The 66,288-nt window shown below is 36.0% G+C and overlaps 1 protein-coding gene across 1 annotated transcript; it reads left to right on the top strand.

The window, feature by feature from the left end:
- The first annotated feature begins 19,294 nt into the window (after positions 1 to 19,294).
- Positions 19,295 to 40,614, top strand: LOC106651263. The gene is made up of 6 exons (XM_014369704.2): positions 19,295 to 19,653; positions 31,652 to 31,860; positions 31,942 to 32,077; positions 32,164 to 32,297; positions 36,428 to 36,734; positions 39,951 to 40,614. The coding sequence occupies exons 1-6, from the start codon at positions 19,602 to 19,604 to the stop codon at positions 40,037 to 40,039; spliced, it is 927 nt and encodes a 308-aa protein (XP_014225190.1). The 5' UTR covers positions 19,295 to 19,601; the 3' UTR covers positions 40,040 to 40,614.
- The last annotated feature ends 25,674 nt before the right edge of the window (positions 40,615 to 66,288 follow it).

Raw genomic sequence — 66,288 nt, 5'->3', positions numbered from 1 at the left:
ATATGTGGCATTTCACGTCAACTCTCCCAGTGCCGCGCGGCGCGGCAGAATTAAGCCAAATCACTAAATTTGTGAATCGCTGTAAAAGTACTAAAATGCACCTAGAGAAAAAAACGAACCCATGGTGTCGATGGGAAATCGCCTCAGCTTTCCGATGGTGAGGTCAGATTTTCCGAAATTTTCCGCTTTACTCGGGAAAATCGCTGGGAAAACTTTAAAGTCGATTATCTCGAAAACTTCATTTTTAAGATTTTTTTAAATGGTCTAGATCGAAAGATCAGGAAATTTCCCATCGATATAGACCTTTTCCAGAGAGGCGTTTTTTGATTTTAACGAGATATAGCGAGAGAAAGAAGAAAAAACGTGGTTTTTTGTTCGGTTGGTGGCGTCCGACCGCCCGCTCGCGCGAAAAAACCACGTTTTTTCTTCTTTCTCTCGCTATATCTCGCTAAAATCAAAAAACGCTTCTCTGGAAAAGGTCTATATCGATGGGAAATTTCCTGATCCTTCGATCTAGACTATTTAAAAAAATCTTAAAAATGAAGTTTTCGAGATAATCGACTTTAAAGTTTTCCCAGCGATTTTCCCGAGTAAAGCGGAAAATTTCGGAAAATCTGACCTCACCATCGGAAAGCTGAGGCGATTTCCCATCGAAACCATGGGTTCGTTTTTTTCTCTAGGTGCATTTTAGTACTTTTACAGCGATTCACAAATTTAGTGATTTGGCTTAATTCTGCCGCGCCGTGCGGCACTGGGAGAGTTGACGTGAAATGCCACATATGTATTAAGTGTACTTAGAGATTTATCTTTAAATTTTTCTTGGCTGAAGAAACGTGTCATAATTGTCACATCCGTACTAAAAACAGAGATTCGACTTTGCTTGCAAAAGTCCCACCAAAGGTGTATTGCCGTTTCATACTGTTTCAGCGTGCTTTTTTGAATTGATGACATTATTACGTCGACAGATGTTTCATCATACCCTTGATTTATAAACGCCGACCTGATAATTTTGCTGCCACCAGGGAAAGCTTCGCTGCCAGAGGATGAGCTTTCCTAGAAGAAGAAATAAGTAAGTTTTGGGCTGGTTCAAATTTGATGATATCTGACGCTAATAATTCGTTGAACAGTGGAAACCAGGGTTGAGTGAGCCACCAAGGGACAACAATAACAACGTCTGCTTCGTCCACTTGTATTTTACGAAGAACACGTAATAAGATCGAAAACGGAGGAAATGCATATGAATAGTGATCATTCCACGATTCTGTGAATGCATCAACTTTATATGAATCAGGGTCTTTTTTCCACGATATATACTTTTCGCATCTTTTGTTAGCTTTAGATGCAAACAGGTCGATGTCAAACGGCCCAAATTTTGTGTAGACTTCTCTGTATGCCCACGATGATAGTTCTCACTCCGTTTCTTTGAACTGAATACGTGAGCCTTCGTCGGCTACGTTATCTTTCGTGTTGACGTATGATGTGAAAATCCACAAATCTCGCTTTTCGCACCAATCCCAAATATCTCTGCTAATGTACGAAAGTTTTTCATTTTGAATACCACCCATTATATTAAGGTGTGATACCGCAGTTGTATTGTCCACGCGAAGCAAAATTTCATAGCCACTCAAATCTTTGGCAAAACATTTTAAACCATAGAAGGCTGCTCTCAATTCTAAACTGTTAATATGGTCATTCATCTCGTCGATGCTCCACCATCCGTTCGCTGTCTCTCCACGACACGACGCGCCCCAACCCGTTAGTGACGCATCTGTAAATATTTCTAGCTTATACACATTATTTCGGATAGGGTTCTTTGCGGTACTTATATTTTGCATCCACCAAAAAATGTCATCTTTCATTCGTGGCGATATTTCCATCATTTTGTCGTATTTTCCTTTAGAGCTTTTCAAAGCTAAATATTTGTCCATTTCAAGTTGTTTGGTGTGCAGCCAGCCGTACTTGACCCCTGGACAAGCTGCGATCAGTGTCCCTATATTAACCGTGCTATGTCTAGTATTTTGCACTTTTGTAATTTGTACATTTTATTGAGCAATACCATTATTTTTTCCCTTTTTTCGTTTGTTAGGTATATGCTATAGTCCTCACTGTCTATAACGAACCCAAGAAACTTGCATTTTTTTTCTGGTTTAAGTTGGCATTTTTTAGTATTTAAAATAAATCCGAGAGAAATCAGTAATTCTGATGTGATTTTCACATTCTGAGTACATTTTTGCATTGTTTTTGCTAACAGCAGGAAATCATCCAAATAAATTACCGATTTAAGCCCTTTTAATCTCAATTTTTCGACTACGGGCTTCAATAATTTTGTAAATGAGTATGGCGCCACGGATAAACCGAAAGGAACACATTGAAATTCATATCTTATTCCGTGAAACTGAAAACGAAGATATTTTTTGTGTCTTTTGCTCATCGGTATGAGGAAATAGGCATCTTTGATGTCTATCGATGCCATATAGTCATTTTTGCCAACGAGCCTGATGGCATTTTTCATATTTTCCATTTTAAAATGAGCAGGTCGTACATACTCATTGAGTTTTTTTAGATTTAAAATAAATCTGTATTCTCCTGATGGCTTTTGTCGCAAAAAATATTTAGATAAAAATTCACCTTTTTTCTTTTTGCATTGAATTATGGCTCCTTTTGCTAAGAGCTCGTTTATTACTTTTTTGCAATTCTACTGCTCGTCAATTGAGAATTCAGGGTCATAAGGTAGTTGGCGTTGAACAGGTTTTTTGGTGAATGGGATCTTATATCCACTTATAGTTGATAATATGAAGGGGTCAGATGTGAGTGATTTCCACTGTTCAACGTAGTTTTTTAGTCTACCTGTATGCACACTTACGGACGAGGTTACTTCTTCGATGCTGGTTTCTTGTTGTCGTAGTGAGCCCGTGAGTATCTCCGCCCGCTCTCCCGACTGTAGCTCACTCGTGTCTTCGTGGGAGGGGCTTTCCAGTTTAAAGATGCATTTGCATTGCTTTTTTGTGCTTTTTTGGGGTACTTGTCATCGTATTTCCCTTTAGATTGTGCTGGTCGAGCGATGTCCTTTGCTGATCTTTGTATTTCTTTCGCTGCTTTCAGCTTTTCCGCAAATTTTTCGCCAAATAAGTAAGAATCTATTGGTGATTCATTGGCAGCTTGCTTAGCAGTCAAGTCAAGAGCTGGCGTAATGAATAATCGCCTTGTGACGGAGATGCCATGATGCATATCCGTTAATAGTCTGCAGGCATCACTGACTCGCTCGAAGATCTCAGCTACTTCTTTTTTATTTTCCATTTCCATCATTTGAGTTAATGATTTACCTAGGATGCTTATAGCAATTCCCAGTTGATTTTGTGCCGTGGCTTGATACAAGTCTTTTCTCTGTCCGATAGTAAGTACTGGCTTAACCTCTTCATTCAAGATTGGTGCTTTGAGCGTAAGGCAGTTTGACGGTATCTCATGTTTTTTTAAAAGAGCTTGTTTAACGTCTTTAGGCAAGCCTAATTTCAATATTTTTGACCATTTTTCGGCCAATTTGTCGTGTATGGGTGGTCCGTCTGCAGATTCTTCAAGAGCGTCATCTCCCAAGAGTTCGATGAATTCGTTNAGCGGTTGATAGTGCTAAGAGCATCGCCAGCTTTTTAGTGAGTTGCTCCAAAGAGAGATCTTCATTTGGATATTTCGTCGAAAGATATTCCACTACGCACTCCGGATCCCAAGTTGAACTGTATTTGGGTTTTTGTGGTCTTAGCACTGATAGCCCTTTAAAAAATCTGGAGAATCCAGCGTCGTTACTTATCTTGTTCATGTTGAGCATCGAAAGTGCTGCTCTATATGTATTAAGTGTACTTAGAGATTTATCTTTAAATTTTTCTTGGCTGAAGAAACGTGTCATAATTGTCACATCCGTACTAAAAACAGAGATTCGACTTTGCTTGCAAAAGTCCCACCAAAGGTGTATTGCCGTTTCATACTGTTTCAGCGTGCTTTTTTGAATTGATGACATTATTACGTCGACAGATGTTTCATCATACCCTTGATTTATAAACGCCGACCTGATAATTTTGCTGCCGCCAGGGAAAGCTTCGCTGCCAGAGGATGAACTTTCCTAGAAGAAGAAATAAGTAAGTTTTGGGCTGGTTCAAATTTGATGATATCTGACGCTAATAATTCGTTGAACAGTGGAAACCAGGGTTGAGTGGGCCACCAAGGGACAACAATAACAACGTCTGCTTCGTCCACTTGTATTTTACGAAGAACACGTAATAAGATCGAAAACGGAGGAAATGCATATGAATAGTGATCATTCCACGATTCTGTGAATGCATCAACTTTATATGAATCAGGGTCTTTTTTCCACGATATATACTTTTCGCATTTTTTGTTAGCTTTAGATGCAAAGAGGTCGATGTCAAACGGCCCAAATTTTGTGTAGACTTCTCTGTATGCCCACGAAGATAGTTCCCACTCCGTTTCTTTGAACTGAATACGTGAGCCTTCGTCGGCTACGTTATCTTTCGTGTTGACGTATGATGTGAAAATCCACAAATCTCGCTTTTCGCACCAGTCCCAAATATCTCTGCTAATGTACGAAAGTTTTTCATTTTGAATACCACCCATTTTATTAAGGTGTGATACCGCAGTTGTATTGTCCACGCGAAGCAAAATTTCATAGCCACTCAAATCTTTGGCAAAACATTTTAAACCATAGAAGGCTGCTCTCAATTCTAAACTGTTAATATGGTCATTCATCTCGTCGATGCTCCACCATCCGTTCGCTGTCTCTCCACGACACGACGCGCCCCAACCTGTTAGTGACGCATCTGTAAATATTTCTAGCTTATACACATTATTTCGGATAGGGTTCTTTGCGGTACTTATATTTTGCATCCACCAAAAAATGTCATCTTTCATTCGCGGCGATATTTCCATCATTTTGTCGTATTTTCCTTTAGAGCTTTTCAAAGCTAAATATTTGTCCATTTCAAGTTGTTTGGTGTGCAGCCAACCGTACTTGACCCCGGGACAAGCTGCGATCAGTGTCCCTATTAACCGTGCTATGTCTAGTATTTTGCACTTTTGTAATTTGTACATTTTATTGAGCAATACCATTATTTTTTCCCTTTTTTCGTTTGTTAGGTATATACTATAGTCCTCACTGTCTATAACAAACCCAAGAAACTTGCATTTTTTTTCTGGTTTAAGTTGGCATTTTTTAGTATTTAAAATAAATCCGAGAGAAATTAGTAATTCTGATGTGATTTTCACGTTCTGAGTACATTTTTGCATTGTTTTTGCTAACAGCAGAAAATCATCCAAATAAATTACCGATTTAAGCCCTTTTAATCTCAATTTTTCGACTACGGGCTTCAATAATTTTGTAAATAAGTATGGCGCCACGGATAAACCGAAAGGAACACATTGAAATTCATATCTTATTCCGTGAAACTGAAAGCGAAGATATTTTTTGTGTCTTTTGCTCATCGGTATGAGGAAATAGGCATCTTTGATGTCTATCGATGCCATATAGTCATTTTTGCCAACGAGCCTGATGGCATTTTTCATATTTTCCATTTTAAAATGAGCAGGTCGTACATACTCATTAAGTTTTTTTAGATTTAAAATAAATCTGTATTCTCCTGATGGCTTTTGTCGCAAAAAATATTTGGATAAAAATTCACCTTTTTTCTTTTTGCATTGAATTATGGCTCCTTTTGCTAAGAGCTCGTTTATTACTTTTTTGCAATTCTCCTGCTCGTCAATTGAGAATTCAGGGTCACAAGGTGGTTGGCGTTGAACAGGTTTTTTGGTGAATGGGATCTTATATCCACTTATAGTTGATAATATGAAAGGGTCAGATGTGAGTGATTTCCACTGTTCAACGTAGTTTTTTAGTCTACCTGTATGCACACTTACGGACGAGGTTACTTCTTCGATGCTGGTTTCTTGTTGTCGTAGTGAGCCCGTGAGTATCTCCGCCCGCTCTCCCGACTGTAGCTCACTCGTGTCTTCGTGGGAGGGGCTTTCCAGTTTAAAGATGCATTTGCATTGTTTTTTTGTGATTTTTTGGGGTACTTGTCATCGTATTTCCCTTTAGATTGTGCTGGTCGAGCGATATCCTTTGCTGATCTTTGTATTTCTTTCGCTGCTTTCAGCTTTTCCGCAAATTTTTCGCCGAATAAGTAAGAATCTATTGGTGATTCATTGGCAGCTTGCTTAGCAGTCAAGTCAAGAGCTGGCGTAATGAATAATCGCCTTGTGACGGAGATGCCATGATGCATATCCGTTAATAGTCTGCAGGCATCACTGACTCGCTCGAAGATCTCAGCTACTTCTTTTTTATTTTCCATTTCCATCATTTGAGTTAATGATTTACCTAGGATGCTTATAGCAATTCCCAGTTGACTTTGTGCAGTGGCTTGATACAAGTCTTTTCTCTGTCCGATAGTAAGTACTGGCTTAACCTCTTCATTCAAGATTGGTGCTTTGAGCGTAAGGCAGTTTGACGGTATCTCATGTTTTTTTAAAAGAGCTTGTTTAACGTCTTTAGGCAAGCCTAATTTCAATATTTTTGACCATTTTTCCGCCAATTTGTCGTGTATGGGTGGTCCGTCTGCAGATTCTTCAAGAGCGTCATCTCCCAAGAGTTCGATGAATTCGTTGTTCTCCTCGACTTCCGTTGCACGTTCTTTATCGGTCGACTTGTATTCATCAGAATTCTTGGCTGTGTCATCAGCATTGTCTTTTCTATGACGCGACGTGCCTCGCGGGCCACGCTCATCGTCTGTGTTTTCTTTGGTTTTTGTCGGCGATGCACTTTTCAGGTTATGCTCACCGCGCTTTGACTTATCTATTCCACTCGACGTCGACGCGTCTCTCGGGCTACGTTCTTTGTCGGTGGTTTTTTTGGACTTTTTTGGTGGTGTATCTTTTAGGTTACTTTCACCGCGCCTTTTCTTGGCTTTTTCAGGCGATATCGACGTGCCTCGCGGGCCACGCTCTTTTAACGCCATGTTCTCATCGTTTTCAGCCGAACGTCGCCTGCCATTGTGGCTACTCGCCCTGCTTGCGTTGCTCGAGGAATCACTGCTTCTACTTACACTTCTTGAAGCGCTATGCTCGCGTTTTTTACTGCGCGAACGATTCACTGGGCTTCGACTGCGTGAGCGGGCCCCGGCTTGGTCACGGCTACGACGCCCGTCGCTGCTGGTACCTTGGCTCGACGAGGACGAACTCGAAGATGAGCGGGTTCTTGCATGCTTTTTCACTTTCTTACCCAGCCGGTGTAATTTTTTCAAAAGCTTGTCATATTTCTTTTCACGTCGTTTTCTCCTTGACGATGACATATTGCTGAAACTAAGTGCAAAAAACAAGGAACAAAAGAAACGAATTAAACAGAAATTAACCTATAATTGTTAGGAAACCGTGTGGCGTGTAACGCACAGAAAAACGTAATGACGATAACGCCGCGCACGCACCGACACGATGCGGAGCTGGGCGCAGCGACACCTAGGAGGCGCGAAAAGTCTCTAATATTTAAACTCTGTGGCATGGAACTAACAGACTGACGTCACTACCTGATTGATCTAGAGGACGAGCAAGCGAAATACAATTCGCAACGAATACATAATAAATACTTAAATATTAAATTTCAACCTCGTTCGAAGTAAATGAGTAAAATAACATAATAGATTGATGTAATAATAATATATATTCTTAACGAATAAAAATTATTTTCGCAAAAACCATCAATTGATTGACTAATTTTATTGATTAAACTTATTTATAGACAAAATATAAAACAACTTGTGCATATATTTGAATTAAAAATAACAACCTCCAAATTTGAGACAGCAATTAAATGGGTTAAAAGCAGGTTTAAAATTCTAAGAACAAGATACCTTATGACGACTTAAATATCAACTACCTCTGTCTTTCCCTTTAATTTTCTTTGTAATGCTTACCTTATAGTTCAAAGTGTATAAAGTAAATCGTTTTATTCCTTTTATGGGTTATAAATTTGATAGGTCAATCAGCTGAATTTGTAAGTGCACGAATATTTTGGCAATGATTTCTTTTGTCACTTAATGTAAGGTTTTCCCAGGTATAGAGTAAGTTATCCCGCGCTCCATCTCATCTTCACTGGTCTTGTGAACTATTTTCTCAAATGGCATCAAAACACAATGCAAAAAAAAGAAGAATCATAAAACATGTAGGTTTGAACGTTATACTGTAGACACACGGATGCGAGCTTCAATTCCCAAGTTGGGTAGAAAAAAGCAGGGAGATTGGGGGAGGGAGCCGTTGCTATCTAAGAAATTGATTACCTCCGGGACTACGACGCTTGGCTTTTCCAAAGTTCCTCTGCATACACAAGAAGCAATACATGTATGTAAAATAATATGGAAAAAATATCTTGCCTTGTGGTGTGCTAGAATTATTTTGAATAAAATGAACTCAATTATTTGTATGATAATAATTAGTAAGAACGAGCTAAAATCATTATATTTTTGCAAAGGTATGAATTAATTTTTTATTCTCTCAAATCAATAGAACAATCACATTTTTATGAACTCGTATAATTCACATTGACCTGAAAACCGGAAAAAAAAGGAAATTTGTTAATTGATTTAAAAAAAAATTACAATACCTTATTCGCTTAGAGATAGCTCGTTTATTTTATCAAATGAAGCTAAGTGTCAATAGAATGGTAATTGTTGAGCTGTAACTGCTGCTCGCTTAAACAGATACCCGTGTGTGCGCATGATGTGCTCGTTGACAATGTACGAATGGAGTTGGGCACTCGCTAGTGGTGTATAGGCAAAGTATATCGACGTCCGCGCAATGGATTCTCCCTCGCATTTCCATGAGATTTATGGCACTCGGCTAGTCCATTAGAGAAGTGCAGAGGCACAAGCGCCAACTCAGGCATGTGTATCGAAAGCCACCGGCATCGTCTGCGAATCGGCATTTTCAAAAGCTTCCAATTGATAGCCAACTGTATTTATATTTTCTCCTGCAAATCATATGGGAGCTTGATATATGGCCTCGCCAACGCGGAAAGAAAAAAAGGTTTATCCTTTGCCTCGAAAAAAAGCTCAAGGCAGTTGATTATTTCATTTTCTGATTTCCTGCTGAATACAACTTAAAAAAAGAGTCCTGCTGTTTTTCACAGTATTCCATTGTTTTTATTTTATACCGTACACCTAACACCGGAATACGAAAACTGCAGCTTTTAATAATTTATGGGACGGAGAAGTACAGGTCAACGCGGGATAGTTGGTGATTATGATAACAAATAAACCTCTCTCTTAACAGTCGACGGAGAAATCAAAAGCTCGAGCCGTGGAATTAAGCTTCGAATGAGCGAATTATTGTGTTTAACGATCACTCGTATTTTGATACGGCTTATCGACAAAATTACTTGTGATACACGAACACTAAGTGCTGAGCCATATTATTAAATAGGCTAGAATATCAATTACCAATAAACAGCTGGTAAAAATTATTTCTACCGATACAGATACTGATTACTCGGATTATTGCTAGTTAGAAGATTATATGACGCACTCGTATATTAATTGTGAAACAATAATTGAACCCTTTACAGCAAAAGATTTTCTTCACAATTTTTTTCCACGTCATTTTTTTACTCTGATTTAATTTTTTGTCGTTTTTAAGGATTACATCTTTGTGAGTTAAAACTTTTTTCTTTAATGTTGTAATATGTCCAAATGAAATACTTTTTACCACAAATTATGTTTACACAATATCTTTTTTCTTTCATAATTTAGATAGCGCAATGAAGGACATACATACGCGTATGAAAACTGTCTTTGATAAACATATTGAATAATTTTCATAAATTTTATGTTGCACTTATTATTAATTTTTGTATTCCAGAAAAAAGTTTTATTAAATTGAATTTTTAAGAAAATTGAATTCTATTCAATAGGAAAGAGATTACTTAGGCATATTTTAATAAGTATGCTATAATATTGCCAAAAATTTGCGGAGGAAGTGAGTCAAGCGCCTCGCCGTTCTGTCACGTAATATACATGATAAAATCCAGCGAGAGTATTGTTACACCGAAATGGTTAGAAAAGGAAAGAGAGGATGTGAGAGCGTGCAGGGGAGCGCAAAGCAAAAGGAGTAGGGGATGTATTTGTACTCTTCGTATTGAATGCATCGCGTGTATAACGCCGTTCATCAATGAACAGGCATGTGGCCCTGGGGCAATATTGATTTTCATCATTGAAAATTCCATGCATATGCGGCGAAGTTTCACAACACACATGCTATTCAAACTCGACAATATAATCTGCTTTTGCTGGTCTGATCGAGCTTTAGAAAAGCATGAAAGGCAAGAAAACAATTTTACCCTTTTTTTCTTTATCTCTCATAAACTGTACATCACATCTGTCGCAATTTATCAATGTCTACGATTTCTTTTGTTTCAAGATATATGTTTCATAACTAATACGAATTGTGACCAGTATCAGGCGACTTCTAATGGAAAATATTTCAACCCTAACACTTATGTTTTTTAAGCAATTTGTAACGGTTCGTTTCGTTATCTTTTACACAAAAGTCAGATTACAATTGCTTTTAAACCTCATCTTTTTTTCATTTCTGTTTTTGGTTGCGTGAAATAAAAAATTACATAAAACAGTACGATACTTTTTTCGAATGACATGAAACTTTTTCTTTCTAAGAATGTACCATATAACCAACCGTCGGGCACACTTCTCTACAATCTCAAATTGAAATTAAAATCCAAAACTGACAAGTAATATTTTAATCATGATTTTTTGCTTATTCAAAACATTTTATAAAGGAATTTATTATACCCTTTATCAACATTTTATTTACGTTATATTACGTTATATTGCTCCCAGTCAAATTAAAATTGATAATTTCAGGTCATTGTGGAATTAAAAATTTTAACTAATTTTAAAATCATAATTAATCAATTGAACTCATCAAGTATTTAAAAATTTGAATATGAATAAAATTCATGCAAAAAAATTAAAATATTTCCGAGTTATACTCTTCTTTCCCTGAGGTTATGTTACTATATGGTAGTTAAAGAACAAATGAAAATATGAAGAAGGAGAGGTAAAAGAAAAAGAGATAAAAGAGAAAAAAAGTTTATGTAATAATGGTAAAGAGAGCTTTACTATTTTTCCCTCTTGCAATGTGCCTTGAACGTGCCATACTCAAAGGAGCTTCCTCCCGAACGGATTATATGAAAGTGGCATTTTTTAGATAAAAGTCTTTTCCCTTTCTTCAATGTCATGAACCTACATACCTCTAAAATTTCGTCTCTTCAAGCGTTGAAAACGTTCCTCTAATGCTCATGAAAGAACTTTAAAAGCTTTTCTGTCATAGAATCACCTGTACTGTGGCTATTTTTTGTTTTTCCATTAGTTTCCCATATATTGTTTCACATCAACTTGTCTTAACTTTTAGCAAAACAACATTGACTTTACCTTACATTTGAGGATCAAAATATACAATAAAAGCATATTATGTGCATTTGAGCTACACATCGAGATCAGTGGAATATTTGATAGTCGCCAAAATATTTGATTAGACAGCGACTTTTTAAAGTGAATTCTGGAATTGGACGAGCAACTTCTCTCGTTGTTGAAGAAGCACAACAATCACCATTACAGAAGCGTCATTGTCTGTTCAAAATGGAGATCAAGTGTTCACGCTTACAAGTGCATTCGAGATTAAGCGTTTAAAAGGGTATACGTGTGTTTGCCGAAGAACATCAACCGGTATTACAGATCAATTTACATTAGGTCGTTCCAAGAGGGCTGGTAACATTTTTGGAATAGATACAGTCTTGTTTATTGATCTTGAAGTAAATTTTATTAGAAATTATTTTTTAAAGTGTTGAAACCACAATCCAATAGTTATTTGATGAAAATGGAGTCACAAAAAAGCTTGCCTTTGTAAGTCGCGATGAGTGATGAAAAGGTAACATCCCGTAAAATCTTGTATTAGAATCAATTTGCCAATAATAAACTAAACTTAAAAAAAGTAATTAAAGATCTGAGAGCAACAACGTTTATAAACGCAACAAAAAAATTCAAAGCTACCTTGAAGCTCGACACAACATTTACTCAATATTTTCTGAGAGTGCCGTCAGCGACAATAAAAAGTTGATTAAAAAATTACTCTAAAAAAATTGCGTAAAAGTGATGATTTTACCCATAAAATGTCGAATAAATAAAATACTTCTTTGGGGACATTGAACACATAATTGTTAAGCGAGAAAAATAATTTTTCTCTCCAAAATAATTGAACTGTATTAGTGGTTGTATGAGAAAATACTACACAGAATTACTATATCATGAAGATTTATGACAGGAACAATAACGACTCGTTTTATCAAAACACTTATCAGCCAAGGCGAAACATCTGTTTGCATAGGTAAGCCGATGAGGATGATCAACACTTTGGCTCGGATATCTTATGCGCGTCTATCACCCAAAGCCAACAATTCGCCAATGTATTCTCACTTCCTCTCCCTCACGAAGATGTGTGTACTCAAGTTCTAATGGTCTGCGCTACGACAGGGCTATATATAATCTGCGTTCGACAGCTTTTACCCAAGCTATTATTTGGACTACAAATGTGTGGAGGAAGGATTGGTGACGAAGAAGTGAATATCTTATATTTCGCCCAAAGAAAAAGACTATTGCAGGTTCGTGCAGAGACTTATGTTACAATTATGATTTATTCATTTTTTATAATCATTGCGGTTGGGGACAAATCTTCAATATTTAGAATTTGTCTTTGTTTTGGATTAACATTGTAATTTTAGAATGAGAAAAGTTTCTTCTTAATATAGAACTTAATTCGCAACATACAACGAAAATTCTTTTGTATCACAAAATTATTTCATAATCGAGCAATAAGATAATATTATAGTTGAAAAACGAATTAAATCAAACTCTATTATCATGTTTTATCAAGAAATAACTATGTTCATTTGAGTCAATGTAATTGAAATTTAATTACTCTTTTTGGTGTACTTGTTTCAGAAAATTTTCAGAAAAAATCTATTCAGACGAGTACGTCAGAACTATGTTTAATTAGCTGCATGTAACTTGCACGCTTCGTTTGTATGCAGAATTTATTAGAAATACCAATGTGATATGAGTAATATGAGCAAAACAGTATTAGGACCAAATAAACATCAACTAATATTAGTTACATGGCTATTCTTTAGAGAAAATCATGGGTATGTATAATTGTCTAAAAATATCACTAGAGGCAAACTTAAGGAGACATGGCAGCATTGGAAGCACAAAATCGTTTTAATATCGAATGATCGGTCAACTACGCGGGTCCGTGTAAAAGTTTTCTGATCAACCACAATTTTTTCCTAGTCTCTTTAACTCTCTTTGGCGCATTCTTTCTCACTCGTACTTTTTATGTCTCTGCAAAAAATCTGTCTCTTGCATTCTTCCATATTGGTGGATTAAAAATAAAAGTCCTCGACTAGAGTCATTCGAATGATGACACATGAATACTTATGTACTCGCACGTACCCAGCTAAAATCGTATTGCGTGCAAGTATCCACGATCCACGCATACACATACACAGTATATATCTGTATGTATACATAAATAAATGTATGTATGTACAAGTATGTATATGTAACTATTTACATGACGCGTATGAACGAGCTGCTAAATAGCAGCCGCGAGAGCCGCACTGCAACGAGAGAGAATTTCCGCATTGCTTAAATGAGCTTGACGTAGCCTAGCGGCCAGTATACTAAAGCAACGAATATCAAATAAAGCGGAACGCGCGGACCATTGCGTGTGCCTCGAAATCGTATAATTTAATATACAAGGCAGGGGAGACAAAGAGTGAGATAGGGTCGCCATGACTTGTACTCTTACTTCCTACTGCTGCAGCTAATTAAATTGAAAACTTTTAAAAAATTTAGTGTGTATAAATGAAACGGAACCCGACATGTAGATAAAAAAAATTCCGACTCTCATACCTATGTATATATATTTACAGGTATAAGAGACATTTTTTTGGCTTTTCTTTAAAAATGCTGTAACAATGTAGTTTTATTTCTATACCAACATTTTTCCATTGTATACTTTTTTATATACACGGTGCGAGTGAGAGAGAAAGAGAGAAATTTTATGATGTGGAAGTGAAAATTGCATGTCGTGCTTTTTTCAACTCTGCGCTCTAAAATTAAACGATCTTTAAAGTCCAAGGATACCCTTTTTATTCGTACCTCTGGAAAAAAAGGAATTTGAAGCTTTAAATAACAGTCATAGAAGGTTCGGATAACGCGTGCACGTGGACTATTTTGATACTTGACGTTCAGCTTGCATTGTTCATTGTGCAGACTGGGTTATGGGTGTAATTCAATATTACGAATTTTTTACATAAGCTACAATTAATTTACGTGAATTCATCTATCACAAGAAAAAATACACTGTAAAGGGTAACTTCGAACATCAACAATTCGAATCAAACTCGTTTTTATCAGGAAGCAGTTAAGAATACGTGATACTAGTAAGAAACGATTTTTGTAAGTCTCGAAATCATTCGTTTACCGAATTTTCTCGGAATATTAATGTTCACTGGAATCGATTGAATTTCTAACTTTAGTGGCCAAGTCGAGCATATAACCATAGTCGAACCTTTAAAGGCCGATTTTCGCACGAGCACTAATTTCTCGAATTAGGTACGCATTTGCGCGCCGCAGTTTGCACATTTTTTTTTTATCTATGGCATTGGTAAAGAGAAAGCCACGGCGTTAAACGAACCGTGAAAAAGCAAAATCTTTCGGTTTGGGACAAAATGACTGCACTACTTTATATTATAGTTTATATCTCGTTATATTCGAGAGTTCCCAGAATATGCAAATAATTATTCGCTACGCAGCTCTGATTGAAATTGTTCAACCGTTAAAATTTCAAATCACAATGGAAGAAGATTTAAAAAAAATTTACATCATCGCCGTCTTGGATTTGGTGATGTATGAAAAATACTTGTCTATGCTTGTTTGAAACGAAATATCAAGATAAAAAGTATATACGAGGAGCTTGCGTATTAATGCAGGAAAAATGTGAGAAGTGTCTTTTACCACCTCAAGATATACTGCCCTCTGAGGTTTCTATTCAACAATGATGCTTGTATTTGAGCAGATGTTTACTTTAATCGTAGATTCTTATTTTAAAATCTTTGTTTATAATCGCTTTGTCTATCGAGTTTTTTTAGTTTTTTTTTTCGCATTAAAAACCCGTATAAACAAACGAAATATAGACTAATATTTTTTTATGATATTCCAACTTCAATACTAAATACTTTCTCTACTGGTTACGTTTATTCGTATTAATTAAGATAATTTCATTTAATTGTTTTTGTAACTATAGAAAAAAATTGACCTTACAGCCAATTTAGTTGACAACATTTTTCATAAAAAATTACAATATTAACATACGTGAATAAGTTTTTTATTTTAAACGCTTAATGTAGCGTCATTAGTACTAAAAAGCAAAAAAAGAAGTTCATAAGTTTAATTCTCAAAGAGCCACTGGTGCAGGAGATTAGCGCAAAGTGTGCATATAAATGATGACGCACAGGTAAGTAAGGAGTATACATATACGTTTATAGAATGCAAATGGACGTATGAGGGCTGTAGAGGCTTGGCTGAATGTTTGAAAAGCAGTTTACTTGCTTTAAGGGTAAACTCCGCATCTCACATCACGCCTTTTTTCTCGACAGCGGCAGGTCAAATGGGATGGCGGAGACAATCAGGTATCGCGGAAGGAGAATTTTCAAGAGAAAGGATTTACATCGACACTTTAAGCTCTGTATAGTGATATGGTTGGAATACCATGAAGTTTTTTAATATCTTTAAAAATTCTGCTCTCTTAGATATTTAATTTTTCATAATTTTTTTTTGTGCCCTTTGTGGCATTAACCATAATCACGCTATCTACTCTTTGTAGTTCAACCTGCGTATCATGCGTAGCATGAGAACGGGAAAAAGGCATTTACAATCACAGCCGTCTTGTTTGCTTCGAAACAAAAGCTCCACCACAATGAATGGTTTATCCAACACCAATTTCTGTCTTTGTGGCTATGCGTCAGCGTAAGAGAGGATCCTACTCACCGCTTTATTTGTGGCAAAACGAAACATTTCAATGATTACTTGAATTTTATTGTTACATTGTATATGTTTCTTTGATGCTACTATTAATTCGAGTATCATATTTTACAATTTCTGAAATTACTTTACCTATTTCAATATGAATTAATTTCTTAGTCAGAGAACCTTTTTCTGATTAGTCAATGGTTTTAAAATTTATATTTCACATACGTTAAAAAGTAAAACAGATAATCTCTTACTTTAAAATAACTAAAGTCAAGTTAGCTCAATGAATACGTCATGATCTCACAAACTTTACCTTTTACTTTCCAGGTTGAATGTGCTATTTTTTGGAAATCATGTAAAATTAAAGGAAAGCTTTGAAAATATTTATTATTCATTTCATGTAAAATTAATTGAGTGACATACCTAATTATAAATGAGAATTGTTTTGTTCTGAAAAGCCAATGTGCATAAGTAGATTGCAATTCAAAATATTAAAAAGTAAAAGTCCTTTAACATTTTATCAGCTTCATCTAAGCTACAATAATACATCCCACATCTGACCGCATTATTTCCTTCATTGTTCTTGCCAAATGCAATTGCAAACAAATGGAATGCTGTAATAATGGGCAGGGTGGAATCGTTCAGAAAGAAGGAAAAAGCGGCTGGCTCGGAGAACAGACGAACACGACTTTGCGAATAGCTTTGCACACAAAGTATAGCCGATTGCTTTACAATTTCGCTATTGCACTTCTTTTGCTTTCTGCTCAAATTGGATTTTCTTTGAAATGAGGACAGTGTTCGAAGAGTTTAATAATTTTTGGAGTATGTGAGGAGATACCGTTAAGAAATATTTAAAATTATTTTCATTGCTCACACTAACGTCAACGATTTCATTCTCATCTGTAAAAAAATAAGAAAGCTTTTTTCTGTTCAATTTCGATACATATTATTACATTTATTAACAAAAATTACTAAGCTCGCCAGAAAAAGTGCCCCAGTCGTAATATGTCAATATTATAACGGTTTGTAGTTAGTAATTTTTGATAGGTAAAATTATTTTAAAATAGAAATGTTTATTGTTTCTCTTTGGGTTTGAGCAATTGTAGCAATTGGAGCAATCGTAAAAAAAAATGATTTCAATAACATATTTGAAAATTTGAATTTATACCAACAAGACTTGTTTTTGCCACTTTTGTAGATTTACAATACTCCATCTGTCGATGGAATCAAAAAGCTTTTATTATGATAAATCTTATTACAATACAATTATTCACTAAAATTATTTAAAGATGCTGATGCTTTAAAGATGATCATAGTATTCCAATCACTGTCTTGAAAACTAGATGTCATTTACGATGCAGTTGTTGGTAAATGTCATTTTAAACAACAAAGCACTCTTGCAAGTTTGCTCTAAAATCGATTGTTCACGACACTTAAATGATTCAAATTTAAAACATTTCAAATAATGAATCTTTGCGATTTTTTAATTTCAATATGTATGAAGAACTAATTGAAGAAAACCAAAAAGTCTTGGATTTGGTGAAGGAAAGAGTATCAATTCTTTAGGATTTTTCAAGACAAAAGTGTGATTTTGACTAGATTGTACCAATGGTACATCCTTAATTAGATAATTTTCAAAAAGTCAATCTTTTGAAAACTCTTGTTTAAAAAGTGTATATAAATAATAGTATAAAGTTTATTAACAGCAGAACGATTTTCGAGCTAGTAAAGCACTTCATAAGCACGTTAAAAAATAGTTGATGTATAAAAAAGGTAACAAGTTCCGTGTGATAATTTAACGTAATACTTACATGTGTGGAGTGTTCCAAACATTTGTCTTCTCTCTTAGCCAACGAGTTTGTCGCGAGCGATTTACGCTATTGCCGCAAGATCGTCTTTGGCTACAACCAATTTCTTACCTCAGTTATTCTTTTGTTTCTTGGTCTTTTTTCCCGGCCCGTAATGCTTTTCTTCTTTACTTCTCGCGCACCACCTCAAAATTCATAACGTCTATGTAACGTGGAAGAAAAAGAAAATGCTGCTCAATTTATTTTTATAGCTGCTGCAAAGAAAAAATATTTTACTGATTACGAAAAAATTTGAAAATATTACCTATACATTCACATAGACGTGTATGCGAGATATTTTTTTTTCAAATTATTATGCGCTGAATCGAATTTTATAGCGAGAAAATTGCTCAAGAGTAAAATTCATATCCAAATGAGCAGAAGAGCAAGAGGGAAATTTCGGTTATTTAAAAGTAGAAAATAATGCCACCCTAAGGACAATAAAGCATTATAACGAAGTCACTGGCCACAAAGAATGAGAATCTGAATCTAAGAAAAATATATGACTGTGTTTTGTGCATCTATTCGAACTCAAAGAGAAGACAGTCAAAAAGGTTTGACGGCTTTTATATTGCTTTGACAATATTTAATTATGTGCCCAGGTTGCAACGGCAGCAAAGCAAGGTGAAAGGAATCTTTCTTCGGTATTTCCGGAATGTAGAAATCACACGCCTGGGTCATGTCGGGAACGAAAAATACCGGCCAAAAAGTTCAAAATATTCGAAGAAGCCAAGAAGTGTCTAGAATCGAGAGCAGAGCTTGATTGAATTCGAGCGCGAAACAGCGTCTTACAAAATTGCCGGTGAATTTTGCGACAAAAAGGAACACGAAAAAGAAACTATAGCGTGGACGAGTAAACGACCTTTAACGACAAAAACGCTCAAACATTTTTTCGTGTAGCCATAAATTCGAATCGACAGTTATGTGCTTGTCGTTCAATCACTCATGTATCTGCGATAGATGCGTCGACAGTGTCGTTGATATTTTGCCAGGTGGGAGTGTCAAGTCGGAAAGAGCTTGCAAACTCCTCGATGCAAATATATATATCGCGAATTCGCGCAGACAGTAGAGCGAAGCTCTGGTGGCGCTGGTGGAGGGGGCATATCGCGCTCGCCTCGCACTGCTGCGCCGTGCACCGTGTGCAGCGCGTGGCACATGCGCGCCGCCGCCGCCGCACCTCCCGAGAGAGAGGCGAGAGTTGCACCGCGCAATATTTCGACTCTCGTGCTGCAGATTCGAGCTCGTCGGATGGCCCCAGCAGTATCCAGTTCTGTGCCGCATCTCACGCTGCCTACGTCACGGAGTCGACGACCCTCTCCGACGAGCGGAGAGTATACATAGTACGTCACGCCTTCGGGAAATAAATATTATCGTTGCGTATCGGTGGAAGCCCCGCCGCGCGATGTGCAGTGCGTAGCTTTTTCGGCCTCGCTATCGATAAGATCGCGACCTACCGGAGTGCGGACGGACCTTCCTTTGGAATTATTCGATGCAGTGATTGAGTTTTGACACACGTGATGTTTGACAAAATATTCGTTTAGCAGTAACCGGTTGCTTGGAAAATCTGCGTCTCATCCATTCGATTGCCACTCAAGGAGCAATGGATCGTTCAGATTGGTTCAAGCTTACATTTATCGTCATCGTTGTTACAGGTAAGCGCAAAATCGTATGCGAGCGATTCGATAAAAAAATTTCCGAAAGTATTCAATTCAGACGCAAGTTAAAACTCGTAGAATAATAGATTTACTTTTTCATGCACATTTATTTTTCAAACGAATTAACTGGTGGATTGAAAGTACACCTGTAATTTCCTAGTTTCCGCTTCACGTGAATAAAGTGTGACGGTAGAGAAGTAAAGTAAGGGAATGATAAATGCGGCTCGTTTTGATAGTGGGTAATTGCGAGCCCACCACTCCATTCGTCATTCCGAGAGCTGAACTGAGAGAAGCCTGGCTGTAGCCTTTGATACGGGGGGAGATAGCGAGAGAGAGAGAGAACGAGAGAGTGAGAGAGGGAGAGCCGAAGGGCTTGATTACAAACTCGAGGTGTGGACGTACAACCTCATTTGAATTTAGCCCCTCTTCCTCTCATGACTTCCGCGTGGCTTGCTTACTAAAGCTCGGTAGCGCACGTTTTCCACTTTCCTTACGAGCGGTTCCACTGCTACTGCTGCTGCTCCTGCTGCTCCTGCTCGGTGGGCTACACCTCGCTTCTCCGAGCATTCTGCATACAAATACTCCACTGCTGCCTCAGAGAGACTCCAAGAAAGCGAAAGCTACACCGAAGCGCGATGCTGCACTCGTCTTGCGATTGCCTTTCCGAAAGTGCCCAAGGATGATTTTGAATTCCTTCCGGGAACAACTTTTCGTCGGCTGGTGAAAAAATTTGAATGCTTTGCGCAAGTTATTTGGCTCTGCGCGTGTTTCGAGCACGCGGAGGACTTTGAGCTTCTTCGGGTGTAATTTTTCAAAGCAAAAGACGCAAATAGTGAGCTTAGAGACGGGAGCTTACAGTGATTCGCTGCGTGTATACGTATAGTGAGGGAGGCAAATAGAGAGAAAGAGAGAGAGAGAGAGAGCTGAACAGACGATGCGAGAAGCGTAGCAACAACAGAGTGGCTTACTGCAAAATCTTCAAATGAGTTGTAGCGTGGCAGGGGCATTGTGGTTCCACATAGTATTATCTCCTCTTACAAAGTGCAAGTGCATGGAAAACGACTTTGTCACAGAAACCTATGCTATCGCTTACCTTATCCCAGCTTCTCTCGCTGTGGACTTTGCCGAAAGTTTTCAAACTTTACTCTTAAACTTGGCGTTTTCGATCCAATAAATGAGTTTAGAAAACAGTGAATAGTAATGATTTCGAGAAAGCGTTTTCGCGTCAATCCAAGACAAAATATATGTCGTCGTCGACGATTTATCGCTAAGCAAGCCGAGACATTAATAGCCGCTCGTCGCCCCTCACGATCTAAACTCTCGAGCTTTTTTCGTTCGGTGCTTATAATGCAAGTAAGTTGTCTCGCTTTCGCGCGATGTTTCCACGGAGGGTTGCTATTGCTGCAGCTGCTATATATCCATATAAAACAAGTCCATTGTCAACGGCACTACTCGCGCCAAGCGCCGTTCTTTCTCTTTCGTCCTACGCCCGGGTTATATACGTCCGCCGAGGGGTGCGTGTACAATTGCAGCCTGCAGTTTTCGCGACTCCATTCGGAATAATGAAGCTTGTAAGATGTTTCGGAGACACGGCGACGACGACGACGGCGTCTGAATTGTGCAGCTCGGCGGATTTTCTCTCGCCAGAGAAGAATAAAAGCAGTTAAAACGGCTTCTTCAGAGTTGACGAGTACTACTTCTCTATTATTATACTCGACTAATTATTTTTTTCCCTACTTATGACATTTTCTAGATTACATTTTACTGATTTAAAAATCCGGGCCGACAGTTTCAATGCTACTTGGATCTTAATAATGAAAATTCTTTTCTTTAATATTAAAAAGCTGAAAAAAAGTAAATGCGTTTGCTTTAACGATAGAATAAGTAAACTAAAAGTACGTAAGACTCGTGTTAAAATTTGTTACCGCAGAATTCACCCAAGTCTCTAATGAGTTCACGCTTCCATAGATAAACGCTCACCGATGCATATTACGCTTCTCTCGCGCGTTTGTATTTTTGGTTTTCCCCTAGAAATGCGAAATAATTTCAATTCGATATGCACACAGCGAGCGAATCTCGGTTCTGCCGAAAGAGAGGAAATCTGCATCGAGGAGAAACTATCCATCTAATTTATGATGCACCGCGGAGAGAAATAATAAAAGTATTCGAAAGTTTAGAGAGGAGATGGAGGACGAGACCACAAAAGTTTTATTATAAGTGGACGTCCGGGAAGTTTGAGACTGTCATTGCAAGAGGAACGAGAGGCTCTACGAATATAGAGTTGTATAAAATCGTTGAGTGCGTTGTTGAATGAGTCGTTAATTTTACTACTTCTACATCCGAAACTTTTCTCTTTAATTCTCAAGTGCTTTTAACGTTGTAAGCGTGTGATGCGCGTTATTAATCAAGACTGTTTTCTTTCACGACTTTTATCATCAGCGGCGTGCATATTTTCATCGTTAGTATTTGCAATTTTACGATCGGCTAATTTACGAATTATACGACGTGCGAATTTAATCGACCGTTTCCCGCGTGGCTCGTGGCATTTTTGCTTGTTTAACTAACAGTAAAGCCGAGATTTATCATTAATTAAAATTCTTAAACAGCAATGCAGATAAAGCCTCTCGGTGTGCGCGAAACTAACGAAGGCTCGTTTAAATTTAGCCAGCTTGCGTGCGCTCGCGCGCGTACAGCGAAGCGGTGCGCTCGCAAAGAAACCAATTCGATACTTGAGGCATAAACTCGCTACGAGAGTGTTTATTAATATTACGGAACGGATGACCGTGGAAGTGCGGGCAGGAAAGAGCCGCTGCTGCTGCGCGTGCTGAGTAATGCTGCTACAGGCCGCGGACGACACGCTGCTTAAGATAATAAGCGCTTCAACGTTTGTGTGTTTTTTCGGTATTAATCAACATCCTTCGGTTTTCCAAGTCCTAAAAATGGATCGAATGAAACTTCAACCCTTTCTTTGTTTGTCTTTGTTCGTGAGTCGTCTCGCATAGTGCCTTGATGAATGTTCGAATTAGAAATCATCAGAAACTTTGTTGAAGCTTTTTTAGGATGAATAATTTCTAGCATGAGAGCGTACAGAGTTTCTCGATAAAAAATTTATTTGATTTTTATATTCGTTCGTGTAAAGCTTCAACAGTTCTCGATTACTTTTCATGCACAATTCAACTTTTTATTAAATGTAAAAATGTTCTGTTAAAAAAAGGAGTTCACTCTCGTTTCGCCTCAACTTTTGACACTTAACATTGAACCAGCAGTTTTATGCATTCAACCTGAAATTCTGTTCTATATTTGAAGATGCTTAATTAATGAGCTTGCATAATAATGAAAACTAATGAATGTCAAAAATACGAGGCATTTTGAACTAATAAATTGATATCAAAATGCATATGCCATAATTAGAAGCGCATGTGCACGGTACGTATCTGATTGAACTCGTACCATTGAAAATTTACTATCTAATAGTAGTATCGAAAATAATATCGAAAAAAATAAAAAGACGAAAAATTTTGTTGACTATTTTAAAAGATGCAAAAGAGGTTTAGTCGCCCCATGCGAAAAAGTCTACGATTATATTTCCCCTAAAAAAGCATAAAATTTGCGACTTTTTGACACACGAAACATCATATTGTGCTCAAAAAATTTGAAAGTAAAATGTCGATGCTCGACCTGTATGAGCAAGAGAGTACGTGCGAGAGCTGGATCGATATATATGTTACCGCATGCAATTTACAACGACGCCCAGATACAGTTATAAATATGCACCGGCCATCGCACGAGGCGCGCACAAAATGTCGAATAAATAGCAGCAGCCAATCCGTGGAGTTGGCCAACAACAAAAAAAAAAGGAACCTCAAATTTCGTACTTGACATTATCATTGCACGAGGAATTAACTCGGTAAAAACAAAGTTAATTCGTCTTCCCCGCTTTCATTTTTCAACTATGTTGCTGCTCTTGCTGCTCCTGCTGGTGCTGGTGCGGGAGATGCACAAAAGCTTTTGAAACTGCAAAAGTGTGTATGTGCTGGGTGCGCTGTGTGTGTGTGTGTGTGTGTGTGTGTGTGTATCCCCCGTGCTTGCGGAGCCCGAAATTTCGCTGGCGCGCACCTTGCGGGCACAGTTTGCTTCATAAGAAGCCGCGTGGTTTTATGTAAATCGCGCAGTTTGCCGCTGACGAGATGCGGGCAAACATCGCACTCGAATGAGAAAATATACAGAGGCTGTGCAGCGCGCGGCGGTGGCATGATCCATCGCCCGAGTGCGGGAGTGCTGCTGCGAGCGGCCTGCGTGTATATATTATGTATATCTATATAGTAGGGACGCGCTCTCGCTCGGCTGTGTCGTTTTTGGTGCCGAGACATCTAATCCAATTTTCGCGCCGACACACGTGGATGCCGAGCAATTTGTTTATTACAAGCCGCTGCTTGAGTTGTATTAGATTCTTTTGCCTAAACTTGCGATACATCGCACCGTATGCTTATAATTGAAACAAAAAACAAGCTGCATTTAGCGCGTTCAATACTTCGAAAGGGCCCCTCCATTTTGATATCGTTCCTATGCCTCATTTGGAAAGTCATTTATTCTGCGCGTTGCGATAGTAAATGTTGCGTCGAAAACGTAAATCTTTTCATTAAAATTTCAATGGAGGTAATAAAATCGATACAACGAGGCCTCTTTAACACGTACACGCAGCTGATAAAATGATAAAGCACGCATCGCATTACCTTATAATGCTTTGATGACATACATCTTGTTAACTAGCGCTGCTTCTCAATAGCATCATATAACACGCGCGTTACGTAGACGATTCCATATAAAATCAGCACTTCCGTTTTTTTTTTTTTTTTTAATTATAAAATACATAATATTTAAAGAATTTCATTAGCGTTTCAGGAAAATTATAAGTTTATGTATCAACTTGGAGGGCAGGCGGCGTTGAGTTGGCGCGCGTGTCGGCGTCCAATTTTTTTGCCGTTGAAAGACGATGCTAAACTTTTACGAGCGCAGTTGTGAACTTACATTACAAACAACGTTGCTCGCGAGCGCGCGCTCGTATCGTTTCACACCCCGGTCGTTCCGAGCTATATGTACATCGAGTCTTTAGTAAAGAAATTTCACTCTTTTTCTCGGTACAGAAAAAAATAATAAAAGAGAGAGAAAAAATAGTCGTTCAGTAGAAAAAAAATTGACGCCGAGTTTTATATCACCCGATACGGACTTTGCCCGATTAAAACGTCAAGCTCATAATAATGTATTTCGAGCAAAATATGAGGACACGCTCGCGCTGATTTTAGTTTTCTCACATTTATCCGAGCGCACATGGAGTTCCGTAGACTTGATGGTTCATTAAGTTCATTGAATTTTCCGACGGTGACAATGTGCGGCCTCTGTGCATTCGCTCGCTGCGTGCGCAATTCTTGGACACTCTCTCCATCTCTCTCTCTCTCTATCTCTCTCTTTCCCTCTCGTGAGCAACTATTTTGTTCCACGTCGCAGCGTACATACATTATGACGTTTTTGCGGATTGAGCTTGAAAACTCTCCACGTGCTCGCTCGTCGCTGCTTCGTTAATAAACTTGACTGTTCATGAATAATTCTTTATCGTCGTTAAATCTAATGCACAAAACAAATAATAAACTGAGATCTTACGAGGTTTATAATTTTGCTAAAAAAACGCGTACGGTTTGCCTCAAACATTTGAATTCTTTACACTGGCTTAACTCATTTACAAAAGTAAATGTGTAATAAATTAATGATCAAGTTCAAGTCAGTTATGTTTGACCTACTTTTACGAGATTCATGTTTTATGATTATATAATTCAACAAAAAAAAAACAACCTTTCAAACAATCCAAACCCATAAATACTTTACATTTAGGGCATGCTATTCTTTTTACTAGTAGATTAAAAATAAGGCAATTTTTCCCACAGATCTTTTTCACGGCTCTTTTTTAGGTAGTCACTAAATTTTTTAGTTATACAACAACGAGTAGAAGTTATTACAGTTGGCAATCAAGAGTAAAAATTTCCTCTTATTTTTAGCCAATAAGTTTGTGTTACGTCACGTGAAAATATCACAAAGAGTGACTAGGTGCGCAGCGGACTTAAGGCTTGATCTCCTTTGGACGGTTGTTTGATTTCTTCATTCCTTTGTTTTCTGTCCTAGAGTCCTTTACGAGATGTTACTGCCATTTTTTTTTAACATTTTTCTCTTTCTGTCTTTCTCTCACTACCTTTCAACATGACGGCTCAATGAGATATTAACTCGCTATCCACTCTGCAAAATCTCCAGTTTTCTATAAGATTGCCTTTCAGAGAAGATCTTTTTTTCGCTGATACGCTTTTGCCATTTTTCCTAATCCATCATGAGATTAACTCGAAAACTTTGTACCTCCCTCTTTGCGGTGAAAAAAGTATCAAAATGCGTGAAAAAGTTAATTGATACGGTTATTATTATTTTTTACTCCTTTTTTTCATAGGTACTAAGTCTCATCGAGGCTGAAAGTTCATCCATACATTAAAATAGCCTAATTTTACGATTGTAAAATTGTAAAGAAAAAAACGTTGCTCATTTGGAATGGCGTTCAACCATATAAATTGCTATGCTAAGTACGGGATGCACATTTAAATGAACACTAAAGAAATTACAGGAGCGCGTGACCACATTTGCTCTTGTCCTCGTAGCTTTACCTTCTCTACATAAGCCTACAGTCAGTGCGCGAGTGCAAAGTATTCTATGAAACCCACAGAGTATATCAGCCGCATTTAGCGCAAGCTTAAAAAGGCCAAGATGCATTCGAACCCGACGAAATGCTAACGAGCACGTGCGACCAACATCGTGCGACACATTTTTTGCTCAATTCCCAGATTATTGCGTATACCTTGGTATTCTAAAAATAGTGTGTAATCCAACGTAGGTATTGATTTTCACGCGATTTTCCGTTTTAATTGGATTCTCAGAGAATGACAAACTAAAAAAGTTAAGCCACTCAGTGGTTTTTTATACCGCAGTTCTTGCAGGCTAGTAACGATAGAATTTTTTTTGTTCTTTCCCTCTCTTAGACCCCACGTTTTGATTAGACTCTGTAGTTTCGTGTATAGAAGGAGATTATCGTTGATGCTTACATAAGAAGGAATTTCTTACAAAATCGAATTTTTTAATATAACTTTTTTATAAAAGTTAGTATTATGAAAAAAAAGAAAATATTTTTCTCGAATTTTCAAATTTACAATTGTTTTTTTTTTCTCACATAAAGTGTTGCGCAATTGATAATTACGTCGCGCTTAAACACGCATAACTCGATGCGTACATACGTGTTTCAGTTTTCGGTTATTTGCCTCGGTGTGTGTACATACACATTCAGCCGCGAAATTACAAGTTGAAATTGATTTTCCGCGACATGTACAGCTACAACCACGTGCCTTTAAATTTGCCTGCGCACAATGTGTCTGTGTGTGCGTATGTGTGTAGCCCATCGGGTCATCGGCTCACATCCTTTTCACTATTCAGTCCTATTCTTTATTTTGCCAATAGTACATTCAGTGTTATGCCGAGCGTTAATCCACATCAGATTGGACGAGTTGTTCTATACGGTGCTCTCGCTTCTCATTATCAAACGGCCGCCGCCGCCGCGTGCGCTATGATACACAGAGATCCTCGCCGTGCTGTACACGATAACAGTCGGCGGGGGTACGAGTTGTCAATGTTCGCTGCCCTGTTATTAACGATCGAACGAATCAAAAACGATTTATCGTCATTTTTGAACTTTCAAATGAAACACGATATTGCGGCCCCGCGCAATTCTTGAAACTCAGCAAACTGGGTGGAATCTTCGGGATGGTATTGCATCATCATACACTGCAGTTTTATCGGCAAAAATCATGCCAACGTTTTCCTTCTCTCTCTCTCTCTCCTCACTCTCTTCTCTGGGCATAGATATCGTACAATGGCAGACATCGATAAACCTTTCAGCAACTATTTTATATTACCTGCTTCCGGATTGACGATCAATACGCGCTTCCTCAACCTGCTGCCCTTATTGCCAATTGTTCAGCTAGCTCCCATGCCTATACACACAGACATCCCGGAGAGAGAGAGAGAGCTATGAGCTTTATCATCCGATCATCCTGGAAATTGTTCGCATTTCATTCAATAAGCCATTCACATATGAACGCGCTCGAGTGTGTATGCAGCAGCACAGTAGCATCAACTCATAATACAGACACACATCCAGAGCCGAGAGAGTATAACTCAGCGATTCTATGTCTCCTCTTTCTTCCGACATATTGCGATAGATATTTCCGATATACATACGTACGGAGATTCAGCCGCGTATAGCTGCACTGTACGGGCATGTGTCGCGTGTCGCCGCTGCAGCTATAGGTCGCTGGCAGCCGTGCACCGAGGACTCGCGCGGGCGCGACACTCTCTATTTCATAAATAACACGAGCTGAGAAACATTTATTCATAACAAGCCCGACATTTTTCACCCGATAACGGCGGAATACCTGCACGCTCGCCTGCGCACGCTGCACAACGGAAAAATTCGTTATTACGCACAACTGTGTATGAAGAGTATAAACGCGCGAGCGTATACGACAACATTCAATTGCAGCTCGCGCGTATACCTGCTAAATGAAAATAGATTGGTAAATACATTCGAAGAGCTCGGCGTTTGAGTGTGTGTGTGTGTGTGTATGTGTACTACGGGAAGAGAGGGCTACTACAGTTACACGCGTTTTCCGCCGTAATTTCCCGCTCTAGTGTGTGTGTGTGTATAACAAAAACGTCCTAACGTTTTCACGTGTAGGAGCCTCGCAAGCACAACGTTTGTCCTGCAGTTATTCATCGACTCGCGCGCAGGCTTACTTGATTCGTAATATGCTATACTGCTCCTGACCAATTAAGTCAATTTTTTTATCTCGGGGCTTGTGCACACACACGCGCCACGTACGTCCGAAATATAGATACGCTTTATATAGCTATGTATGCGAAAATAATATATTTTCGTTTAAAGTTTTTAATTAAAGTAAGCTACGGTATAGCTCGCGTTTGTACGTACGTTGCACTCTCAGCCTTTCACGATGAGCATGCAGATACAGGAATAAATAATATATTTTTACGTATCCGTGTGTACAACATTTGTAATAATTTTACCATTTTTCGAATTGTAATGAAATTCAAAATATCGACTCACAATAAAATATCAAAGTATCGAGTCATAATGGAAGGCTGTGGAAAATCCGCTCTGACAAGTCATCTTTTCGATTCGGCATAGCCTTGTAATAGATATAAATGTTACCTATATATTTATTATAATCAAGTGAGACTTTGAGGACTGTGGGAGCAGTAGTCGGGTATATCCGCTTCAGAATTAGATATAGGACGAGTTTGCTCAAGGCTACAATAACGATGTTTGATGAACACTGGATAAACCAGACTCTGAGGCTCTTGTATCAATGTTGATTTGAAGAGAAATACATGCTTGTGCCTCATCCTATCTATGCCTTATATATATAAATACACACGTATGCTTGGGGTAAAGTACAAACAAAAGCTTTCCGGGCATATAATAGCAAAAGCATGTCGAATAATCGCCTGCGTCGTGAAGCTTTCTTATGCGGCAATTATCGAGTGTATCCTTTCGATTTTTGGATCATTATTCTGTTTTGTTTCCTCCCTCTTCCACATATATTATACGCCCAACAAAGGAGTACTTTGTTACTTTAATACTTTTTAAAATAAAAAAGTTTAATTGCATGTCAACTACGTTGCGTAAGCAAGGAAGTAGTTAATTGTCAAATATACATGCGCTAGACTTACAATGGAAAGCAGGACGCGGCGCAAGCGAATGGGGTTTCTAAGTTACTCGTATTGTTTTTCCTCGCACGTAGTGTACACTACTCTGCTCGGAGAAGAAAATCTTGTCTCTTTCATCTTTGTGGCTCGAGAATGGATAGCTCGGTGAAACAACGAAAGGGTTGGTTACAAACCTAATCTCCACAGAAATGATGTGCAGCTTATTAGAAAATTTTCTTTACTTCGTATAAAATACACCGTGTGCTCTTTTTTAGAGAAAAATTTCAATTAATCGAGAGAAAAAATGTTGAAACCCTACCCGATGATTATTTAAGTTACAACCATTTATGTCCTACAAAAGTATAAAAATTAGTTGTGCAACATTTTAAAAGCACAATCTCAAGCTGTTAAACAAGTCATCGTCAAAAAACGAAGGAATTACCAGATTCCTCTTAATTTTTTGAGCTCCACTTGTTCAACTCTTCATGTACATTTCAATAAAACTACACAATGAAGTGGAAGTAAAAAGTATGCAATGAAAGCTTGACACAGAATGAATGGAATTAATTAAGTGATATAAAGTATTCAGTTATCACGTGCCAATTATTGCATTGTTTTCCATTTATTCGGGAACTCTAGGAATATTATTTCTAATTTTTAACCCGATGTTTATTAGATGCAGAAATATTTTGATTATTAACATACGAAACTTGCGACCGTACTTTTGATGTAAATATCGATAAAAAATTCGATAAACATAATAAACATAAAAACGTGTATACGGTTTTGCAAGTTTTTCATTGTTCTATATCAAAAAATGACTTTCGAGGAGATCTTAAATATAAAACCACCATAAAATTAATAATAGGAGCACCACTGAACACCACAAATCGAGTACAAACCATTACCTGAACATACCTAACTTCGCTTTAGAATAATAAGAAAACTTTCCATAGACTTTTTTCTTAAGCAACTTAATAATCTTATTTTTTCTTGTATATCCGCAAACTTTATATAAGCACTCGTTGAACTAAAACTGATTGGAGTCTCTTTATTTGAATCAATGGATTTTGATACCCTAATAAACTGAATAGTTTTTCATACTTATTAATTTTTATACTAAAAACAATATGTAATTAGTCTAAATTTTTATTGTCAGGGAAGTTTAACTTGAAAATTGCTGATAAAATTTTAAACCCGGTAGATCCTGAACAAAATAATAATTCATTTGTATCACTTCAAAAAGTCTGTTGCTCTTATTTCACTTGAAAACTTTGTTGCGCCCAGCCAACAAAGACGATAGGCAGCTTCAGCAGTCTTAGAACGGCGAATTATTTTCTCAGCAAACAGATGACTTAAACTATTCGCTACTTCAACATGTAAATATATTTTGTATATAAAATGTGAGTTGATGCAATTATTCTTACTCGAAAGAGAACCAGCTTTTTTAAAGCTAAAAAGAAGCAAAGAGACAGAGAGAGGCAGAGTAAGCGCTTGCACTATGCTTATTTTCCGCACCGTTCGCTGTGGGACGATGATTCGAAGGAAGTGCTACAGAGCTCGGATGTATACCCAAGCGTTTAAAAGAGCTCAATTAAGAAACCAAATGAATAGAGCCGCGGAACATTACGACTCGCGGTATGCAAGCGGCGGCTGTTGCTGCTGCTGCTGCTGCTCAGAAAAGAGAACTAGCTCGCGAAGAAAAAGCTGCAACGAAAAAAGCTTTACACTGTGACATCGCGTCGTCTTTGAAAGCCAGCTCGAATCCAGCTTCAAGCGCTGCACCGACTGCAAAAAGTTTTCAGCTTTGTCTGTCTTTTTCGCGTATTCTCGTTGCCCCGCTCGCGCGCATCTGCTGACCAAAATAAGAAAAAAAGGCTGTGTAAGCAGACGATGCGATTATGCTGCAGTCCAGGGCTTTATATAATAATATTATCATTCTGCCGAGTTTCTTTTTAGTTTCACGGAATGATGCCAAGAACTGCGAGTGGCACTAGCCGATATCCCTTCGAGCCGTCCTCCCCGCCGTCGATTCAAATTTACTCGCTCGTGAGCGAATCATCAAAAGACATTCGCAGATTACTCCCTTTGATCCAAGCGCCTGGGATCATTTGAGCTTTCGGAACGCCAAATTGACTTGCATTCCGCGAAGCAATGATGACACTCTTTTTTCCCTCTTTTGTTGCAGGTGTTGAATGTTTAAAAAATGTCAAGCTCGAAGTCAGTCCTCAGGCGGTGGAACAAGGCCACGAAGCCACCCTGAGATGTCACTACGAACTCGAAGAGGCGCCCCTTTACTCGCTCAAATATTATCGAGGCTCCTACGAGTTCTACAGGTATTCGCCCAACGAGAGGCCTCAGACGAAAATTTTCAATTTTACTTGGATCGAAGTTGACGTGAGTAATTTATGCTCCATGTACTCGGCCTTATGGCATTTTTCAACGTTTTTGACTACTATTTGCAAAAACATATTTCAGTCAAACAAATCCGACGAAAGGCAGGTGACGATTAAAAATGTAGATTTTCTACTATCTGGGAATTTCAGCTGCGAGGTGACAACTGACGCTCCGACGTTTTCGACAGCGACCAGCACCAAAATCCTCACTGTTGTTTGTAAGTTTGCTCAGTCTATTTTTATTTGGTTGAAAAATGAAAAATATAAATTTTTTTCTAATCCATGATTCCATTTTATGTTTCAGCAATTCCCAAGGGAAAACCAGTGATACTTTCGGAACGAAGACGTTATAAGCCCGGAGATACATTGCGAGCCAATTGTAGTATGCCTTCATCTAAGCCTCAAGCTCAAATATTTTTTACACTCAACGATGATGTGGTAATAAAATCAGCATGAATATTAATTTATCGCAAAGGCTAGTCAAGGAAAATTCGCGTAGAAAATATAAATTTTGAAAATAACAATTTTTCTAAGAATACTAAAGTTTTTTAGGCTGATTTGAAATTTCATTAACCAATATTAATATTTTTTACACGAAAATAAAAAATGCCATTTACGAATTTTCTTTCATACGCCAGACCCATAATTTATTAAAATTATTTGAACAACTTTGAAAGTGATAAAAATGTCAAAATCTTGAGAGCTTCACATGAAGGAAAGTTAAAGCTCAGTTTTTTAACTGATTTGCATTTTAAATTTGAAAATGAAATAGTTTATTCCCTTCAACCATTGTTCATTAAGGAAAATTAAAACATTTTTAATAACGACTGTTCGTACTATAAAAATGGTTGAAAGGAAAAACTTTGAGAACAAAATCAATATCAATCAATACCTGAACAAATGTAACAGAAATAACAAAAATATCATACAAAAATATACTTCGTGAATGGAGTTAAACTTGCCGACAACGAAGTAAGTTATGAGTATAGGATTTTCTGTCCATACCCGTTGGCATAGATGCTCGAGCATAGCAGAGCTGACTCGACTCGAAGTATCGGAGTTCACGTTATGTGTCTTCGAGCCACTCGATTCTATAATTTATTGCGATGCAACTCCCATAAATGTACGCGATGCTATGCCGAACGTACATAAACGCGAGAGCCAGAATTCGAAAAAAGCTTCGTGACGTATCGGAAAATATATTTACTCGCATAAATCTCGCAGCGATGTTTGCATGTGTACCATATACATGACATATTCCTATTGCACAAACCACTCGTCGAAATGAAGTGGAGTTGCGGGACTCGGATGCAAAGGAAAAATTTTCAAAAGATCCAAAAACGCGGAGTAAAGGCAGAAGCTCAGTTGAAACTCAAATTTTTATATGAGTCCTCGATAAGGCACCAATTTGAGCTTCAATGATTTATATCGACTACTATAATCGAATCTATTTTGTGTAATAACCATGAGGATTTGCCTTATGGTTATTACACTTTTCCTTTTCAGTCGTTTTAGTCTATCTTCAATTGAGTTGGCTTAATTAGAAACTAGCCAACTGCAGTTATCGTGACGTTGCAGCGTGAGTAACTTGAAACTTTGACAGTGAAATAATGCCGTCTCGATTTCACTAGCTTCGGCAGCAGAAGCAGCAAAAGCGGAAACAAAGCTTCTGAGATAGCTGCTACGAGAAACGCTAGCATAACTATTCTTAGGAATCTCACTCATTCTTAAGGCTGTGATAAAATAGTTCCAAGTGTTGAGACACGCAATTCAACTTGCTTACGATTGTAATTAGTTCACAGCTTTATTGGTATTTTAATTTTCAATAATTGAACTATTTTACTGAGAATCGATAGTACAGCGATACGGTGAATAATTGAGCAATCCAAAACGTTGACTTTGTCGTTAAGTTTGCATGAATGACTTTGACTTAAAAAAGTAGAATGATCGGAAACTTACACAAAATAAAGTACAAATTAATACTTTTTGAATTATGCAAAAATCAACTTGGCTATAATACTAACATTTTTATAAATGCGCAATTCAAAATCGAGACTTTTAAAACGTAACTTTGTGGAAGATGGTGCACAATTGATGATTAATTTCAAATAGTAATGTAGAAATTGCTCATTCGAGTTTTGATCGATAAATTAACATATAAACTTCAAAAAGATTTAATGAGAATAAGATCTTATTCAAATCAAGATTTATAAATGAAAAACTTTGAATTTTGAATATCAGTTTTTTTATACATCGCACGATATGTAGGTATATGCACTTGAACTCTTTATTAAAAACCGGGCTAGTGTTACATTCATTCCCACATGAATAGCCATCCAAAATGTGCCAATGATTCTGATTCATACAAAAAACTACTCCTTACCCTATCGACTCTCTTGTCCCACTAATATTACCTTATTTATTTATATGTACACGGACAAGCGTGCAACAACATGCATCGAAAAAAACGTGTCAATTTATTCCCTGTTACCTCATGCCATTCTCTTACAGGCATTTTTACTTCTATTTCCTCCTTGGATCTCGGAAACGAGAGATCTCGAGCTGCTCCGTGCATACTTTCCCGATCGTTTCTTCTTTTTCGTCATAGCTAGAGCAGCTGCTCCGGCTTCCAACATTGATTTTGTCCTTTTTTCTAGTCTGCGCTTCGACTGCCGACTTCTCTTCTTTCGCTCTCGTCGCAAGCCTCGACCCGCTCACCTACACATAGAGGGTCTTTATGGCTTGCATCCCTCACGCTGATTTCAACTTTGCTCTCGTAATTTGACCGAACTTTTCACGCTCTCTTTCGCCCTCTGGCCCTCTTTCGAGCAAAAAATGTGCTTTCCACGACAGCTGTTACTTGCGATTGGGCTTACACACAAGTATCCAGCGAATATCATGTGTGGCCAACTTTTGCAATAGGAATTTTCGCCTCTTGAAAATCTTCCCAAGGCCCCATGTTGCGCGCTAGTTTATATTTGCTAATATAAGAAGCACAAGTGCTGCAGACTTGCACATGCAATACCCAAAAACGAACGCGCAATGTCAAAAATGTATTCGGGGGCGATGTATATGCTAGCGTGAATCACAATTTATAAATATCAAAATTATATCGTTTGTTTCCTCTCAACGCGTGTTCCTGGCTCCAGTAAAAGTCTGTAAAATACAAATACGCATGTATTTAGTTGCGTACTCAAACATTAATCGGTACAGGTGTACTTATAGGTCATCCGGCTTATTGTTCGGTGCTGACTTCAATTTCACAGTATCAAAAACTGGAAACAGGTTGCAAAATATTCTGAAATTATTTAAGGTTATTATAATGTCAGATAGAAAAAAATATTCTCTACCTTCTTTGAAGCTTCCCTCTAAATAAATTTTTCAAATTTTTTTAGAAATGTACAGAAAAGGAAATTTTAGAGTGCTTGTGTAATTTTGAGAATGCGTTAAAAAATTTTAGTAATTTAATAATTTTTGAAACGATAACAAAAAAATTCGTAAATTTTTTCGGATTTTTTAGGATATAAAACTATTGAATTGATATCATAAGATTAACTTATGATTTCAAACTCATCCTCATTATATTGTAGTTCAAAACTACAGCTTTTTTATTATTCTTCTGCTTCGATAAAATATTTTTCTTCTTCTGTAGGTAAAAGAGGCTTTTTTTTATTTATTTATTTAGGATCGAGTACCAGTGAATGACCATCGTAGAAAATATAATTTGAAAAACAATTGAAAATATATTTATATGGACTTTATTCAATTACTTAACAAACGGTGCATTTTGTTTTCTATGTGTGTTTATCATTTAAAAAGGAAAAAGAATAATTATGGCATTTTCAAAAGTGGTCATTTACTGGTTGAGAGCGGTCAATCATTGGTCAAAATACCCTATACGTCGAATCAACAAAACCCTCTTACAGCATACTTCATTTGAGAACATCAAATATCAATTGGTATAATAATTTTCATATTAATTTGTACAAATAATTCCTTGTATTCTTTTTTCATTCTTTTATGTAAAATAGCTTTTTGACAAGCCAAGTAGACTCACCCCCAATGGTACACGATACATTTGCAGTCCATCTTGCTTATTTATTCACGGGTACATGCCATGGTTTCGGCTACAATCTACATACTATGCGACATAAAATTTTATGCAGCTCATATCCGCAGCCGATCGTATCGTGGGAAAAGTCGGGCCACATTTATCGGACTGTTTAGCCGATACCAACACAGCCACACGACGTTCGCTGTTGCAGGGCCAAATTGTTTTTGTGGTATTTGGCTTCTTCGGTCTCGATTTTCTGTATCGATCTCACCTCGTTCCGGTGTCCTCGAATATTTTGCCAAACTGAAAAAAAATCAAATATTTCCTGTGCGCACGTGAAAATGTTTCGTGTTATTTTTTAAATGGCTGCGGCGGCTGAAAAATCGTCTAATATTTGAACGAGCCACTGCGTGAATCTACCAAAAGTTGCCCTGATAATTTTAAATATTTTTACTTATGCCTCTGCATTACACTCTCCTCTCTAAATTGTCTATTTTCATTCGTAATGACGCAGATCAACGATGCTTACGTCAGACCTCTGACTTTTGATACGAAGCGAGAAAAATCGAGGAAAAAGCACAGCAGCAGCGTCACCTCATCCAGTAGTAGATCCTCAACGATCGACGAGCCTCATCAGCAACAACTGCAACCGAGGCAAACTTCTGATCGTCAAGGTATTCAGTTAATCATGCAGCTACAAACGTTTCACTACGTTAGTGGCCAGTTGAATTTGCGATGCGTAGTCAGGATCGCTGACGTCTACGAGCAGTGGAGTGAACTTCAGCTGGGGAGCAACTTGCGAGAACCGATACCCGAACGTGGTGAGTATTTTGAGTCTTGATCAATTCCATTCAAAATACATAGCTTATTTGAAACTAACTGCAGGCATAGAAATATGATTTTCGCTATTATTCAACATAACTTTCGGTGCTGTCGACTGTACAGTTGAAGTAAAGTGCCAGCCAACGACTTTACCGTCAACAGCACCGAAGTTACACCACCTTGTTTTTACTCACACGTATTAACGTATGATCTTATGTCTCCCATTTGTAATAATATCCGGTAGGACACGATGCTCTCGCTTATCAAAGCGATGCGTTTCGTGAAATTGAAATACTAGCATTACTTCGTGAAAATTTTTAATAATTAATAACAATTGAGCAAAAAAAAATGCAAGACATGCAAAAAAAGGTGAATGTAGCTCCAAAATGATATCGTCTTACTCGTAAATAATCTTTTCTCAACAACTGTCTCCTTACAAATGTTCATAACATAGTTTGCCGTGGATTATGCCAAAATTCGGTCAATATAAGAAAGCTCTTCTTACACTGCTTCGCGCAGAAATTGAGACAATTAATGCTTTACGTATACCGAGAGGAGTACAATGAAACTCTAACAAAAGCGACTCGGCGATTTGTACCAGAGGAGAGAAAGAGAGAAAAGCTAAAACTTGTTTCACCCATCTCAAACTCGTCTTCTTAGCTATGCAAACTTTAACTCTTTAGCCCCTTTAACTTATAATCTCTTCATTGTACTGCTAGATCAAATGAATTAAACCCATCGTTTTACGCATAGCTAATAGTTTCAGACTATTTAAACATAAAGTTCAGTTATTACGTTTATCGTACTAAAAAGTAAGTCAGGTGCCCATCGAAGGTATAGCGCATTTTTTTTGATTTACGAAATTCAATTTGGAAAATTATTAACATCTATTATGTTCTTAGCAAAAATCAAATATTTTTTGCATTAAAGAAACTTTCTTCCGACTCTTTATTGGACAAACTGACTCATCAGTCATTTAATGGCTGATAAATAGTCAAAAAAACGTTTTACTAATGCTATATAAAAGGTGAAACTTTTACTAGGAATTTATGGACGAAAATCAATTGTCAGTGCGAAACTCAAGAAATTGAGATGAATTGAAACAATCTTATGCAGAGTTCAAGAATAATCAGTTGTAAAAGAAATTAATAAAATCATGCAGATTTTAGTTTTAGAACATAATGAAGTGAACCTTAGAGCCAAATTTTTAATTCTATTTTCTTTAACTCTGATAAAATTTTTTTTCAAAAGGCTCCGTCAAGGCTCATGAAGTGGTTAACTATTACGCCAAATAAAATAAAGAAAAAATCGCAATTTAAATGACAACAAAAAATATCGTGAAATGAAATAGACGCATATAATACAATAATATTCGTAATTTCCTACAAGCTACTACCATTCCAGTTCAACCTATGGTTTCGATTACTTTGCTCAGTTTGTTAATACTAATATTGATGCTTTATAGAAGTGCTTATAAGTTGGCAACTGTGAATTAACTGTAGTTGTCTTTAAAAGTTACAGCGCGTGAACAAATTTAAAAATTTAAAATTTTAAAAATTTTAAAGTAACTAGCAGAAGAAAAAAAATTTTAAGCTCAAAATATAATAAAAACTATATAATAAAATAATGGATAAGTGACAAAATAATCCTTATGATAAAATTTTATGCAATTTTTTCTATTCAAACTCTGCTTGAGTCGTTAATTTTCCAGTGCCAAAAAACCACGTTTATGTGCATGTTAACCAGTAATCAAACAAATAATTCAAATTTTACTCTCATTTTAGGTAGAAAAAAGTTTTTATCATCTTTAGAGTTTGAATCGTAGGTAGCATAGAGTTGAAATGAAAAACTAAGTGAATTGTATAGTGAAAAAAACTAGTGAAAGTTTTGATACTCAATCAAGCAACTGAAATAGTTTTTAGAGCAATGAGCTGTGCATGTTTTGGAGTAATCACGATAGAATGGAATAGAACTTGGTAGTTTTACAAATACTTGAACAAGCATAAAACTTGAACATTAGAAAAACTCGTTTTTTCAGGTTTTATCATCTTATTTAATTCTGAACCATATTTTATTTATTTTTTTTAATGTGTTTTTTTTTCTATTTTTATAATAAATTATTTAAACTTTTGTCAATATTGCCAATAATTGGTGTTTTTAAGATAGAATAATATTATAAATTTTGTAGAATATTTTCCAAATACTACTTTCCACGTGACATTTATTTACTTGAGCTAAAATACCTTGGCAGAAATGATCAATATCAGTAATAGCCTAATGAACAAAAATTTACCTGTTAAAATTTTTTAAATTACCTTGTCTTTAACTGAGTTGTTTTTGATGATTTTTCTATTACAATTATGTTACAATAATAGAGCTCATTTTAAATGACGTATCAATAACAACTTATGGTTTCAAAATTACTATAATTTCATAATATTACTACTTTAAGCCTTCACGACTAAATGGCAAGTACCATGATCTATAAAAATTCCGCAAGTGGCAAAGTAAAAATAAATGTATAAGTCAAAGCATCTCTAATAATCCAGCAATGATAATCTGAAAGGATCTGAATGGAAGGGTGGAACAAAAATAAAAATCATTTTCTTTAGGGACACTATTACGGTCATACAATGTTAAAAAACTTTAAACTTCTGTTTAGTCGAGTTCTAATGGTTCTTTTTCATAACAGCGGCCCGAAAGTGACTACTTCCCTGCCGCTGCGCAAAGCGGAAAGAGCGATTTTCGGGACACTGTGTATGAAAAATAGTATACAGGCCTATGCCGCGAAAAAAGAAAGCCCCAGAGTACGTGTTTATCAGCCTAGGCCACTAATTACTCTGGGACTTTTCTGTTTTTCGCGGCCTAGGGCAGTAATATACTATTATTTCCACGAAAAATTTTCGTTGACCAAAAACTATTCATAAAATAAACGTAATTAATATGGACATCGATAAAATGATAAGAATTTCTACTGAGAAATTTAAAAATTATTAAAAGACGTGAAAGTAATATTCTCCCTATTTCACAAACAGATACTGCGAGCTAATATCTCACCTTTATTGCATATTCTTTGTATTCCTTCATTATAACGTTATTGCAGAAACCAGGATGTTTATCATGTCCATCTCAAAAAGCATTTCGATCATGAAATTATTAATAACAATAATAAATAATTTGTTTAAAATAAATGTGTTTTTTTTTTAATGTTACAGTGAGGTCTGAGAACGCATGTAATCAATGCCATACAATAACCAACTCCATCATTTTTGGACTTATGCTACTCATTTTGTATACGAGATAGTCGAGCTTCCTTGGATCTCGTTGAAATCTTCTGTAAAAAGGGATACTAATTTCCATCATTTTCCTTTTAGTCCTTGGGTAAAATATTGCGACTAATACAGAATATTCTTACATAAACAGCAGTTTTGTTGATGTTTCGTTTGCCAAAAATAGGGTCGTGTCTCTATGTGTCTAAGCTATTAATACGATATACATGGTACCTACGTATGCAAATGTAACATATAAGTGAGCATATTCAATTGTATCGAAAGTGTGTAAATAATAGTTAAGTGCATAGGATTAACGTTAAGTTTTATACATATAGATTACATACATTGTTAAATAAATGAATAAAGTTTTTTTGTTATAAAAAAGCAATCTATTGTAACTAAAAAAAGTCTTGGGCTGAAGCGGCAGTTACTAAGAAAGTATACAATTTTATTGCTGAATTTTATTATAAAATACCATTCGTAAAATCAGCTATCACATCCAAATTCATTTGAAAATGATAAAAAATGTATTCTTTTTTTCCACAATTTTGTCATTTTTTTGCAGTAGGCACTGTTTAGTTACCAATCTCTGAAAATTTATTTTCAACCGTTAGAATAAACACGATAAAAAATGATGATAAGTGTTCAATAATATAGATAAAAATGTATAAATATAAATCTCAATAACAATGTATTATGTAAATAAATTTTTTTTTCAAAACAACTTTCTATTTTTTAAAGAGTACCTTACACATTTATTTTTAATGAATCTTTAAATTATTAATGTCATGAAGCATTTCTTAGATGAATCTTGATAATTTTTATTTTACGCAAATGGTCAGAGCATATAATTAATTACCATCATCGATGAAGGTCTTGAAATTCATTGGCAATCAAGACAAACTGTGCAAGTTAGTTACAAAACTCATTTCAGCGCTCATCATTGATACAGACCATATATGTGTGGAGCACATGCCGTTGCTCTTTATATACATCTCGCTCGGAGGCCATACAGACCAAATGAGGTGCCATCACTTATTAATTCAAGGTATATGGTATAGTCGGTGTAAGTGAATCGCTTCTGTCTTTGATGGGGCACAAGCACTCAAGGGGTGTATAGTCAGTTCCATTTGAGCAATCGACAAATTTCAAAGGACGTCGCGCGGACGCGTCGGAATCAGAGAGAAGCCGATGCCGCCGCCGCCGCCGCCTCTGACCTACACTCGGAAACATAATTGACCGCAATCGGACCACCTCGAAACAAGATAATTATGCTCGACAAGCTTCCGTGGAGCTAGGCCAACACCGTGACTCCGTGTGCGCCGCTCTCCTTTGCGAGCGTTATACATCGCCTCCACGTTGGCTCGCTGCATTACGGATCGCTGCATTACAGATCGCTGCCTTCGTTTGTGTTATTTTGCATACAAACAGTCCTCGCGAACAGGAGAAAGAATTTGAGGAATTACAAACAAAAAAAAAGAACTGCGCCGCGCATAATGCGCAAGTGGAGTTTAAAGCAGTTTCGAGCACTAAACTCATTTATTCTTTTGAGCTCACTCAGTTTGCCGTTGAAACAAAGCCGTTTGCAACATGTTTGCTCGTTTTATCGCATGTTTTAGTCCGTGCATTCACTTTGCCGCATGCGAATCAATAATATGCCCAACACACGGTTTTTTTTTCATACCGCAATGTGAAATGGCAAAGCTCGCATGGCTGCTGCGTTCAAACGATCATTCCTTTTTGACGCAAACTTCGGTCTCGAGGCCGTCATCGTTAGCATCTTCTATTTTCATTTACCGCGAGATCTTCTGGTAATATAATGAGAGGTGCACTTGAGACGTTATTCGACAATAGTGTATATCGGGAGCCCCACGGGGACTCGCTGATGAAGGCGCGCGAGAGGCAGCCACTGCAAAAACAACAGAGCAAAGCGATTTCTAGCCTACGTTATATTATTTTATTCGCAGTGAAACTTGGCACCTTCGACGCGTTGGTTTTGCGGGCTCGAGCGCACAAAGGAGCTTACGTGTTATTGTTTCTCGTGGGACGGATAAAAGGGAAAGCTCTCCGCGGCCGCCGCCGCGCGCCTCGATATATACACCTCGTCTACACTGCGTATATAGCTTCGAGCAACGCAAGGGAAGAAAGACGACACACAAAAGGAACTTTTAACGATATTCAAATTCATTCCTCAAATGCTCGAGTTCACACGTGTGTGTATATGTGTATATGTGTGTGTGCGTGCAAGTCGAAGCTAGAGTTGCAACGATAGCAGCTGCACACTGTGTACCTAAGAGTGGGTAAATAGAAGAAGCTGCAAGGGCTGTGTAGATCCCTTATCTTTCGGTACGTGAAACTTTTGCCACTATTATATAGGTCGGATTCGTAAATTTTTCGGCGCCGAAGCGATACAAAGCTCGATTCAAGAAATTTTTTCCCAACTTTTCATTTCTGATAGTCCGCACTCATAGAGGCGTAATTCGTCTTGTGCGAAGAGGGTCGTAAGTCACGTAGAGCCGGCCACTGGCTGGGCAGCGATCATCGATCTTGTCACGATAGCGGAGAGCCTACTTTCCGTCACGTCACGATTTACACGCCCGCCGAAATTGTTTACGATATCAAATTGCACGGAGGTTTGTATAATTCCTGATGCAGAGTGAGACGTGCGAGCGCGCACATTTGATCCGGCCGCGTCACTTCGCTGCCAAGTCCTTGCGGGATTAAGTGCCAACTTCCGCCAACCGAGTTTATTGTTGTACTGTACGTTGAGCCGAATTACTCAGCAGTTTCACGCTGAAAGAGGCAGCAGAGAGAGAGTATATACTCGCACGCACTAGGCGCCCCTCTCATTTATCCTACGTACGATGAATTCATGGTGTATAAGACCCTCGTGGGTTAGGTATGTATTCTCGCATGATGGAAGGGTGAAAAGTCAGAGTGGCAGTATATATATCTGGAGTGATGTTGAGCGATGATCGGTGCTTTGAGCGCGAGACCTCGCGCCCATTAATATAATATCAGATGAAGCTGCACTTAGGAAAATTTTCCCGAAGGCGGAGCTTTCGTTGAAATTTTTTGCTGCGCTGCGAAGAGATCAATCGATAATTTGGCACGCGGCGCGCGGCCCCCGGACGAGCCATGGCTACATGAGGTGAATAAAAACCCCGCGCCCGAGTCTGATGAGACTTTGATTGCTTTGTTGGATCAGAGTGTGTAAGCGGAATATAGGACGAGAAGCTCATCGATACGATTTCTAATTGGCACGCTTCAGCGGAATCACGCAAATTGTGCGCTTCATCGAGCCATATACATTTATTTATTGCAATTGCTAAACAACCGTGGATGCAGCGCCTTGAGGCTTCGTTAAACGCAACAAAGGTTGAACATTTGAATTAAAACAATTTTTATTTACTTTCGCACGGTGTAACGCTGAGAATTACACAGAGATTCGAGGTTGTTTTTAATTTAAGTAATTAAGCGAGCAAAAATATATCGGCCGAATTATCTGGCATCGCGCAGTTTGCGCTCGGCCCATAGTTTTTCACTTGCCTCATCATCACATCGCGTTGTGTTATTTTCCCTGCTCACTCGTGCGAAATTCTCGAATCAGCGAATTGTTATTGCGTGCGTTCACGCTGCGGTTTCGCTCTGTTGTACTCGCATAAAGACAAGTTTTATATCGCCCAGTTTGCAACGTTGGAAAGTTTTGATAACTTAAGCGAGTCAATTTGCTGGCAACGGAATTTTATCTCGCGCGGGGTTTTTGTTTTCAAATTTTAACAACTTACTTTATTAAACACATTTGCTTGATTGGATGGCATTATATATCGATGAACCTTTGAGTTATGCGGGTCTCCTACTATCAACTTTATTTAAGTGTAACTGAAAGAGAATATTGCCTTCGACAACTCGAGAAAATGATGCACAGAGTCAAAAGCATGTGAGAAAGAAAAAAACAAAAAGGGAAAATGATTGAGACGAAGAGGCGATTACTTTTCAAGAGAGAAGCCGCAAGAGTCATCGCTCTTTTGGGGTTCCTGTGCAATCGCCGGAGATGCGGTGGTTTCCCGATTCGTCGTAAACAACATTAAACTTATCTTCTCATTTGTTCTGTATTCTGTTCTGTATTCACATAGGCTCATTTGCATCGTGCACTAACCTCACTTCGTTGTACCCGAATGTGCGACTTATAACTCGGAAAAGGGTGCGTAAATGTGAACATAGCACAGTGTTATAAAATTGAGTTACTGCACTGATTAGATAGAAATACCGTTTCGTTGGCAGTAACGGGTCCGTTTCGAGGTACGAAACGGATTGAAGTCGGCACCTGGAACAGTCTGGGAAGCACTTTGGCGTTATGTTGAGTGTCAACTGTAATGAAAACACAAAAGAAACACAAAAAATTCATAGGCGCGTGGGCTGGCCACTATAGCGCAGTATAATTAATAATGTTTTTGAACACATATTGAATAATAGAACTGATATGAAGGTATATATCAAAATTCCTCAAAACTCAGCCCATAAAGGATACTTTTTTGAAGATTTTGATTCCTATTAGGCATGGCCACCTAAATAACTCTGATCTGAACCTTGCTCACAGTGCCGAAAGGATAAAATAGCAAAAATAAGCTATTTAAAGATGCAAAGGACTATTCTGCAATTTTTCACATTTTTTAGGGCTCAAAGATGTCAATTTTATGTTGAAAATGTACATTGACATTAAACTGTGGTTTATTTTAAAAAAATGACAAAGAGGAGTGAATTGGTGTATGACTCCCCTTAAGCTGAAATCTTTAGCATATTTAGCACTATTTAAATTCATATATTTCGAAAGAAGTAATATTTTTTTATTTTTAAGATACTTTAAGAGATATTAAAAAAGCTCGGTTTACAATGTACATTGTACAATGATTAACAAGCGATCAATAATAACAACATCCCTTAATTTAATAATTTGTAAAATGATCCGAATTGCCTCGCGGATTTCGAAAAGCTCATGAAAACAAATGCTCACTTGTAAAAATATTAAAAAATCTTGTAATTTCAGGTGATATTGCATCAAGCTTCTGTTAAGGTATTTTTGACTCTATCTCTCTTTCTGTTTGTTTTTCTCGGGAGATTGATCGTCGAGTGAATGTTCAAATCTGTCGAAATCCAACTCATAAATTTATGAAACTTTACTCATTTCTCTCATCACATGACTGAGTATGTAGTAATTAACGATGTTGCTAGGAAGTTTTCCTTGTGGAATACATTTATAACCCCCTGAGATTTTGAGTACATTAACGTTAATAACGTTATTTGTAATTAAATATGGAAAAATTTCGATCTCAATTTGAGGTAGTTTGAATAGAATTGAAAATCGATAAGCTTCATTCTATCACAGTGGTTTTTATATTTAATGTCTATACAGACTAACTAAGACAAATGAAAATGATTTTGGGCTTAATTAATTTTTGAAATAACTGACAGGTTGATCATTTAATAAAGCATGTTCGTTATTGTACCTGTTTTGAAATCATCTAAACTCTCTGAATATATTGCATATTCCTGATTTAATTTTTATACTATAAAAAACATTAAAACTATCCAGAAAATAATATTTTAAAATGATAGTATTAATTTCAAAAACATTTGGTAAATAGTTTTACTAAAAACAACAATTAAAATAAATAAAAACAAACAACTTGACTTTCATAAAGTCCTAGCTGAGAAATACAATTTTACCAAGAAGAAGTAAAAAGCTTTATATTTTTCTTGACCTCGTTCATGGTGCGTCGTGAAGTCAGCCGCTCTGTCAGCATCACGCTTACTTAAACGATTTAAGGCAGCTTTATCTTTTTTACATGGCTATACCTAGAAACCCAGTATAGTCTCCTTTTTTCTTTTTTTTTACTTATTTTTTACTTTTTTGTGTTAAAATTCTCAAAGGACTTCGAAATTTTTTGCACAATTTCTGAACTACTTTTTTCTATTGTTATAAAGATTGCACAACAACTTTCTCATGACAATTTCACCTAAAAAATTCTGCAGTTCTTAGTGAATGCCTGAAGACTCTTAAGATTTGAGCGAAAAACGTGTGTAAGAATAAGATGCATTTATTTTATTCTGCACAAAGAAAAGTTTAACTTCACTGCTGCAGTTGTGTATATTTCTAGCCAAACGTAAATAAAACGTGCAGGTGTGTTATCGTAGATTCACCCATTCAAATCCAAATTATACATTTGAGTGTATAGAGGTGAAATCCGTGAGTACACGCTTCATACCGTGCATCAACTGTAGTGGAACTGTGTCAACCACACAGTACCATAAAAATAATTAATGCTCATATCATTTATTAATAATTTTCATTATTACTTACAGGGTGATGAACACCGCATTAGCTCTTAGGTTAGTCAAAAAGGCAACATTTTGCAACCAAGTTTGATTTTTGATGTGAGGAAACATATTCATCACAGTTATGTATCGCGATTATAATTAATATATTCACAAAAGTTGAATGTAATAATTTTCTTATCAAAGGGAATAAATAGGAAACTAAACAATTTATTGCTTCGAAAAGACGAAATCTCAATCGAAAATGTTAGTTTAAACGCTTAAGCGCCTCTCTTGGGATAATTGAAAATTATCCAAGCATTTCTTTGTATGGTATACCATAGGGGTTATTCAACAAATAATTGGACTTGATTGCTGTCTTATAGTTATATAACTGTGTGTGTTAACTTTATCAGAAATTAATTAAATCAGTTGGGTAGCTTCTAATTAGGTGCATCAATCGTACCATAATTATAAGCGAAGCCGTTTGGAATGACTACTTCAAATATCTTCACTATACAACTTGCTTGGATGCTCTTTCGATTTCAAAAATGTTAGTTTTGTTTACATCTGAAATCTTCAAAAAAACTTTTTAAGTGTAAAACGATCAAGAGTATAAAGGTTGTAGGACATCAAGCAATGTTATAATTAATATTTTGAGTAAACAACTGATAAAACTCTGAGATCAAAATTATTACTTAGCTTGGAAAAAGAAGAAACAATATCATTAAATTTACTATACAAACGTATACGTCTGGATAAAATCCAACAACGAGAGTCGTTGAATTTTACGATTGGATGTTACAGTAAACTAGGGAAAAGTGTGTAGCCACGTGCATTCAGAAAGATCCACGGGCGGCTAGATTTATACACAAAACGGAGAGGAAAAGAGCCGAGAGACATACGATTCTGCGATTATAGAGACCGAAACTTGCAGTTACACAGCTCCTAGAGTAGCCTTTCCACATTACAACTACGGATACAGTATACTCGGACTCGCAGCTACTTTTTCGACTTTCCTACGTACACACACGCGGAATGGCGGTAGCGAGTCGCCTCGCGACGATCACGTCCTGCTTCCGCACTCGAAGAAACGAAAAGAAGGAGACAAGGAAACGCCGCGGCTCTAGCCAACTTCACATAATGGCCGATTTTGCCAAACGCCGGGGCCACTATTGCTTTCTACTTGGCTGCTTTATGGTCTCGCAGTAGCCGCCCGTACGCAGCGTCGGAACTACGACTGTTTTTACTACTTGACTGCGCCAGTTTCGGAATTAGAGCTGCGTATTTGCACGATTGTCTCTTTGGTCCTCTTCAGCTTGACTTAGGCTATCAGTTCTTTTACAAAGCTAAAACAATTAAATAATTTTTATTATTATACGCAGTTTTTTCAAGAGTTTTAGATATCACTACTTTCAAGACATTCTTTTTCAATTTTTAAATGTTATACTCCATCTTTATAAGCTCCTTCAAATTTTAAACAACTCCAAAACCTCGTTAAAAATTTTGATTTTTAAACGCATTTCCTCAATCCTTAAAATTGTATTTATCATTTCGTCTAAAACTATTTCAAAAAGTCAATTTAAATATTATTTTTAAAATTGTTAATATCATTTCAATAATATTTGGGTTTTTTCTTCTAAAGAAATCACTTATTTCGTCAAAGAAAGCAAGTATCAATAGGCACGATGATCGCAGGAAATTGTTGAGCTGTAACTGCTGCTCGCTTAAACAGATACCCGTGTGTGCGCATGATGTGCTCATTGGCAATGTACGAATGGAGTTGGGCACTCGCTAGTGGTGTATAGGCAAAGTATATCGACGTCCGCGCAGTGGATTCTCCCTCGCATTTCCATGAGATTTATGGCACTCGGCTAGTCCATTAGAGAAGTGCAGAGGCACAAGCGCCAACTCAGGCATGTGTATCGAAAGCCACCGGCATCGTCTGCGAATCGGCATTTTCAAAAGCTACCAATTGATAGCCAACTGTATTTATATTTTCTCCTGCAAATCATATGGGAGCTTGATATATGGCCTCGCCAACGCGGAAAGAAAAAAAGGTTTATCCGTTGCTTCGAAAAAAAGCTCAAGGCAGTTGATTATTTTATGCGTCGATTTCCTGTTTAATACACTCTCCTTACTGTTTTCACAACGAAATAGGAATCTGCATCTTTAATGATTTATTTGAAAGCAAGAAGTGCTTATATCAAAAAAGGAATGGCTTTTGGTTACGATAAATTTTAATTGTCGACGAGAAAATAAAAGATTGGCAACTCTACACTTATACAAGCAGCAAATTTTATATAGGTCAGTTTAATTACATGCAAACGATGGTTTGTGCAGGACGGACTAAAGGTCTGATTTCCTCACCCGAGATTACAATCGTAACCATTGATGTTCTGAAGAAGTGTATTCCACTTTGGATGTTGTAACTTAATTGGTTCACTCTAAATATCACTACACGTTCAAGTATTTTTAAAAAATTTGAAACGCCAAAAAACTTCAAAGAAAACATTTGACATCTAAAGTATTGGAAATGGTTGGGTCTCACTGAAAGTTTAGAATTTCAAAAAATGCAATGAAAACGGAGAAAAAGTCATTTCTAAAAATTAAATGAAGAGGTTTTGCTTTTTAAGCCTCCTATTAGTTCTTATACCTTAACGAAATTCAAATTTTATATCAGGCTTTACGGATTGCTACGTAATTCTCTGTAAAAATCGAGAATGACCATTTTCGAAATTACCCTTAGTTTTCGCAGAGCATTATACATGATAAATAAATTTATCACAGCTCGCACACGTTTCACAGTTTCATACTTAATCTACAATTTTAAGCTCATTGACTCTACTTTATGATCTAATACAACCATGACTCTAATGCAACTAATCTTAACGCAAATAAAACGGTTCGGTTAATTTTTATAATAGAAAAAAAATACTAGGGTTTGACCAATCTTTCATCAGAAATTAAAGAATAGAGCTTGATATCTGTCTTGTAACAACTGTTAAAAGTTCCTGTACAATTGTTTTAATTATTTTTCAAGTTCTCATTGATCGATATAAAATTATTATTTTAACCTCATATTATATTTTTTTTGACTCGATATTATTATGAAAGCTAATTATAATTATAAAATTATTTGATTACTTGATTAAATAGATACTAAAATCGATGTGTAAATAAAAACATGTAATTATCTGTTCCAAGATTAATATTTTTTAACGTGTATTATTGTGTAAGGCTACGTCAATTTTTACACAATGAAAAAATGAAGACAACTGCGTAGAATTTACAAGAAAAAATATTCCATGAAAAGTTCAGAAACTCGTGAAAGTTTTTATTCTCACCTTTTTGACCCAAGAAACTTCAAATTTAACGAATTCAAATGCTCCCGATTCAACTTGATGGTCATAATTTTTTACCTATCGTCGATGATTGGCAAAATGCTCGATGATTGACGTTTGCTTTTTTTTCTGTTCAGAGCCTTTGACGTGCACATAAAGTATCAAAATGTATTTTCATAACACATTCAATATGCTGTACTCGCTCAGTCCTCGCATCATGCGCTGCCACTAGTTTTAAAAGAAAACATCAATATACTAGAGTTTTAAAATAAATATCGTACAGCCGCTTGTATAATGTGCGCGAGTGTGTGCATGTATGACAACAGACGGGAAAAATGTGTTGGCGGGAAAGAAAGACGGCCTCTGTGAGATTCACCCCGGCGTGCTTGTTCAATATGGGCACAATCCATTCTGCTGCGTTATGCATGCAACGCAAGTTTATTGTTGCTCTGAAATAGTCTGAGAGAGAGAGAGGATTCACATAAGGAAATTGTATTCGTACTCATCGTGCTGAATGCATCATTTGTAGGAGTACCATTGATCAGTGAACGTGCACGCGGCCCTGCGGCGATATTGATTTTCATCGTTGAAAATTTCATGTGCATGCACACTGCTATTCCAGTGGAATGATAACCCAGACCCCCCCGAAAATATCATCCAGCCTTGCGCAGTGGTTTTAATAGATACGACGGCTAAAAGAAAACAGCGTCGCTCATTTTATCTGAAAACTTGGCGCATAGATTACATCGTGTTGTCGTAATATATCTATGTCCACGATTCTCTCTCTCTCTCTCTCGGTTTCAAGATGTGGGTATTACTAATGCACTGTGACTGATATCTCCGCGTTAATGGTTTTCTGGAGCAAAATATTTTTAAGCTCTTGTAATGTTCTCGCGAGTGTCATATACTCGCGCATTTTTTATAATACGCAAAAAGCATGACGAGAATTTTTAATTCATTCTATCATATATCTTTTTTTGTTCTTCTTTCTTGCTCAGCAATAACTCGCTGCTCGTGCTGCGGTATGTATATTCTCGAGTTGGAAACGTGAAATAATCATATGTATAGTCCTCGTAGATATGAATTATCGTGTATTATTTCAAGATATATAGAGAAAGTCTTCGTTTCTTAGCTACTTGCACTTGTGGCAAGGCACATTCAGACCGTGTCCCGCGTGGTCACGTCGCGCGTACTTCGTCGCAGCAGACTTTTGAATGATAACTTATCCTTAATGCATAATGCAGAAAAAAAGTAAATGTTGTTTTTTCTCTTTTTCGTTCAACTCAAATGAAATCATTATAATGTTTGTTTAGTTTATACCAAAGCATTGTAAAATTATATACTTTAATATTAATTGTACTTGTAAATCATACATTTAAGTATATATTTTTAAGTCTTCAAAATCTTTTGTTCTCGTGTAATTACCAACAACTCATTTCTGCTCCGTGAATAATGGTCAAAATTAATCACTTACCTAAACCAGCTAACAATTGTTAATTTATGCACTTTCAAATAGACCTTAGTATAGGCATATGAAGATACAAGAAATCTCGATTTTTCATGCAGTATGACAATGTTATGCTGACGTTTGACAATGGATACAGCTACACATTGAAAGTAACAGTACTGCATTTTATGTAAAAGTATTGTTAAAACCTATCTAAATAAAAATATGAAAAAGAAATAAAAGAAAAAAGGGGAAAAAAAGGTTTTATAATAATACAGTTCCGAAGCCCAACATTTTTTCCCCTGAGTATGCCCCAAACGTGTCGTATTCCAAGAAGCTGCTTCCGAACGAATTATATGAAAGTGCCATTTTTTCAGATAAAGGTTTTTTTCTTCCTTCAAGGTCGTAAACCTGCATCAATAGTTTTATCTTTTTAAAAACTGAAAATATCTTTTTAATACACATAACTTTGAAAGCTTTTTACCGTAGAATCACTAACAATACAAAAGATATATTTTCTCACTTTTCTTCTTACCCATTAAAATTTTCTTTTCAGCAAAACAATTATTTTAGAAGCAGTCCATCAAAGTCGTTCCAACTTTGCTTATCACGAGATGTGTTTGAGTTTTCATCTTTGGGCAAGCATGAGACCGAAACTAAATATTATTTAACCATTCCAGATATTATGTAAATAACAATAATGTTGAATTATTTACTTTAAAAATGACGAAAAACGTAATCTCCCATAATAATTGTAAATAAAAGTTAATAAATGATTTTTATATATCGTAATCCTTAACTTGTTGTTTTTTGGTTACACTAATTGATAATAAATGCCCAAAAGCTGTTCTGAAATATCAAAGATATTTGTGTAATCCCAAAAAACATCAATTTTGTCGGACTCGAACAAGAAAAGTTCGACATCTAAGCGTGATCTTTAAACGTATAGCTGATACTCCAAAAGCTAAGCTGGACTTTCGATGTATCCTCGATAGTATATGAATCCAGAATAAATCGTCTAGTTAGGATATTGCAAGCCGTATACTTATGTTTGCTGATGCAGCGTCAGCCGAGGATGATAGGAGTGTAGTGAGATAGCAATGGCCAATGTATAAGAGGGTAAAGGAGGCCTGAAACCGCCGTAGCAGTTTGTTCGAGAAGCTATAGTGGTACTTTCTAACCCACACATCACTGGCGGAGCTCGGGAGCTTATCACCCGAGAAAGAGTAGCTACTATTCGTCTCTATCACCGCTCGCCCCAATATATATGTATATTTGCCGGGTCGCGCGTTAGTTGCCTGCCTCCAGTTTGACCAACGATCAACGTAACACTGTCACCTTTCGAGGCTTAGATGGTGAAGAATCCTCGGGCATTTGAAAAATCAGCTGGTTATTTTGTTTTGAAAAATGATTGTTTTTTCGTTTGAAAAAATGTAGCTAGAATGATGCGACTTATATGTATGGTTTTAGTTTCCTTTCTTTCCAGTACGTTGAAGCTTGGATATTTTTTTTTCTATGGATAAAAAAAATTTTCAAGATCGATTTACAATTCATTTGATTGAAGCTAAAAAACATTTGAACTCGAATAATCCAAACAAGCTGTCAGGTTAATTTAGCGACAAACCGCAAAATGCATTTCTCTTGCTTTAGCCCCACACATTGGCTTGTATTCGCCATACGTGGCTCTATTGCAATTTCAAACATTGTGTAATTTTCGGTCTAATCCGAGAATCTCTGGTATGCCACAAATACAACCAGCAGTCGCAGCTAACCAGCTTAAATCTGATAAGCGATCGTGCATATTCACATTGATTCCTTCAAATGGATACACCAACATATAAAATTTTAACTGAAAACTGTTAACGAAATTTTCCAACACTCCCATTAATTCTGAATGTTCTATGTTTATCATTGTCCCTTAGATAACTTAAATTAAGGTTTTATGTTTCGAAAATCATACCTATCTTTATAAGCATAGAAAATTTCAGTAAACAAGATGCAGATGAGAAAGCAATTTGTAGGGTATGGAAATGAATGAAATACAAGATGGGTGCACTTAGCAATACTGCGAGTGAGTAAGGCATCGCTCAACATCACTTGTCATACATTATATACCTCTTGCCTCATGACTGATAAATGGACTTTACTAACTCATATAATGTGCATGTGAAAATGAGAATATTATTGCACTTTAGAATTGTAAAAATTACAGCAGTTGCAGTCACATGATAGCTAATGATAATTCAATTATGATATTCATTAAATCAACGCGTTAAACGTTGATTGTTAAAATGGTAACTGTAATTTTTTAATTATTTATGATGTATGATACAATACGATACCAACGATCACTCTCTTCGCATCAATGGTTGATTCGCATCAATGAAATAAAACCTGACGTGAAATTTAAGATAACTGATGCTAAATTTTATTTAAATACTTTTAGATAAAATTTTCGTTACAAACGACTGTATAATTACTTATTTTGTTTTTACATAAACTGCACAAGAAGTACACTAGTATCCGTTTGATTCGGTTACCGCTTGCAGACTACGTAAATTACGTTTGTAGTGCAATAGGGGCTTGCGCGAGTTTTGATGCGCCTTGTGAATAAATGGAGGGTTAGAATCGAGGTCCGAATAAGTAGATAAGGTAGAGAGAGAGGTAGAAAAAAAATATCTCTTTTAGCTTGGTTGGCACACTATATAGCAATATGTCTGATAATATGCCAGCATTAGTAACAAATTATATCACAGGCACATTTGAATAACTCTTTGCGAGTAGCGAGATGAACAGATAATACTTTTCATCTTTCAAAGCAGTAACTCTCTACCTTATCTACTCATTCGGATCTAGATTCTAACCCTCCATTTATTCACAAGGCGCATCAAAACTCGCGCAAGCCCCTATTGCACTACAAACGTAATTTACGTAGTCTGCAAGGGGTAACCGAATCAAACGGACACTAGTGTACATGAAAATACAATTCGCATTCATTATATTTAATTCAAAAATTAAAAAAAATAATATCATTTTATACTCAAATTTAAATACAATGTTGTTTCTTGCGTTAATTGCGCAACAAATTTACGTCAATACAATCATAATTTTTACCACTCCACCGTTTGGTGGCGTGAGTACTTTTTCCCATAAATCTGCAAGTAGTTAAGCAAAAATTTAATTATATAAGTCACAGTACGATTACTGGAATTAAACACGCTACGTGGAATGATGTCATGCTATAAATAATAATGAATTAATAATCTGTGGGTGTCACGCCACCGACCGGGTCCAAGTAACTTACATGCGTGGAGAAAAGTGCGTAGGCAAGCAAACTAACTTGAAAAACGTACGCGTGGCACGACTCTAATTCCGACGCGAGTACGATTAATTTGAGCATCTTCTCAACTCGCTACTTTGACCCTCGTGACTTTTTATGGTCACTACTGCACCTGAAGCAATGATCTTATACGTGAGTACAATGAGTGACTTTGAGATATAAAGAGTGACGTGATCGTCGCAGTATAGTACGATGGATTTCGTACGTCAAAATTTCACATAATTGAGAAAAAATCAAAACTTATTTTGTAAGTATAAATAAGCATTATCGGCTTATTAAAAAGGCTGATGAAATTACTTATCACATAGGGCTAGTAAAACCTTAGGCACCTACCATATGTACAGGATGTATACAATTTTTCTAGTGCTGCTCACGCAAAAACCTATTATTATTATATCGTTGTTATGTACAAGAAAAAATTTTCTGATAAAAATGTATCCAAAAATGTTAATTTATGTTTTGAAAAAAATAATTTATGAATAATACTAATTCCATGAGTTTATCATAAAATATTCACCAAAATTTTCATCATTTAAATGTGTGATATCTGGGTAATAGAGAAAATTGTGTATTACTTTAGAAAATTAGTAACTCTATTAATACTGTATAGTAAGCTAATGTATACCCAAGGAGGAACGTGGTTCCCATGCTTTTGCACCGTAGTAGTAGTCTGCGTTATCGCTGCCACAGATTGTACGTATACACCGCATTACAGGCATACCGCGACATCCCCACCTCGTTGATTATATGCGCACTCACAGCAGATACATACATAAAAAAATGAAGGAAGGTGAGTAAAAGACAATTTTTGAATGATTCATGTAATGTTGAATACATGTATACAGGCTTATTTTTTCAACTGCTTCAATGTTTCCGGTAACTGGCAATTTTCCCTAAAATCACAAAAGAACATTAACACAAGTTTTTGGTGGCGACGGTTTTCGGTTGATCTCCGTGTAATGAGTACATGTATCTGTTTTATATTTTACTATCCATATATCAGGATTCATTTACAAGTACGAATACTCATTAAAAGGTAAGAAAGTCAAAATAATACAGAAATATATTTATGTTAGCTGTCAAGAAATATTTCCAAAGTTTTTGTATATTAAGTGTCTACTTTTTTCTGAGCAGCACGATGCTTTGAGAAAATTTGACCAGACACCGGGTTAGATCAGTCAGGGGTAAACAGAGTGCCAATGGGATCGTGAAATCGTTTTAAAAGTTTTTGTGATTGTATGCGAATCGAACTTTGGGTTTACAGAGCTATCCCGTGATATTTACCTTCGATCAGTCCATACGTTTCTTTGAACTATAAAACCAGCTACGTTTTATCCTCTTAACAGTTTGTCACAGCGAATACATTGCAATTTATAATACTACTTTACCAAGCAAAATAGTTTAATGATTTCAGTATAGCCTAATTGTATATTATTCAAGGTTCTTACATTACGAATGCAATTTTTAGAAATAAAAATTTTAACTCACTGACTGAGGCATAGCTATAATTATACTTTTTTTACTAAAAGCTTTCGTGAAAATCGGCTCAGTGATTGGATATGCTATTTGGTAAAAATTTTTATTTTTGTATTGAATATGAATGTTTGTCTTGGAGTTGTGCATTTTAATTACATGTAATAGAAAAATAGATATAATTTATAAAACTCGAAATTATTTTCAGAAAAGAAAACTATCCAAGTGACTTAATAGCAATGATCATGCATCGATAACGGATAATTTATGATTTCAAGAATTGAACGGATACTTAAATAAATCATTACTCATTGATTTCTATATAAGTACTACTAATTTCTTGAATTAGTTACGCAATTTCGCTTTGCACCTCAATGATTCTTTGTATTACAAAGTCCCAATGATTCTCGCCATGTATCCAACGAACTAAAATTAACTTCACATTGATTCGTTTTCAATTCATAATTTTCATGCACGATTAATTCACAATTTAATTTATATACTTTTTTAAAAATATATGAAAGTTAAGATTGGCTATTTACTATGATAAACATGCATTCTGTTCGATATAAAAAATCAAAAACAAGAGAGCGGCAAGAGTAGAAAGCTTTTGAGGCTAGAAAAAAAGCTATTGTAGGCGCACGTTATAAGAGCATGTGAAAAACAGGTAACAGTAAAGTACGAGTAAAAGTAATACTAACAAAATGTACATGAACATAAACGCCGACTCTTGGCAATAAGAAAATCGTAAGGGCATATAAAATGGAATAAAACGATCGACACGTGAAAAGAAAAGTAAATGTGGAATTCTCTGCGCTCTTACGTATGTATCGAAAGGAGGAAAAAGCTTGAATTGTCTTCCATGTCTCCTTGGACTTGATCGGTTACTTTTCTATCCTATAATAGAGCTAAGGAGCAAAGCAGACTCACATACTTTTTATTTCCACGTTTGTACTTTCTAACTTTTATTTCTACGTTTTTACAAAACTGACTCTGTTTAGATGAAAAATGAATTCTTTGGAGAGGAAAAAAGAAAAATTATTCTTGAAATGTTTCGTGTCAGTTCGTTACGGCAATAAATCTATGAAACTAAATTGAAAATAAAAGTTTTTTCTCGCCAAGTAATCAAAGATTATTTCCGATGTTAATGAGTTCAGACTCGAATCAAGTCTCCCTCAAGTAAGAGGGAGAAAGAGAAAGTACACGTAGTTCTTGCAAGCTCCGTCGTAAATCTTTGCTATGTCATTCGCAGCGTGTTAACTTTTAACGAGTCGTACTAGTTGCCATTATGAAAGATCAAAGTATCTCAGCTATTCGGAATGACGAGAACAGAAGAGATAACATCGCCAAGCAAGTCGAAAGTTTATGTAAGAAACACAATTGCTATTTTCCAGATGTTTGTTAGCTTTTCATTACAGACTTTTCCAAAATTATGATATCAATGCAAGCTAAATTATGCCTAACTACTGATTGCTGCCTTATTGTACTTCTCTTATAGTCTTAAGACTGAAGTGCACTTAAGATGAGGACAAAATGTTTTACCATCTAAATGTATTCGTTTCGGTGGGTCGAGGGGTCACATAAAAATTAAAATTGATGCGCAATGGCCGCCGTGACGACATGATGTTTGAAATCAGCAAACTGTTAGTGAGTAAACTTTACATCTAACTTTGCACTCTTTCCTCGTTAGCCCAGGGCTAGGTGAATGGTAAGGAACAAATCAGGTGAACAGAAAAAAACTTTCCAGAGCAAAGATTTATTTTGACACCGATTGGTGGTATTTATTCTTTGAGGTGACCTTTTCAAGATTATGAACTGGTCAAAAGTAAATGTAAAATATCAAAAATATAATATTATACAATTCTATTAGTTAATAAATATCTCATAATTATATTGTTTCATTTTTTCGTGTAATATTACATGCATGAAAACTGTCGGTTCCACTTTATGCTTTTCGCGAGAAGCAATGTAAGAAAAAGTAAAATATTTTTTATAAGATAGAATGAACGATTGTATAAAACTAGCTGAAAGAATTGAAAAATAAACTAAAATAAAAGTTTTACAATATTATATTGTGCTTTTTGCATATTTTTTATAATTATTGAAATAGTGTTACAAGAAAAAATGTTTCGATTTCAAGAACAGAAAATATGAACCCAATTTTTAATCAACAATCCTTCGTTGTAATCAATATTCTGAAAGGTTTGATATCTTCGACCTTTCTTATTCTCATTTCAGACATGATCTGCTGACTTCTCATTCATGAATGTCAATGAGTTCATGCTTCAAACCTAAGCTAGATTTTTTAGATAAATTCGAATATTGCATTATCTTATACGAATTTAAATCAAAAATTAAAATTTTTTTTACAATATCATTTTCATTGCATTACATAATCATAATCATAAATCATAATCATAAAACTATAATCATAAAACTATAATCATAATTTTATAAATATTATGAATGTAATATTATCATACAAAATTATAAAATACCAGTGGTTTTGTCGAAATAAAAAAATCAACGTCTGAAATAAATTAATAGTCTTACAATCGCAGACCACACATACAGTATGGTTTGATAAGATAACTCATAGATTCGTAGTTTTACGAGTTTTCACCCCAGCAAAGGTACTTGTCTTTCCGACTCTCGTGTCTTCCTTCATAAACACGTCGAGAAAATAGTCGGAGCGCAGAAGTAACAAGTTTTCGTGATAATTCAACGCATTACATATATCCTAGGGCTGTTCCAGGCGTTTCTTTATTTCGCTCTTCTGCGCGGCAACGAGTTTGTCGCCCGAGCGATTCACGCTATTGCCGCAAGATCGTCTCTTTGCCTCTGACCAATTTGTTACCTCAGGTTGTTCTCGTTTTTACTTGTCTCGTTTGCGCCACGTTTTTCTCTCCTATATTTTTGCTTCATTTCAAAACTCATAATGTCCACGTGTAACAAAAACAGAATGAAATGTCAACCAGTATATCTTTTCAGGAGTAAAAACAAATTTTTTTCCAAGAACAGCAGAAACTGTAAATTTTTATTGTTCATTTATTTTTTCAACCAAAACTCTACTTATGTGTAAATCATTTTAATAAATGGAAATAAAATTTGTAACGTTTTAGAAAAATCTCTCTTCGATTAAATTTATTGTGATAAATATTACATCGTTCCAACAAACTTTTGAATGAAAGAGAAAAATTATCAAATTTATCGTAGTGAACAAAGTATTATCAAATAAAATGAGAATAAAAATCTGAAAAACCTTAATTTTCGTATGACACGTCCTTTACGATTAGAAAATATCGATAATTGCTGTTAGCTTTTTCCTTGAAGAGAGGTCGGTGGAAACGTTGTCGGAGAGTTCAATGTTAGCTTAGTTAATCAATTACTGTTAAAAGATCGTCAAAAAAGAAATAATTTATACAAGGCATACATCCCATCAAAGCTGTGGCAATATTTATCATGGTTTTTGGTCCATATAATCCTGGCTAACAACTCGAGACCAGCAATTATGTATTGATCTCTCAATTACTAGTGTATTTACAATTTATGCAGCGACAACGTCACTGATACTTTTATCGGGTGAGAGTAAAGCTCTCAAACTCCAGTACCTTTACACAAGTAATAGGAGAAATTACATTTGAAGGTACATATTAGTTGCCGTTCACTAAGTTAGAAAGAGTAGAAAGAGTAGCAATTCTAACTGATTTTCAGTCGCGTATGACATCCTGAAATGTCACAAAGTAGATAATTTTAAAATAATATATTTATTATTTAACGACATTCACTCTAATTGTAATATGTTGCATATAAAATAGATATTATTTATCGATATTTCAACATCAATACATTATCCCACGCGTTTGAATTTGAAACTTTGAACTTTGTTAAAATACTTAGATTTTAATCAAATTGATTAATTTATAGCTTTAGTTATTAGGTATAAAGTATTTCAACCGTGACAACCTATTTGATTTTATTGAATTAAATGTTTATAATACCGTTCATAATAATTGTGCAGATGTTTGTAAATATCATCATAACAATTATTGTTTAGCTATTATTTTGAGTATAATCGGTAAAACACTTGCAGGTTCCGCAAAGAAACTTTTAGAATAAGTGTAAAGAAAATGAAAGTGATACTTCAAAAAGCAATTACATTTGTCTGAAATTAAGGGTAACTTAGAAACGAAAATGATAATAGTAGCTAACATAGTTTTAATGAAAAATCGACATTTTCCCATCTTAAATAAAAATCTATAGTAAAAAATCAATATTCCAAAAGCTTAATCACAAGCTCGAGTAATCTCTTGAAATTCAATCTTAAATCTTATGACTATAATACTGCTCATCATTCAAATGTTATCTGTTTTTGTTTAATCCAATGATTAGTTTTTTAAATATTTAAATTTTATTAAAAAATTGTATAAAAGGCAATAATTATCATACGATTACTTAAACATTTTGTTTTCATTTTGAAACAACTAATATCCTGAAGCTTTTACTTCATCAGATTCTAATTTTTGACTAACCACTTATTTCTTCATACTCGAATAATATGAAACGAAAAAAATTATAATTGTTGAACATCACCGAATTTTTAAGTAATGATAGAGAGAGAGTATCCTCGTGTTAACTTTTGATCGATAAAATAGTGATAGAACAGGATTGGAGTTTTGCCGTAGATCATATTCTTTCGTTGAAACTGCATTAGAAGTACTTAGTTAGAAGAACTACTTCCTTATTCTTGTAAAGTAAACACTGACAAAATTTTAAGTTAATTTACATTCTTAACTTACATTTTTTACATACATTTAGTTGTTCGTTTTAGACCTGCTGAAATTAAATAAAGAGTTCCCAAAGCCAAGTAAAAGATAAAAATTTTCGAACACATTGGGAATTTTCATGAACAATTTTCTAGAAATCAATATGGCTACCAATATGAACTCACAAAATTCTTACGTAATTTGATAAAAAATTTTAATTTCGCCCTAGCTTATGTATTCTCATAATTAATGTATTGTAGTGCATTTAATTTTTACTGAATATAAATATTGCAAGAAAATTATAATAGTTTCGTTGTACTTGGAAAATAATTTAAAAAAAATCCATTCAATTTTTTCAAGGAACTAAAAAATAAGATTTTATAAAGCTAATTCTAGTGTAAGTAACTTATTTTTATACTTTACTTTGTAGCAATTAAGATTTTATGTAAATAAATGAAAGCTCGCGTAAACTTGAAACAGAGCCTCAAAGCTTTATTCAATGAAAAACGTACGTTCATGTACTTACATCTACTTACATGTTGACGTTCGTACACAGGTAGAGAAATATGCTAGAATTCAAGTATGTTTAATGTCATGCTTTATGCCAAATCCACATGTGGCTTTAATGAGCTCACGCCTCTGTGTATAATATGGCACTCAGCGATGTTTATTACGCTTCCTTCGTTTGCATTTCGGCGTCTCCCTTTGCGCACAATAACTGCGCACGGATATACAGGGAGAAAAAAATCTTCTTTATCATAGGAAAGCTATCAATGCGAAATGAAATTCAAACAATTAATAAATTCTATGATGCGTGAAAAAAAATGTTACGTGAATTCATTTATTGACCGTAGTCATTTTAATGATCTCGTCCCAGAAGCACGGGACAAATCAACGGTACAGTTAACAGAAGAAATGTCAAATCAGAACTTGCGAGCTTGAGAGTTTAATTTTAGCGAAAGAGCAAATCTTCTTTTAAAAAAAAAGTCAATCCGATACGCTTAGCGTATACGGACTTGCACCAAGGGAGTTTATTAATAATACAAATGGACGGTCGTAGAGCTGCTGGAAAGAGAAGTGCGAGCAATACAAGGGTACAGTACGCATTCGACGACATGCTGCTTGGGATAATAAATGATCCATTACCGCTGGTATATACACTTTTCCCTCTCGTCTTTTCAATGCGCTGCGCGAGGAATGAAGCTTAGTATAATACATTCTTCGCGCGCACTTCTTGCATTCGTATAATTGGCCCATGACGAAGAGCTCAACTGAAGAAAGTTTGTTGAATATCTCGTTTGAAAATATCTTCATGCTTATTGAATTTCATTGGCTATAATTAACGCGATATGCTAAAATATATTTTTTCAATAAACTTCAAAATCAACGCATTTGATGGGAAAAATATTTGATCAACTCTAACAATAGAAATCACTCGTATCGATTGTATTTATCAAAAAGCTTCAAAATCTGTATAGTTTATATAGAATCTATTAAAAAGTTATAGATCGATGGTTGAATTGATCTTTATGAGGCCTGCCTCGTGATTTACACTGTGAGTGTACGCGTCGACGGATAGCATCAAAGCTTGTGGATACACAATGTACATTCAAAAAACTAGAAAGTAAAATTTAAGGTGCCTCGACTGGCGTATGTCAAAAATAGTGAGGTGCTATCAATATATGCAGTATATTAATGGAAAAAAATAAACCGCGGAACTGAAGTAATAAATATGCAACCATATTGCAGTGAAGCGTACTTGATATAATACAAATAACGACGCTCTACTTTCATTTGAAAAGTATTTTGAAGTTGTGTATTATTATTAGATAAAACTGATCGGCAAGCAATCTTGATTTTTTTACAAAATTTTATCCGTCGTCGACTACCCAAAAGTTTTTGTGCGTTCTAAGTATATACACTAACGAATGCCCTCGTTGGTTAGAGCCGAATTTCGCTGCCTCACCTTGCGGGCGTCGCTTTCATAAGAAAGCTAGCGTGCGTGGCTTTATGCAAATCATACAATTTGCTGCAGGGTTGCTGGATAATGTAGTGTACGGGTCAAAAGGCACAGCTACTTGCATATTGCCGCATGTGACAATATGTATAGTTCTTGACGCGGTACCTAATCAAATTTTCACGAATGTATATGGTCGATTCTCTGTGAAATCGAATGGTTGTAACATTTTATTTTCAATTCGCATAAAAAACTTTTTTTTTTTTCATTTATGAATATCCCCAATTCGAATTTGGGGATAAAGTGTGAAGCTTTTATCGAAATTTTTTGTTTGCTCCAAAAAATGCTTCAAGTTTTTTTTTATCTTAAATTATCATTTTTATTCTATATTTATCAGGCACACTATTGTTGAAATACACTTTCAATCGTCATTTCTAATTTTCAAAACTGAATGATATAAAATCAATAGTTTTTTTCAAAACTGTGATTGTTTTATATACATTTATTTTTCCTTTGCCACTTACGGAATTTTTACAAATAAAGATACTCGCCATCTAATGGTGGAGACTTGTAACATAAGTGAACCAGTAAAATCGCTAAAAGCAAGTCAAGTAATGGCAATATATTTTAAAACATTTTAAATATTTTTTTCTTCTTTGGTCATAGGTCATAGACCATGATTAATGCTGAACATTTCTACCAGGGTCTTGATTACTACTATATAAAAAAATTACTCAGCTCAATTGTGAGTAACTTTAGGAGTAAAGCACTACAACGGTTTTTTCTGTAATTTTTTAAACTTTTGGAAAAAATCCTGTGAAAGGTTTTGAGCGCTTTGCGAGCTTGCTACTGTACTGGAAAAATAAAGCTCAAAAACGAATGAGGTTTGACCCAACTTTCTTTACCAAAAAATTTACACAGCTTCCTTACAATGTCAACTAATATCTTCTAACTATTTTTTATAAGCTTTTTTAGTCTAACACTCACGGAAAAGCCAAGAATATCGAAGAAGGTAAAAAAGTCAAAAAAGAGACAAAATAGCATTGAATAGCAAAAAATAGACGGTTCAAAAAATTATATTCAGATTTCGAGACTTATGGTAAGACATTGTTAGCAAGTTTTTCATGGCAAAAGTAAAACTTTCAGACCATTCGATTTGACCGAGAGTCGGTAATATATAATGTACACGCGAAAATACCTATAGTTCGTTTATTATAAGCGTTGCTTGTTTAATTGAATTAGAATTTATCATGCTCACAGTACAATAACATATGATAAAATGAAAAATAATTTATGTGGTGATCGTATGGCTGAGTTTGCTCTCGGTTTACACGTGAGGCTAACGCTACTAAACACAATATTATTGCTAAATTTAAAACAACGAACTTATGTCTGCGTATTAACGTGAAAAGCGAACGATTTTTTGTACGCGATTAATAAATAATATAAGCTAGCCATACCGGCTCCACATGGCTATAATATCGCGTCTGCTCATTTTGCGTAATTAGCACTCGCAGATTTTAGTTTTTTCATTCCTCGTCGAGTGCATGCACGAAGTTCCCTAGACTAGATGGTTCATTAAGTTGATAGAATTTCCTGTCGTGACAGTACTGTACACAACTCCGTAACGCAATTCTCGAACATTCTCGAATATTTTGCACTGTGCCGTGCCAGTAGCTCGGCGTACATACGTTATAACGTTTTTGCGAATTTAGCTATACTGGCAAACTCGCGTGCTCGCCGCAGTGTCCCTCGCTGCATTGAAACTCCGCCATTCAGGCTACACGCTCGTACTCTAATGTAAAGTATCAATTACCAAGCATGACTTTTCCCGTTTAGGATCTATTAACCGGGCGCATGATATTCTATTGAATTCAACGCTATTAACGAAGCAAAGCAGTGAAACAAATACAATAGACCACTGCCATCAGTTTTTCGATTTTTACTTCAAGTGGAATCGGCAATGGCGAATCTAAAACTTAATCTTTTCTGGTTAGTACGTTGATTCTTTTATTCCTTTGTCTTCGATTCTCAAGTTCTGCACCGAGAGATCGACTTTTCCCATTCCTAGCATTTTTTCTCTCTCGGCGTTCGACCGCTCGATGAGGTATTAACTCACTGTCCACTTCGAAGAATCTCGACTTTCTACAAGATTTTACTGCTCTTAGTATGAATCCTCTTTTTTCGCAATGCCCTTTGTAATCCATCAAAAGATTAACCCAAAAAGTTTTTTCAGCGAGTGAAAGTATTGAAAAGTGCTGAGAAAATTTTTTCTTAACTAGAACTTTTGTTGTATTTTTTTTATTTTGAGTTTTACTTTTCTGTTACGAATAAATCGAATTCAACAACTAAATATGATTTTTCAAACTTGATACTAATTGATACTTCGTGATAGAATAATCAATACTTGTAATTTATTTATTGAAATTCAATAGTAACTTTTCATTGATTGCATGTTAAAAGTAATGAATTGTTTGAGTGCGCACACATCTTAGTTTTCGCATATTTATAAAGTAGTATATAGGCACATCCACCAATTACGAATAGAAATTGATTTTGCGCAATATGATCACAACGTGCATATCGGTTTGACCTTATAAAATACGCGTCATTTTTAATTTGGAATTTCTTCTTTATTTGTCCAAACAATATAAATAAAATTCATCCGAGCTTTAATCCGACTCAGATTAGACGAGCTATGCTGTTGCTTTTCATTATCAATTAGCGAAACTCGTCACACGTACGTCTCTCGGTTACATTTTCAATGCTTGTTCGTTGACTCGGCACAAGCCAACAAAAACTACATAGCAGTAGACTAAATTCGTTTTTTGCTTTTCAACTTAATCTCCACTATTAAATTTCGACGACAAGTAATAACAGTAATAGCAGTATGCTCATAACTTTTTATTAAAATTTTAATTTGCGACTACGGCTTAAATATTTCATAAAATCGCATTCTGAAATTCAGAAATGCACAATTTTTTGAATTGCACTGCACTGTCCAGCGAAATTAGTTGACCCAAAAAAATTCAATATTTATGGCAACGGCAATCATGGCTTCATAAATAAATTCAATATAACAAAACCTGCAATAATAACCTTAATAATAAGTCCCATAATAGAGATTTTAATAGAAAAAGGGTTTTTATTTTATTTTATATTAATATTAAATGTTTCGTATAAATAATATTGTTGAAATAAAAAGTTTAACTGCTGATAATTTTTCATTCAGGGCCCAAGCATGAGTTTACATTATTTGTTCATATTTTGCTTCAAATATTTTTCCATTTTTTAACGCTCCACCACTTTAATACTGACAAGTAAATTCATTATAACGTGCTACTTTGTATAAAGAAGTACATTAACGCGCCTGCGACAAAATCCAATTGCAGCGCTACACCGTCGTAAATGAAAATAGCTTTGTAAATACACTTGAAGCATGTATTGACACAGGCTGCATGTTTTTCCAAGCGTTATTTTTCTCGCAGAAGTGCCTTAAACAACGGGAACTGTGAAATGATAAAAAAACCGCGTTTTCCGGAACTTCTGTGTTTTGTCCATTTTATTCATTACCTCATGTATTACTTGGATTAATCAAGAACAACGGATGTATGGCCAATTAAACAGTTTTTTCTACAT

This window comes from Trichogramma pretiosum, unplaced genomic scaffold (genome assembly GCF_000599845.2).
Source record: "Trichogramma pretiosum strain Unisexual culture from Peru unplaced genomic scaffold, Tpre_2.0 scaffold68, whole genome shotgun sequence".
Classification (NCBI taxonomy): Eukaryota; Metazoa; Arthropoda; class Insecta; order Hymenoptera; family Trichogrammatidae; genus Trichogramma; species Trichogramma pretiosum.
This window is presented reverse-complemented; position numbering and strand designations above follow the sequence as displayed.

Excerpts from the sequence above, each read along its gene's own strand:
- LOC106651263 (XM_014369704.2), top strand. The coding sequence starts at position 19,602 with ATGGATCGTTCAGATTGGTTCAAGCTTACATTTATCGTCATCGTTGTT. Across the intron at positions 31,861-31,941 it reads TTACTTGGATCGAAGTTGAC|TCAAACAAATCCGACGAAAG; the intron begins GTGAGTAATTTA and ends AACATATTTCAG. Across the intron at positions 32,078-32,163 it reads CAAAATCCTCACTGTTGTTT|CAATTCCCAAGGGAAAACCA; the intron begins GTAAGTTTGCTC and ends TTTATGTTTCAG.